This window comes from Colobus angolensis, unplaced genomic scaffold, assembly GCF_000951035.1.
Source record: "Colobus angolensis palliatus isolate OR3802 unplaced genomic scaffold, Cang.pa_1.0 Scaffold587, whole genome shotgun sequence".
In the NCBI taxonomy this organism is placed as follows: Eukaryota; Metazoa; Chordata; class Mammalia; order Primates; family Cercopithecidae; genus Colobus; species Colobus angolensis.
The window spans coordinates 472,260-544,348 of record NW_012119454.1 but is presented as its reverse complement, the minus strand read 5'-3'; the positions used below and the strand labels follow the sequence as shown (position 1 = coordinate 544,348).

The 72,089-nt window shown below is 43.6% G+C and overlaps 1 protein-coding gene and 1 pseudogene across 1 annotated transcript; one reads left to right on the top strand and one right to left on the bottom strand.

Moving 5' to 3' along the window:
* Positions 1 to 1,946: 1,946 nt before the first annotated feature.
* LOC105526301 lies at positions 1,947 to 3,237 on the bottom strand (annotated as a pseudogene).
* A 22,267-nt stretch (positions 3,238 to 25,504) lies between these two features.
* Positions 25,505 to 59,272, top strand: MXRA5 (matrix-remodelling associated 5). The gene is made up of 7 exons (XM_011962248.1): positions 25,505 to 25,635; positions 28,316 to 28,531; positions 41,927 to 42,056; positions 42,290 to 42,680; positions 47,139 to 52,106; positions 54,181 to 55,081; positions 56,208 to 59,272. Exons 1-7 carry the CDS (start codon positions 25,589 to 25,591, stop codon positions 58,114 to 58,116), a joined length of 8,562 nt encoding a protein of 2,853 aa, XP_011817638.1. The 5' UTR covers positions 25,505 to 25,588; the 3' UTR covers positions 58,117 to 59,272.
* The last annotated feature ends 12,817 nt before the right edge of the window (positions 59,273 to 72,089 follow it).

The following is a 72,089-nucleotide window of genomic DNA, read 5'->3' as shown; positions in this document are numbered from 1 at the left end:
TTTTTTTTTGTAGAGACAGGGGTCTCGTCATGTTGCCCGCCTGGTCCTGAAATCCTAGCCTCAAGTGATCCTCCTGCCTTGGCCTCCCCAGGTGTTGGGATTACAGGCGTGAGCCACCATGCCCGACCTGAAAAGGTCTCATATCTTAAGACTCTAATTCTTGTGTAACTACTGCTTTTTTCTAGGACAAGCAGAGAGTAGGAGGTCAAATTATGTTGTTCAATTCAGGTATTTAAAAACTAAATCCAGTTACATAGTCCAACTTGCAGTAAGCACCTTAATAAGCCATTTTAATGAAAGGATGGCTGAAGGTAAAGTCCCTAGACTGGGGACGATGATCATGAGATATACATTGTGATAGCTGTGGTGATAAAATTAGACGGGGAATACATAACCCAATAGGAGCCAGTCAGGGCAGGGGGTTGGGGTAGCTCCCTGCAGGCAAGATTCCAGCTAATGGCTAGATGTGAGAGACCAGGATCCCACTGGCTAGGAGAAAGCAGCAGGAGCCAGAGGATGTGGGAAACACAACAGATATTCTGTGTCTTCTCCCCACCTTTCCCACTAAAAAAATTCCATGTCCACTCAAAACTTTGGAATAGGACTTTATTTGGAAATTGAGTCTTTGTAACTGTAATTAGTACAGGATGTCAAGATGAAGTCCTGTTGGATTCAGGACCCTAAATGCAATGACAGGTGTACTCGTAAGAGACAGAAGAGGAGATACAGATACAGAGGAGAAGGCCACGTGGAGACAGAGGCAGAGACTGGAGTGACGCAGCCACAAGCCCAGGGATGCCTGGAGCCCCCAGGAGCTGGGAGAGGCAGGAAGGACCCTCCCCTAGAGCCTCCTGAGGGAACTAAGTACACCTGTAGTGGCTTAAACTGTGGTCTTGGAAAGATATATCTATGTCCTAATGGCCAGATCCTGTGAATGGGACCTCATTTGCAAATAGGGGCTTTGCAGATATACCTAAGTCAAGGATCTCAAGATGAGACCATCCTGGATTAGGCTGGGCCCTAAGTGCAATGGCAGGTGTCCTTCTAAGAGACGGAAGAGGATACACAGACACAGAGGAGAAGGCCAAGTGGAGATGGAGGCAGGGACTGTAGCGATGTAGCCACAGGTCCAGGAATGCCAAGGATTGCCGGTGGCTACTGGAAGCTAGGGAGAGGCCAACAAGAGAACTAGGAGACCAAAAATGACTTACTTTTACATTTAAAAATAACTAAAAGAGTATAATTGGATGATTGGTAACACAAAGGGTAAATGCTTGAGGGGTTGGACACCCCATTCTCTGTGATGTGATTATTATGCATTGCATGCCTGTATCAAAACATTGCAGATATCCCATAAATATATACACCTCTTATGTACCCACAAAAATTAACAAATTTGGAAAAAATCAGAACTGGGAGATAATACATTTATGTTGCTTTCAGCCACCCAGTAGGAGGTCATTATTTTTTTTTTAATCTTCTTTTAATTGTCATTTTTGGCCAGGCATGGTGACTCATGCCTGTAAGGCCAGCACTCTGGAAGGCCGAGGTGGGCAGATTACCTGAGGTCAGGAGTTCGTGACCTGCCTGGCCAACATGGTGAAACCTTGCCTCTACTGAAAATACAAAAATTAGCCAGGCACGGTGGTGCACGCGTGTAATCCCAGCTACTGAGGATGAGAATGAGAATGAAGGCTGAAGGATGAGAATCACCTGAACCCAGGAGGTGGCGGTTGCAGTGAGCTTAGATCGAGCCACTGCGCTCCAGCCTGGGTGACAGAGTCAGAACCTGTCTCAAAAAAAAAAAGTCATTTTATAGCTCCCCACTGCAACTGCCCCCCACCCTTCCCTTCAATGACCACTTTTGCAGGCTTCAGGTGGACCAGGGAACAAAGCTGGGGCCTGGCAGCCCCACTACGCTGCCAGCTGGGGAAAACAAGTCACAATTACAAATTATCACAAGAATTAGTGCCTATACTTGGGGGATCTGCAAAGTGAGGAGGCCCCAGCTCCCCTTGTGTAGGGGTCCATTTGGCAATGACCTTGCTCTGGAGATGATCATATTCCTTCAGCCTGAGGGAACTGATGGTGATGAACCCGGTGGCATCAACTGGCTCCTAATCGCCCTGCACACTCATGCTCACCAACTCCTTGTTGTAGAGAGACAGTGGGAACTCCCGGCTGAGGATGTACACCCGGCCCTCGAAGACGGACACCTGCACTTTCCCTTCCACTCGCTCCTGGGACTTGGTGATGCAGTGGCGGGCAAATTCACACTCAGGGCTGTGCCAGAAGCCAGTATACACCAGCTCAGTAAATTTCAAGCCCAGGCCTTGTTTGATTTTGCGCACTTCCCGATCCATGGTGAAGTCCTCGACGTGTAAATGAGCATGGTAAAGGATGGTGCTTGCTGGGGTCTCATAGATGCCTCAGGACTTCATTGCAATGAAATGATTCTCCACGATGTCAATACGGCCCAGGCCGTGCTTGCCTCTGGCTTCATCCAGTTACACGAAGAGCTCCTAGGAGGTCTGGTGGGTGGTGCCATCCTCGACGTTGGTCACCTTCACGGGGACCCCTTTTTTGAACTCAATCTCGAGAATATCAGAGGTGTTGGGGGCTTTGGTCAGGTCAGGGCTTATGAGCTGGGTTTCTCCAGAATTCCAGCCTCATAGCTCATATGCATGAGGTTCTCATCCATGCTCCACGGGTTCTTGGGAGTGACCGGGATGGGAATCTGATGTTGCTTTGCATATTCCATCAGCTCGTTGAGGACCTTGAACCAATTGGAGAACTCGGGCATCCTCTGGGGAGAAATGACCTTAATCTGGGGGCCAGTGAGCAGGTGAGCTCAAACTGGACCTGATCATTCCCGTTTCCCATGATGCCGTAGGATACATACTTGGCCCCCTCCTGCTGGGTGATTTCCGCTTGTTTGTGGGTGATGCAGGGCCTAGCCAGAGAGGTGTGCAGGAGGTAGTGGTCCTCATACAGGGTGCTGGACTGGATGGCCGGCCACATAAACTCCTCCACAAACTCCCTGCTGACATCATTAATGAACATCTTTTTGGCCCCAAGCTTCCATGCCTTCTTCCTGTCTTCCTCGATGTCTTCCTTCTGGCTGATGTTGGCCAGGTAGGCAATGACGTCATGGCCTTGTTCCTTCAGCCATACGAGGATACAGGAGGTGTCCAGGGCACCAATGTGGGCCAGAACCATGGAGCCGTTGCTGGACATAGCGTCTGGGATTGGAGGTGCGAGTTCTCTGCTTCTGGAATCTGTCTTCACGGTGCAGTGAACCACTAGGACCCCAGGCAGCTGAGGCAGGTGATAGAGCAAGAGGAGGTAATTTTTTATAGCAACTGTACCAAACTAATACCATTCAGGTTAGAGACAACACCAAAATCAATGAGAAATGTCAGGTAGGTTAGCACACTGACCAAGACTGTGGGTCAACACAGGCCCCAGGCCCAAGAGCCATGCTCAGACACCAAGTGGAGAGTGTTGTGGTGTACACTGAAGGAGCTTTGAACTCTCCTTTGGAGCACCAGCGTTGGTTTGGCTGTCAGATGTGCTTGGATTCAGTGCCTATCAACTGAGGAGCTGAGCCTATTGAGAACTCTGTGTGTCAAAATTGGTCAGCATTTGGGGCAGTTCTGGGCTATCAGGTGGAGACAAGATTCCATGGCAGATATGAGCCAGAGTTGGAAAGAGAAAGGCATAGGAGGCAAGATAATGGCCCCCGAAAGAGGGCCACATCCCAATCTCCTGTGAATATGGTACCCTGCAATGGAGAAAGGGAATAAAGGTTGCAGATGGAATTAAGGTGGCTAACTCACTCGGCCTTAAAACTGGGAGATTGTTTTTGATTATTCAATCTAATTGCAAGAAGTCACGCTGGATTCAGGACCCTAAATGCAATGACAGGTGTCCTTGTAAGAGACAGAAGAGGAGACACAGACACAGAGGAGAAGGCCATGTGGAGACAGAGGCAGAGACTGGAGTGATGTGGCCACAAGCCCAGGGATGCCTGGAGCCCCCAGGAGCTGGGAGAGGCAGGAAGAATCCTCCCCTAGAGCCTCCAGAGGAAACTAAGTACACCTGTAGTGGTTTAAACTGTCCTTAGAGTCCTTAAAAGTAGACAAAATTCAAGGCCCGCCTGGGCATCATAGCAAGACATTGTCTCCACTAAAAAAAAAAAAAAAAAAAAAAAAAAAAGCCAGATATGGAGGCACGCACCTGTAATCTGATCTATTCTGGAGGCTGAGGAGAAAGAAATGTTTGATCTTAGGAGTTGGAGGCTGTAGTGAGCTATGACCGTGGCACTGCATTCCAGCCTGGGTGATAGAGCGAGACCTTATCTCAAAAAAATTAAAAGACTGGGTGCAGTGGCTCATGTCTGTAATCCCGGCACTTTGGGACGCTGAGGCAGGAGGATTGCTTGATCCCAGGAGGTCGAGGCTGCAGTAAGCTGTAAGGACACCACTGCACTCCAGCCTGAGGAACAGAGCAAGACCCTGTCTCAAAAACAAAACAGAACAAAACAAAACAAAACAAACAAACAAAAAACAGCAGAAGACTCAGAGACTCAGAGATGGTGGTCTCTGGAAGCTGGAAATGATGTTCATTTTATAGCCAGCCAGAAAGGGAGACCTCAATTCTGCAACCACAAGGAACAATTCTGCCACCATCCCTGAAAAGCAAGGAAATGAATTCTGCCCAACATCTTCTCTAATAGAATGCAGCCCTACTGACACCTTTTTGTTATTTTTTCACTTTTAGAATTATAACCACTTTAATGAATGATTTAATGTAAAAATTAGGAAAAAAATCAACATTCGTATCAGATCAAAGATCAGGTTTAAGAAATGAATACACCATATATCTTTTCAAAAGAGATTCCAGAAGGAAGTTCACAAGGATTTTTCATTCTTGGTGAAAGAAAAATAAGAATTTTTCATTCTTATTTTATTTTTTAAAATAACATCAACTTGTACTTGTGATTAAGAACTACATGTGTAGGTGTATGATGTTGTTACATTGCATGATGCTGAGCCTACCGACATCTTGATTTTAGCTCAATGAGGCTCTTGTTGAACTTCTCACTTCCAGAATTACTGAACTGTAGAAGTGTAAGAAAATAAATTTGCATCATTTAAGCAACTAAGTTTATAGCAATTCGTGACAACAGCCATAGAAAATTAATAAGTTGGCGAATGGGTGAGGGCCTGTAAATTCTGTATCTTCCCAGGAGGCAGCCATTTACCCAGTAATAATGCACTGTACATCAGGAATTATTGGGCCACAATGTGAGTCATTTCTAGTGGTGGGAATTGACTGCCGATCCCCCATACTGTACCTTGGTCTTCTCACCTGTGAGCCATTGGGCACCCTTGTGAGTAACTAGGAAGGTTAACATAAGAGCCAGTGTCCCTGAACTACTCTTTCTCAAGGTGAAATTGACCTGTCATGGGCCCAGTGAGGGTTATCATTCAAAAAGCCAATGAGCCGGTGTAAACAGGAGATTCCTTTGAACCAGAGTATCCTCCAGGAGATGCACGATCCACATTCTACTTGCTTCAGAAACAACTTGGGTGTTCACCAAAAATGCGCAGTCCCAGGTCAAACACTCAGATTAGCTCAATGAAGGTTTCTGCAATGGGGCCTCGACTGTCTCATTTTCTGGTTCTCCAATGGATCCTTCCTAGTATCACCTCCCCATAAACACCTTACCCTCAAATCCTAGTCTCTGCTTGTGCTTCTAGGGGGAACTCAGTTTCCTACATTTAATTCTGCTTAAACCTCTACCGCAATAACCCTGCCGTAACCCTACTATTAACTCTTTCAAGCAATCCATGTAAGTCGTATGAGCCATAGACAGATAAACTAAGTGTAAGAAATGTTGGAATAAACAGATCAAACATTTAGATTTCAACTCAAGTTAATTTATGTTTTTTTCCAGTTGAAAAAGAAGGACAACTTACACAGAATAATGAATTCCCTAAAGGCAAAGGAAAAATATGTTTGCATGCTTATCTAATTAATATTGAAATCTGCATAAGATATTCATACATATTTAAGTGCATAACTTAAATTTATACATGTTTGAGAAAATGTGAATTTATTGTATTGTAATACATAAATATTTCATAATACACAATATATTGATGTTGATACATTTATATGTATTGATATAATACTATAAAACAAATATATAATTTATATAAATATAAATTTATTTAGATGTTATAAGTTAGATAATTAGATAACTTGATTAGGTAAACATTAGATTTTTTAAATGAATGTATGATGTATAATATACAAATATATAAATACAATATATATGAATATATTATATAATAGAATGAATATATCATAATAGCATAAATATATTACATATTATAGAAAGATATTTATGTTATGATGCAAGTTATATATTCATACGTAATTTTTTTTTTTTTGAGACGGAGTCTCACTGTGTGGCCCAGGCTGGAGTGCAGTGGCGAGATCTCAGCTCACTGCAACCTCCGCCTCCTGAGTTCAAGCGATTCTCCTGCCTCAGGCTCCTGAGTAGCCACACCACCCCCGGCTAATTTTTGTATTTTTAGTAGAGATGGGGTTTTGCCATGTTGGCCAGGATGGTTTCAATCTCCTGACCTTATGATCCACCTGCGTTGGCCTCCCAAAGTGCTGGGATTACAGGCATGAGCCACCACGTGTAATTTATATGCAATATATTATATATAATATAATATAGTGTGTATTTTATGAATGTGATATAATTTTGTAATATATCTTATACAGCCATATAACTTATAAAATATACCTAAAGACACATATTATGTAATATGTACTATCTGCATTATTAACAATAAATATTATAATAATTACTACATTAAATCATTTGTGATACAATTATTAACAAATATACACAAGGTAAAGTTGTTCTAATAAATTTTGAAGAAACCAATCACAGAACACGATGTGCCTGGAAATCAAGTGATCTCTTATAGGTGTTATGTTAAAAATGAAGGCTAGGCATTTCATGTTAAAAATGAAGGCTCATGCCTGTAATCCCAGCACTTTATTAGGCCAAGGCAGGAGGAATCGCTTGAGTCCAGGAGTTTGAGACCAGCTTGGGCTATATAATGAGACCTTATCTCTACAAAAAATATAAATGTTAGCTGGGCATGGTGGTGCACACCTGTAGTCCCAGCTACTCAGGAGGCTGAGGCAGGAAGATTACCTTAGCCCAGGAGGTCAAGGCTACAGTGAGTCATAACTTCACCACTGCACTCCAGCCTGGGTGACAGATTGAGACCCTGTCTCAAAAACAAAACAAAAACAAAACAAAATAACAACAACAACAAAAAGACTCTCACTTTCCTTCAAAGTTTCCATATTGCATAATTAGGAGATATTTACAAACAAATCTACCATCTTTGTTTCAGTAAATAAACTGATGTAAATCTTTTTTTCCCCAAGAAAGCTGTTAGATAAATCTTTAAAAGTTGAATTAAGATATTCTGTGTTAAAATTAGGTTTTAGTAGGCTGGAGAAGCACATTCCTAAAACTACACAGGCAGGTATGTTACCAATGTGATATGGTCCGGCTTATCCCCACCCAAATCTCATCTTGAATGTATTCCCATGTGTTGTGGGAGGGACCCAGTGGGAGATAATTTGAATCACGGGGGTGGTTTGCCCCATACTGTTCTCATGGTAGTGGGTGGGTCTCATGAGATCTGATGGTTTTATGAGGGGTTTCCGCTTTTGCATCTTCCTCATTTTCTCTTGCTGCCGCCATGTAAGAAGTGCCTTTCACCTCCTGCCATAATTCTGAGGCCTCCCCAGCAACGTGGAACTGTAAGTCCAATGAAACCTTTTTTTCTTCCCAGTCTCAGGTACGTCCTTATCAGCAACGTGAAGCGGACTAAGACACAATGAAATAAAAGTTTGCACTGAAGTAGCATTTGGACCGATGAGGGCAGGTGTGCTATTGAATGCTCCTGTGTCCTCCTTTCTCCCAACCCTTGGCAGACATCAGTGATTTCTCGAAGTGATTTTCTCTGCTCAGCCCAGACACATCCCCAGACTGGTTCTCTATTTGCACTTAGACAGGTTGCTACTGATCTGCAGGATCAGACAGGCAAGACAGCACATGCTGCTCTCTGCTGAGATGTGGAGCGTAGCCACGGGTTCACATTCTAACCTCCCTGCCTGAGTAAAGAATTCAGCAAGTGGGATTAACACAGTTTAGGCCTGTGTGGAGTTCAATCTGCATCAATACACTCGACATTGTGTGATTCATTAATTAGACAAACGATTAAATCAACAAATGCATTTTTTTTATTGCTTGACTTTTTAAATTATGACTTTTAGAAGCAGTGTCATTGGTTTTTTAAAAAATTTGTATTAATTTATGGGGCACAAGCGTGATTTTGTAACCTAGATTGTGCAGTGGTGAAGTCTTGGCTTCTGTAACCATCACTGGCATAATGAATACTGTGCCCATTAAGTAACTTCTTATCCCTCAGACCCCTCCTACCCTTCCCAGTCAGCAATGTCTGTTGTTCCACACTCTATGCCTATTTGGAAACATTATTTAGCTCCCACTTATTAGTGAGAACACGTAGTATTTGTCTTTTTGTTTCTGAGTTGTTTTACTTAAGAAAATGACCACCGCTTCCATTCATGTTGCTGCAAAAGACATGGGTGCATTTCTTTTTGTGGCTGAATAGTGTTCCACTATGTACATATACCACATTTTCTTTATCCCATCATCCATTGATGGACACTTAGGTTGATTCCATATCTTTGCTATTGTAAACAGGGCTTCCAGTACGGGTATCTTTTCTTTTAATTTTGAGATGGAGTCTCCCTCTGTCTTCCAGGCTGCAGTGCAGAGGCACTATCTCGGCTCACTGCAACCTCTGCCTCCCGGGTTCAAGCAATTCTCCTGCCTCAGTCTCCCGAGTAGCTGGGGATACAGGCGTGTGCCATCACAACTGGCTAATTTTTGTATTTTTATTAGAGACAGTGTTTCACCACGTTGACCAGGCTGGTCTCGAACTCCTGATCCACCCTCTAGTGATCCACCCACCTCAGCCTCCCAAAGTGCTGGGATTACAGGCATGGGCCACTACGCCCAGCCAGTGCAAGTATCTTTTTGATATAATGATTTCTTTTTTTCTTTTCCTTTGGGTAGATTTCCAGTAGTGGGTTGCTGGATTGAATGATAGTTCTATTTTTGGTTCTTTGAGAAATCTCCACACCCTTTTTCACAGAGATTGTACTAATCTACATTCCCATGAACAATGTATAAGTGTTCCATTTTCTCTGCATCTTCACCAACATCTGTTGTTTTCTTTTTTTAGTAATAGCCATTCTGACTGGTGTAGGTATGTGAATAGCTGTCTTGCCAAAGGGTGTTTGAATGTACTTTGCTGTGTGGCTCACTTTACCATGAAACAAAATCACAGCCCATCATATTTTTTTTCTTTTCTTTTTTTTTTTTTTTTGAGACAGAGTCTCGCTGTGTCACCCAGGCTGGGGTGCAGTGGCCGGATCTCAGCTCACTGCAAGCTCCGCCTCCCGGGTTTACGCCATTCTCCCCCATCGTATCTTTTAGTGGCAATTAAAACGCTCACATGAGGCCAGGCGGGGTGGCTCACACCTGTAATCCCAGCACTTTGGGAGGCTGAGGCAGGTGGTCACTTGAGGTCAGGAGTTCAAGACCAGCCTGGTCAACATGGCAAAACCCCATAGCCAGGTGTGGTGGTGCACGCCTGTAATCCCAGGTACTTGGGAGGCTGAGGCAGAAGAACCACTTGAACCTGCGAGGCGGAGGTTGCTGTGAGCCGACATCATGCCACTGCACTCCAGCCTGGGCAACAGAGCAAGACTCTATCTCAAAACCAAACCAACAAAAAGTGCTTACATGTTAAGGATCTACCAGAAAATTTGGTATGCACACAGAGGTTACAGATAGGTCTAGGCTGAGTGTACGTGTAGCTCCATGAATCTACATAAAAATCAGTCATCTGCTTTGTCATTTACAGCACTGTTCATATGGAAGGGGGGGCAGGGAAGTGCTGCGTAGAGGAGGGTGTGGTCCCTGGCTAGGGTTCCACCTGTGGGCCTGTGCCCATGGACCTAAGTGAGGACAGGAACTCCGGTTTTCGTGCCCAAATGTTGCATTTCCCAAGAGCACTCTGGCCTGCTATACTCCCAATCCGTGCTTATAAAAACCTCGAGACCGTAGCAGGCAGACACGCAAGTGCCTGGACGTTGAGAGGAACACACCAGCGGAAGAAGACACAAGCAGCCAGACCTCGAGGGGAGCACGCCAGCGGAAGAGTGCACCGGCAGGCGCCGGCAGGCTGGCAGGCCATTGACCGGCAGAACCACACGGAGTTTCACGGGGAAGGTCAGAGGAAAGCCTGGACTGCTGAGCGGCCGGCAACTCCAGGCGAAAACCATCTCCCTACTGGCTGCCCCATCTGCTGAGAGCTACCTCTGCTCAATAAAACCTTGCACTCATTCTCCAAGCCCACATGTGATCTGATTCTTCTGGTACACAAAGACAAGAACCCGGGATACAGAAAGCCCTCTGTCCTTGTGATAAGGCAGGGGGTCTGACTGAGCTGAGTAACACAAGCTGCCTATGAATGGCTAAGCTAAAAGAGCACCCTGTAACACATGCCCACTGGGGCTTCAGGAGCTATAAACATTCACCCACAGATGCTGCCCAGGGTAGGAGCCCCACAACCTCCCCAGCTGCCTGCACCTCCAAGGGGTTTGCGCAGCGGGCCACTGAAGAAGTGAGCCACACCCCCATTGCACGCCCTGTGAGGGAGGTGGGGGAACTTGTCCCATTTCACGGTGGTTGAGATAGTCAGATACCTACGTGATACTCATTTTCCCTTACTTCTTTACTGAGTGTACCATGCTGCATACAGGCGCCCAAAGATGTCTACATCCTAATCCCTGGAACCCATGAATATGTTACTTTGTGTGGCAAAAACGACTTTGCAGATGTATTAGGTTGGTGCAAAGATAATGGCAAAAACCGCAATTACTTTGGCAGCAAGCTCACTGCAAGCTCCGCCTCCCGGGTTTACGCCATTCTTCTGCCTCAGCCTCCGGAGTAGCTGGGACTACAGGCGCCCGCCACCTCGCCCAGCTAGTTTTTTTGTATTTTTAGTAAAGACGGGGTTTCACCGTGTTAGCCAGGATGGTCTCGATCTCCTGACCTCGTGATCCGCCCGTCTCGGCCTCCCAAAGTGCTGGGATTACAGGCTTGAGCCACCGCGCCCGGCCCCCAAGCTTATAATTAAGTGAAACATCCTGAGATGGGGAGAGGAGCCTGGGTTGTCCAGGTGCACCCTGATGTAATCACAGGGTCCGTAGAAGAGGGAGCGAGGAGGGTCAGAAAGAGAAAGACTGGAAGATACTAGGCAGCTGGCTTTGAACATACAGAAAGGGACCACGAATTTCCCCACAGGAGCCTCCAGAAGGAACACAGTCCTGCCAGCACCTTAATTTTAGACTTCTGAGCTCCAGAACTATAAGATAATACATTTGTGTTGTTCTAATCCACTAAATGCGTGGCCATTGGTTACAGCAGCTATAGGGAAAACCACTCACATACCTACACACTATGCAATGTGCTCAACAGAAAAATCTATTCTTTTCTAAACACTCTTCCAACTGACGCTTTGAAAGTTCAGTAGTGCTGGGAGCTCCCGGAGGGGGTCTTGTTTTCTTTGTTTTTCTTCCTTCCTCCTGTTCTCCTGATTTATGTCTGGGATACAGATGGGGTGGCTGAAGAGTCAGCAGCTTTTGCCTTTTTTTTTTTTTTTTGAGATGGAGTCTGGCTCTGTCCACGCTGGAGGCACGACCCAGGCTCACTGCAACCTCCGCCTCCTGGGTTCAAGCAATTCTTCCGCCTCAGCCTCCTGAGTAGCTGGGATTACAGGTGTGTGCCACCATGCCTGGTTAATTTTTGTATTTTTAGTAGAGATGGAATTTCGCCATGTTGGCCAGGCTGGTCTTGAACTCCTGACCTCAAATGATCTGCCTGCATTGGCCTCCTGAAGTGCTGGGATGACAGGCGTGAGCCACCATGCCTGGGCAGCAGCTTTTGTTAAACGTGGGAGTCCACATGCTAAGGGAAGAAGGTGCTGGTATCCCAGAACTCCAGCCTTGGGTTTTTCCATCCCCAGAATTCTTGTAAGTGAGGGAGAAACAAATGGTGCTCTTGTTAAAACACTATTTCTGCCAAACAAACACATTATTTAAATTGTACAGGCACTTTCAAGTCAAGTTTTTTATTTTTCTTAACACCCTGCCCCCTTAGGAAACAAGAGGATGTACAGATTTTGAAGGATTGACTAAAAGAAAGAACTGGAAATCACCCTTTTTTTAGACACCTCCAATACGTCACTCATCAATTAAGTCCCAAGAATTATATAAAGCCCAGATGATGAGAATAAAACAAATATTTTTGTTATTTGATTACTCACACTGTAGCACCAACAACAACAATAACAAAAACCAGACATACATATATGCAAAAAGTTTATATAGTGTTTTAGGAAAATCTCACACATTTGCCAAGAGAAAAAAAATAAATGAAAATATTACAATAAAGTCACTTTCTAAAGAATTTAGACTGTATTTTATTACAACTGCATTTTATTCTATTGAAGAAAAAAATGATCACACATGATTCTAGCTAACCTTTGAAGAAGGCTATTTTTTATGAAATTAATAAAAAATGAATGTTTAAACTTATCTCAAGTATGGGTAGGTGGATATAAAGATAGATAGAAAATAGATAGAAAGACAGACCATAGAGATGACAGATGATGGATAGACCAGCAGTCCTCAACCTTTTTGGCATGAGGAACCAGTTTCAGGGAAGACAATTTTTCCATGGACTTGATGGAGAGGTGGTTTTAGGATGATTCAAGGGCATTGCATTTATTGTATACTTTATTTGTATTGTGATTACATTATAATATATAATGAAATAATTCTACAACTCACCATCATGTAGAATCAGTGGAGCCCTGAGCTTGCTTTCCTGCAACTAAATGGTCCCATTTGGGGGTGGTGGGAGACAGTGACAGATCATCAGGCATTAGATTCTCATAAAGAGCATGCGGCAAACTCTAGATCCTTCACATGCACAGTTCACAATAGGCTTCTTGCTCCTGTGAGAATCTAATGTGGCCACTAATCTGACAGGAAGTGGAGCTCAAGCAGTAATGCAAGCGATGGGGAGCAACTGTCAATACAGATGCAGCTTCACTCTCTCACCTGCTGCTCACTTCCTGCTGTGTGTGCCAGTTCCTAACAGGCCACCGACTGGTACCAGTCCATGGCCTGGGGTTGGGGACCCCTGGGATAGAGGAGAAACAATCAATAGGTGATAAATTAGACAACTGATAGAGGTCAGATACATAGATACATATAAGACAATTTATAGATTGATAGAAATATAGATGGATACATGGAGGATGGATAGATAAGTTTACCCACTAAGAAAAAAATAGAGTATGCTGAGAGTTCGTAAATAAGAAGTCTGTGCTTGCTGTGCAAATATTGTCTATATAAGGTTTCTATTATAACGCCCCTGGAGACACATGGGAAGTGTGGTTTCACAGTGGCTTTCTGAGGTTCTGCGTGTCATATTCACCAGTGCTCATTTCATGATGTGCAGATTCTGTGCCTATTTCACTAGATCGAAAATGCATGCTAACATATTTGGTTCTTTACTAAAAAACATTACAGGCTGGGTATGGTGGCTCATGCTTGTAACCCCAGCACTTTGGGAGGCTGAGACAGGGGGATCACTTGAGGTCGTGAGTTAAGACCAGCCTGGCCAACATGGTGAAACCCCGTCTCTACTAAAAATACAAAAAATTAGCCGGAAGTGGTGGCACGTGCCTGTAGTCCCAGCTACTCAGGAGGCTAAGGCAGGAGAATTGCTTGGGCCTGGGAGGTGGAGGTTGCAGTGAGCCAAGATGGCACCACTGCACTCCAGCCTGGGCGACAGTGAAACTCCATCTAAAAAAAAAAAAAAAAAAAAAGCGTGACATATAATTTTACCTATCCATCCAAAGATCAAGGAATAAACAAAATATGTTCAATATGTTCAATTCCTACAGTCTAATATGATTCATTCATGAAATGGAATGAAGGTCTAATACAGGCTACTATATGTGTGAACCTTGAAAACACCATGCTCAGTAAAAGAAGCCAATCACAAAAGACCACATATTATATCATTCCATTTATATTAAATTTCAAGAATAGCTAAATCTATGGACAGAAAACAGAAAAATAATTGGTTTCCAGGGACTAGGAGAAAAGGAGAATGGAGAGTGACTGCTTAATGGACATAGGGTTTCCTTTTGGGATGTTTAAAATGTTTAGGAACTAGATAGTGATGATAATTGCATAATATTGTGAATGCACTATAGCAGGGGTTTCTAACCCTTAGGCCATGGACTGACTCCTGTCCATGGCTTATTAGGAACCAGGCCACACAGCAGGAGGTGAGAGGCAGGTGAGTGAACAAAGCTTCATGCCTATTTACAGCTGCTCCCCATGGCTCACATTACCACCTGAGCTCCACCTCCTGTCAGATCAGTGGTGGCATTAGATTCTCATAGGAGAGCAAACCCTATTGGGAACTGAGCATGTGAGGTATCTGTGTCTCATGCTTCTTATGAGAATCGAATGCCTGATGATCTGTCACTGTCTCCCATCACCCCCAGATGGGACTGTCCTGTTGTAGGAAAACAAGCTCAGTGCTCCCACCTATTCCACATTACGGTGAGTTGTAGAATTATTTCCTTATATATTACAATGGAATAATAATAGAAATAAAGTGCACAATAAATGTAACATACTCGAATTATCCTGGAACCAACCTCCTCAACCGCACCACCATCGTCCTTGGAACAATTGTCTTCCACTAAACCAGTCCCTGGTGCCAAAAAGGTTGGGGATCACTGCACTAAATGCCACTGAATCATACTTCAAAATGGTTAAAATAGTCCATTTTATGTTATATGAGTTTTACCCCAAAATAGAAAGCGAAACTCATGGAATTACTAAACTTCAGACACATTTTATTTAAACGAGTAGTATTTCTTTTCAAAACATTATTTTGGCCAGGTGCGGTCACTCAAGCCTGTAATCCCAGCACTTTGGGAGGCCAAGGCAGGCAGATCACGAGGTCAGGAGTTCAAGACCAGCCTGACCAATATGATGAAACCCCGTCTCTACTAAAAATACAAAAATTAGCCGGGCATGGTGGTGCACGCCTATAGTCCCAGCTACTTGGGAGGCTGAGACAGGAGAATAGCTTGAACTCGGAAGGTGGAAGTTGCAATGAGCTGAGATCACACCACTGCACTCCAGCCTGGGCAATAGAGCAAGACTCACTCTCCCCCCAAAAAAGATTATTTCCAAGTAAAAGAAGAAAAAAAGAAAAACCAGGAGATGAAAAGCACAATGTGCCTTGGTCTTTTAGGAGTTTAACTAGGTTAACCTCATATTTCTTAATGGCTTTAAGTTTAAACGTCAAAGCAATAAAACATTCAGTGGTCCTTTTAAATGTAAAAATCAGAAGACATTCTTTCTAAACCAGACAAATCCCCCTTTTGGGTATAAAACCAAAAATGTGTAGAGTAAAAAAAAAGGAAAAAAAATTCAGTACTAAGCCTTTTTGTCTATCCCCTCTCTCGTCTTCCAGTCTTAAACACGAAGTGGCCTTTAGGAATTTCTTTTAACTTCTCAGAATTTTTATATATAGTGAATCATGTATTAATACATATAGATGTGCACCAATTAAAATATTTTAAATAATGAAAGAATAACACTCATACTTAGGCCTATCTTTACAATGATTATGCCTGAGAAATAAATGAGGAAAGACTGATCATACACAATTATCTTATAATAATTTAGTCTTATCTAATATCCTTAGATAAGATGATATTATATTATTAGATAAAATATTAATAATTAATAATTAGATTATCAGATAAGATAACATTAATAATCGCTCATGTCTAATAATTTTCAAAATAAAAACCCATGGGTAAAATACTCTGCCTCATAATAAAAATACAATGTAACATAATAATAAAAACAAAGCCAAACCTTCCTTCATGTGTTGGTTCTTGGTTCTTTCCTCTAGTTCCTTACCAGAAGAGTAGTGGATTTGGTAATTTAGGAAGTGTCAAATCTTCCCTTCAGCAACCACATGCCTGTCCAGGGAGTCAGCTCACAAATCACGTGTCAATTATCAGGACAGATGGTAGACCCTGTGCAAGAGGTCTGTATGAGTTTCCCGCGGCTGCTAAAACAAATACCAAAAATGCTGGTTGAAAACAATGCACATTTATTCACGTGCAGTTCTAGAAATCAGAAGTCCTAAATGAGTCTCCTGGGGCTAAAATCAAAGTGTCAGCCAGGTAGGTTCCTTCTGGAGGATGCAGGAAAGAATCCATTTCCTTGCAATTTGTACCTCCTAGAGGCTGCCTGCATTCCTTGGCATGTGGTTTCTTCCTTCATCTTCAAAACCAGCAACAACCAGCAGAGACCGTTTCACATCTCATCATTCTAACCTCCATTTCTGCCTCCCTCTTCTACTTTTAAGAGCCCTTGCAATTACATGGGGTCCACTTGGATAACCCAGAATAATCTCCTCATTTTAGGATCAGCTGATGAGCAAACTTCATTTTCCCTCCAACTTTGATTCCCCTACTGACATATAAGGTAACATTTTCATAGGTTCTGGGAAAGAGGATGTAAAAATATTTAGTTAAGGATCTTGAGATGAGATTATCCTGGAGTCGACCCTAAATGCAATGACAGGTGTCCTTCTAAGAGACAGAAGAAGAGATGGTGCAGACACAAAGGAGAAGGCCACGTGGAGGCAGAGGCAGAGACTGGAGTGATGCGGCCACAAGCTCAGGAATTCCTGGAGCCCCCAGGAGCTGGGAGAGGGAGGAAGGATCCTCCCTTAGAGCCTCCAGAGAGGGTGCAGCCCTGCGCACACCTTGATCTCAGACTTCTGGCCTCCAGAACTGGGAGAGCATAAATTTCTGTTGTTCTAAGATGCTCAGTTAGTGGCGGTTTGTGTGGCAGTCCTGGGAAATGCATACAGATTGTGCCCACGTTTGAAGGTTTATTAGGAATAATTACCAAACCACACAGTTTCTGTTTAAGCTAAATACTGTGTTTGCCTTTTTCTTCTTTGTAAGGTATTCAGGGCAACATTTACAAGCTGAATTTTCTCATCCAGGCTTTCTAACGGCTTTGAGTTATTTGTTTCTTCTACTTTATTCATAAGAGAGTTATTTATATCTTTAAAGTGCATGTTCCAAAGTGTTTTGATACTTCCTTAAAATACATTAGTGCTCCTTTGAATTTAGTTTGAGTTTTAGTGAATCTCTAAGCTTGTCCACTTACAACACACACCTGGATTTAAAATCGAGTAAATCTCAGTATGTTTCAATCTCATGAGTAGGCACACATGAAGGTCACTGTGTATAAGAACTAATTTCCTCTTCTGTATTTTAAGAATAACTTAAAACTTGCTCCATGAGTCCCCCCCGGTCTGTTAACTAAGGCCGCTTCTTCTAATTCATGAAAGAGACATATTACCAAAACGGAGAGCACTTCACGTGGTCTTAGAGAATTCTGAGTATTCATTATTTATAGGACATCTTTCTGAACTAATAGTTTCATGCTGAAGGAGAGACCATTTGCCATTTTTATTTTCAAAAGTGAGATGGGTCTTGGAATCCACCCACATGTAAGAAGAATGTCATAGGATAGGGGTTCGCAACCCCATGGGCCATAGACTGCTACCAGCCTGTTAGAAACCAGGTTGCACAGCAGGAGGCGAGCAGCAGGCCGGTGAGTGAGGCTCCATCTGTATTTACAGCTGCTTCCCATCCTGAGCTCCACCTCCTGTCGGATCAGCAGCAGCAGCAGATTCTTACTGGAGCAGAAACCCTATTGTGAACTGCACATATGAAGGATCTAGGTTGCAGGCTCCTTATGAGAATCTAATGCCTGATGATTTGTCACTATCTATCCCATCACCCCCAGATGGGACTGTCTAGCTGCAGCAGAACAAGCACGGGGCTCTCACGGATTTTACATGATGGTGAGTTGTAGAATTATTTCATTATATATTACAGTGGAATAATAGTATAAATAAAGTGCACAATAAATGTAATGTGCTTGAATCATCCCAAAACTGTATGCCCCACCCCCATCCTGCTCCACGGAAAAGCTGTCTTCCGTGAAATTGGTCCCGGTTTCCAGCTGCATCCATGTCCCTACAAAGGACGCAAACTCATCCTTTTTTATGGCTGTGGGTTTGTCCATCATTCTTAGCAAACTATCACAAGAAGAGAAAACCAAACACCGCATGTTCTCACTCATAGGTGGGAACTGAACAATGAGATCACTTGGACTCGGGAAGGGGAACATCACACACTGGGCTTATTATGGGGAGGGGGGAGGGGGGAGGGATTGCATTGGGGAGTTATACCTGATATAAATGATGAATTGATGGGTGCTGACGAGTTGATGGGTGCAGCACACTAACATGGCACAAGTATACATATGTAACAAACCTGCACGTTATGCACATGTACCCTAGAACTTAAAGTATAATAAAAAAAAAAATAAATAAAAAAATAAATAAATAAAAAAAAAAAAAAAAGAAATTGGTCCCGGTGCCAAAAACATTAGGGACCGCTGCCCTAGGAGATTTCTAGACCACGCCACTCGAGGGCAGGGTCTCCACCAGCCATTAGTGCTTAGAACTAGTTTCAATGACATTCTTTCCTTCTTCCTCACAAGCTTCTAGGGCAGCTTCCATGTGGAGTCCCCTAGAAGCCATTTGGTTTTTATTCCAAGAGGCAGCTTGTCTGAAAGAAGACAAATCAGCAAAAATGTAAGCCAAAACAGATCGCAGGAAAGAGTCTCGACTCTTTAAATATAGACTTTTTAAAACTAGACTTTATTTTTAGAGCAGTCTGAGCTGCAAAATTGAGCAGAAGGCACAGAAATTTTTATACATCCCTTTCCTACACACACACCCCCTCTTCCATGATCAATATCTCTCAGCAGAGTGAAACGTTTGTTACCACAGATGAACCCACACGGAGACATCGAAGTCACCCAAAGTCCGTAGTTTTCATTAGGGCTCCTTCTTGGTGTGAGCTCCAGAATTGTGAGTGTTCATCATTTATAGAACATCTTTCTGAAGTGAATAGTTTCACGTTGAAAAAGAGACCCTGTGCCATTTTTATTTTGAAAAGTGAGATGCGCCAAGTGTGGTGGCTCACGCCTGTAATCCCAGCACTTTGGGAGGGCAAGACAGATGGATGACCTGAGGTCAGGAATTCGAGATCAGCCTGGCCAACATGGTGAAATCCCGTCTCTACTAAAAATGCAAACGTTAGCCAGGCATGGTGGTGTGTACCTGCAGTCCCAGCTACTCGGGAGTCTGAGGCAGGAGAAACGCCTGCACCCAGGAGGCAGAGGCTGCAGTGTGCCAAGATTCCATCACTGCACTCCAGCCTGGACAACAGAGTAAGACTTCATCCAAAAAAACCAAACAAACAAACAAACAAACAAAAAAGTGAGCTAGGTCTTGATTTCTGCTGAATTACCCTTCCAGGATTGAGGTCTTTGAAGGGATTCATTAATAATTGCTGACATTTCCTTGCCTTTCCCTATCTGCAATTCACTGGCTTGTGTGGTCTGGGTTGGGGAAGAATGGGACAACCTTCCGTGATCTCATCTTCTGCAGCTGGTTTTCTACCAATTGAAATTTTAGGGATCCAGAGCGGAGAAGCCTGTGTCTGTGAGTTCCATGTTCTAGGTGCTGCTGGCCCCGGTAAGGAACAGTAGTAGATAAATAGCTTTTATTTTGCCCAGAAATCCCCATCAGCACGTTCGCCCAAGCTGGGTCAGGCGAGTTCACTTCTCCACGATGTGTTTTCTCTGTAGGCTGATGTGCACCATGCTAAGCAGAATTTTCTCCAGCCTAATTTGCAGAGATAACTCAGCTGTGCTCGGGAGATCTAGAGGGTTTCTCTGACACGTTCTTTGTATTTATTTACTTATTTTCCACGCTGCTGTTCTATTTTAAAGTATGCTGTTGAGAAAATCTGGGAGCATTTTAGTACATGCAACAGAACAGGGTATTCCTCCTGACTGTGCTATGAGGATAAGAAGGAAAACAAAAATATCCCCTCCTTTTCATCGAGGTGGCCAGTAGCCCGTATTTTCATTTAAGGTTTACCCTAGACAGATGAGGGCAAGTTCCCATGGAAAATTCCTAAAAGTCTGTTTCTGCTCAAATAAAGATACAACCCCACTAGCTATTAGTCTGCCCCCGGGATTTCTGAGCTATGCAAGCCCATGAGTTTGAACTAGAGATTTCCTGTGTAGACTATTTTTTTTCCCTCCAGTCATCCAAGGGTATTCACTAGGTCAGCCCTTCTCCTGATTACAGAGTTTGGGAAGCAGTGGGGTTTGCGGGCACGTGACTAAGAAAGTTACTTTTACAACCCCTGTTAAGAAAATTACATAGTGATCCACAGAGTCCTTTAGAATATTAGATTTTCACATTGAAATCAGAATCGCCAGGAACTGCAGTTCATACACAAAACAGCCAGTGCACCTCCAGAGACTGCATTGGGGTAAAACCTGGATAAGAAGATGAAAGACACAGCAATAAAGTTAAAAAAAATGACTGTAGGTTCGCTGGATCCTATATATAAATATTAACTACAGATGTGGTGCAGGTAGTATGTTCAGTTCTCTCTATACAGCGTTGCATTCTGTCTTTATGACATCTCCAAGAGGTAAAATTACCCTTATTGTACCCCTGAGAAATCTGGTTTTAGGAAGGGAGAATAGTGTGTTCTAGGCCCTCTGGCCAAGAAATAGCGAGTAGTAGGAGGAGCTGGTTTGAGCTCTACTATCTGTCTGACTTAATCTCCTGTGGCTCTGCTGTTGGTTAAAGCCTTGCAAGAAAAGTGGATTTTAAAGATCTTATGACGGAGGCAGAGGGATGATGGCTTCCCCATGGTCAGGGCCTCCTGGGTCTCCTGGGCTGCAAGTTGCCCTATCTCCACATTTCTAGAGGAAAGAGGGTCTCTGTGGAGGGTCAGGGTTGGGTAATGGGAAGTGAACTAGCAAACCTGTTTGGATTTCCTTCTGAATGCACGAGTCTAGCGGGTTGAATTTAAAGGGCAGGCACTTCTCAATCATGTCTTTTCCACACATCGCTTTTTAAAACTGGCATGCCACCAGCCTGCTTCAGGGGCATCTCAGCAAACAGGATTGGCTACACAAGGAATTAGGCTTGTCCAAAAAAAAAAAAGCTCTATTTTTTTTTTTATACTCACAGATGTCTTTTGTAGATCAAAGACAAAACAGGCAAACGTTGATGATAAGGACACGTTGTCAAAATGCTGGCTCAGGAAGAGAAATGCTGCTAACCAGAGGAACAGTGAAAAGCAGTGGCTGGTAAAAGTCACTTTCACTGGTGCATCCTGCAACAAACTGCAATCCGTCAGGTTCCATGGCATTTGGCGATTAGAAAGGCTCCGACCTTTTGTTAATCACTGAGCTCAGTATCATTCTCTTGCTTGAAGTACATTCTGTAGCTACAAGGACTGACCTGCCCATCATTTGATCATCCCTCCTCATCCTCCACATGGTGGAATTATTAGCAAACAGATTAATTTAATTTAACCAACATGTACTCCAAACCTCCCGTATTTAAGGAACTCTCTTGGCACTTCAAGGGATTCGACAATTAATAAAACATGGTCCCTGCTCTAGGAACACATAACCAAGCAAGCAGGCAACATAAGCAGGACAAACATCAAAACAAAAAAAGACTAAACGCAGCAAAATATGCATTTTATTTTAAGAAAGGATGGAATGACGAGATTCCATAATGCTTTATTTGTGGATTTGTTGGGCAAGTTACGCCCTGGGACTTTTCTAATCTGGGCATTTATTTTTATTAGTATGTGTGTTATTAAAAAATAATTTATTGAGATGAAATTCACATCATAAAGTAAACCATGTTAAAGTAACAATGTAATGGCATTTCGTACATCCTCAATGTTGTGCAACCATCACCAACATGTAGTTCCGAAATATTTCTGTCACCCCAAGCTAAAACCCTGCACCCATTCAGCCGTCTCTTTCCACTGCTCACTCCCCCTCATCCCTTGCATGAAATTTTCAAAGCAGAATTGAATTAGTTGACTTGATATTTTATTTACTTCACACTTGTAAGGAATTAAAACCGTTATGTTTGCGTTAACCATCTCATTTCCGTAAACCTACGCCTTTAACTAGACTTCGATAAACCACTTTTGGGGTGCAGATTGTACAGGTAGCACAAGTATTTAGAGGTATTAATAGATATTATCTATTAAATGTGCCAATAATAATCCCCCTGGATAAGGTAGTATAAACAGATTTCCTTACTGTAGGGAAATTCGGACTTTTTTTTTTTTTTTTTTTTAAGGCAGGATCTTACTCTGTCACCCTGACTGGAATGCAATGGTGTGAACTTGGCTCACTGCAAACTCTGCCTCTCAGGCTCAAGCAATTCTCCCTTGTCAGCCCCCAGTATGTAGCTGGAACTACAGGCATATGCCACCATGCCTGGCTATTTTTTTTTTTTTTTTTTGTAGAGATAGGGTTTTCCATGTTGCCTAGGCTGGTCTCAAACTCCTGGACTCAAGCAATCCTCCCGCCTTGGCCTCCCAAAGTGCTGGGATTACAGGTGTGAGCCACTGTGCCTGACCAAATCTAGACATTTCTTAATAGAATTCAACCTCAGTCATGCACACATTCATTCATTCAATTGAACAGCTAGTGTATGCCAAGCTCTGTGCTATACTCCAGGTGTCAAGAAGCTATGATGGCATAAAAAGAAGGTAAGTGATTGTCCACAATGCAGGAAAAAGCCCACATTAGAAATGGGCATGGAGGTAAGGAAATACTATACAATGGAGATTGAGGAGAACTTTGTCAAAACAGTGGCATGAACCAACAACAAAAATCAGGGATGTGCTACCTGTTCTCGACAAGCCAGTCCTATCACCAAAAGGAAGATCCCAGGGACAGGCAGGCTGGGAAGTACAGGGCATGGCACCGGCCACCCATGGAAAACTTCAGTCTTGGATTTGACGATGATGGCACCCCTCTAAGTCTCAGTGATGGCCTGGAAGGGATGAATGAGGAGTTGGTGGAAGAAGAATTTGTCAAAATCTAAGACATATCCATGCAACTGCAGTGAGAGAGGTGGAGAGAAGAGCACGTTGGGCCCAGAGATTCTTAGCATCAGGATCTAAACTTGGCAACCAGTTGACTATGAGGAAGACATGAAAGAGAGGCAGAAGGCAACAATGACTTGAGTTTCTAGTTTAGCTGATGAGATGGTGGCAACACCATTAACAAAGGTAAAGACATGTTCAAGAGACAGTTATTTTTTGTTTTGTTTTGTAATTTAATCAGTGGATTTGGGGCATGCCCAGAAAGAGGCTACCTAAGGGTATTATTTGACTAATCCCTGGAACTATGTCAACACACACTGAAAACGAAAGCTAGAGAAGGAATGAATTCTCATTTGTGAACCAGTGTTTCCTGACTCTCAACTCTGTGGAAGCCACCCTAGGCGTGGGAGGCAGGTGGTGAGGAATTCCCAGATGCTGTGTTTCTTAGGAGGAGCTAAGATGGTCCAGGCTCCATGCAAGGGAAGCAACTTATTTCTTAGGCTTATTCCTTCCTTCCTCCTGAAAGCCCCCTGACAGAGTGCTAGATGTGGGGCAGGACTTCTGAACCTAAAGAGCAGACGCTTCTCAATTATACTTTTTCCATGCATTGCCTTTGAAAAACTGCATGCCTGCAGGGCTGGGTGGCTCACGCCTGTAATCCCAGCACTTTGGGAGGCGGAGGTGGGTGGATCACTTGAGGCTAGAAATTCGAGTCCATCCTAAGCGACGTAATGAGACCCTGTCGGTACAAAAAAAAAAAAAAAAAAAAAGTACAAAAACTAGCCCAGCGTGGTGGGGTAAGCCTCCAGTCCCAGCTACATGGGGAACTGAGGTAGGAGAATCGCTTGCGCCTCAGAGGCAGAAGTTACAGTGAACCGAGATCACACCACTGGCACTCCAGCCTGGGCAACAGAGCGAGACTCTGTCTCAAATAAATAAACAAACAAACAAACAAATAAATAAATAAATACCGCACGCTATCAGCCTGCTTCAGGGGCATCTCAGCAGACAGGATTTGCTGTACAAGTACATGGTACCACTGAGCTTGTAAAAATATATATATGTATTTTTAATGCTCACAGATGTCTTTTGTAGATCAAAGAACACAACAGGCAAACACTCACCCTAAGGACGTGTTGTCAAAATGCTGGTTCAGGGAGAGGAATGCGGCTAACCAGAGGAACAGCGAAAAGCAGTCGCTGGTGCACCCTGCGACAAACTGGTGCAGTGGTGCCTTTCCGGGCCCTGCACACCTGTCTAAGCTCCATGTTTTTACCCCAGGTGGGCTCTGCTGACTGAAGATCCTCGCCTGACCTCTCCCCACCATTCCAGGTCTGACTTATCCAGGAAGCCAGACAACCGCCCCCTCCTCCTCCTCTGCCTCCTGGAATAGGGACCTACCCTCTGCACCCTCTACTTTTTGCCTTGTCGCCAGGTCGCTCCCCCCATCCCTCCGCCCCGTCCCCGGACAATACCCTCAGACTCTCCGAAAGTCCCAGCCCTCGCCCTGCCCCTCGAAGGCTCCCCACGCCGGAAGGGAGCCGTTCCACCTTTCAGGCTAGAAGACTGGCAGGGGGAGGGAGGCGGGCGCCGGGGAGTCCCGGAGAGGCGGGAGGGCGTGGCAGCGGCTCTCACGTTGCAGCCCTGCCTGCAGCTAGCTGGATGCCGGCGGGGCCAGCCCGCTCCTGCCTGCACACGGGCTGGGAATAGCTGCCAGAGAAAACGCCGTCTGGCCGAGAGAAGCGCAAACCCTGCTCCTTCTCTCTCTCCTGAAAGGAACGGAAACGTTCCCAGCGCTGCTTAGGCGCTCTCCAAGCGCGGACTCAACTGCGGCTCTCACCGCGCTCCCTGCATCTCGCCCTTCCCTCCTGGGTCCCCGGACTTCTCTCTGACAAAGAGCCCTCCTTCCCCGAGCCGCCTGCGGTTCTTGTTACGGGAGTGGGCGAGGCATGCCCACCCGGGCCCAGGCGCAATGAAGACGCGAGAAGAAGGCTGAGCGCAGAGCGGCGCGGCCAGGGTCCCTTGGCTCGGGCCCGCGCCCCGTCTCCCCGGGGTGGGGCAGGGTGGGGGTGTGCCGAGGCGTGGACTTGGGGAAGCCTTGCAGTGCCGGGAATAAAAGGGCGCCGGCTAGCTGTGCAGCGCTGGGAAGCAGAGCTGCCTCACCGCCGGCCCCGGGAAGGGCATGACCCCGGCAGGCTCCTGGCCGTGACTCGCGCGCCCCAGCTCGGTGGATGCTCTCGGCGCACCGCTCCCTTGTGCGGCGGCTTCCCACGGACAGGTGAGGACACAGGGTGGCCAGGGCGCCCCAAGGCTGCCTTGTCTGCCCGCAGGGGGTGAAGGGATTTGAGACACCCAAGGGAAAACTGGGGGTGAAGGACCTGCATGCAGGTAGATTGCACCGTTCCCCAGCACTGTTTGAAGTTGCTAAGAAATCAGGATACCTGAATTCCTGCAAATTTAAGTAACTAAAGATCACTTAGGGAGGAGAGCCGGATCTTGAAGGAGGATGCACTGAATAGGTCTAATTAAGCCCAGACATCCCATGCCTCCTTTCCTCCCTCTCCCCAATGCGCTCCCCATCCCTCGCTCTCTCTGGAGACCTTCAACCCTGCCATCCTGCGTTTCTAGGAAGCTGCCAACGGAATTCCTAAGTGAAGCCCACTCTGCTCTTGCAATCGGTGGGGGAAAGGGCACTTGAGGAGCCTCTTTCCAAGTTGCTCAGGCTGTGGCTACTTCAAGTCTCCTCTCCCTCCTCTCTTCCCCCACTCCTTCCCCGCCTCTTTCCTCCTACCCTTATCCAGGCTTTCCCTGGAAAGGGGACAACCCAACGCCTAGAGTGAGCTGAGCCATGCAAAAAAACCGGGACAGTCATCACGCAGATAGAAGGGGTTTGATGTCCAAGTCCCAGGCGGCGGGGACTCGCAGGGTCACCCCAGCCGCGTTCCGGGAAAGCGCGTAATTCAGCCCGCAGCCAGCTCGACGGGACTCAGCGGACTCTGGAAGCTGGCCAGGGGCTCAGGGCTGCCCGCCCGGCCACTCCAGGTTGTCCGCCCCGGGCCAAGAAGAAAGTAGACGGCCTCACGCCCCCACCCCTGCTTCCCGACGGGATTCGCAGACAGTCTCTGGCGGCCTAACTGGCGCGTGGCCGCTTTCTCCCCGGCGGAGAGACCCGACCTCCCGTCCCTGGGATTAGGGCTGTCTAGGGGCGAGTTTCCTGGGTCTCCCGAGAGGTTGGTGCCGGGGAGGGGGCGGAGGGAGGCTGGACAGGGAGTTGGGGCTGAAGAGTCCTCTGGAACGCCCGGGCCAAGTCCGCCCGCAGGCACAGGACGCTGGGGACTGGCGCGGCTGCCCTTGGAACCAGCCCAGCGCCGAGGTCAGGCGCGCAGGCAGGGGCGGGGAAAGCCCGGGCTCTGGTGAGAGAGGAAACTCCGAGGACTTTTGCAGAGCTGCAGGAGCCGGTTTGTTCCAGCGCTCAGAGGCGGAGCCCGGAGTTGTTTTTTTGCAAAGCTACCTGTGTGCAATCAGTTCTTTATGGGCAGCTGAAGGGAGACGCGCCCCCGGGCTTAAGAGGATAACATTTTCTAGGTCACTTAAAGGCAGGGAAAGCTACAGGTTTGGGATGCTCCTCTCTTATAGGAAGGGTTTTAGATTTTTATTTTTATTTTTTGAGACGGAGTTTCTCTCTTGTTGCCCAGGCTGGGGTGCAATGGCTCGATCTCGGTTCACCATAACCTCCGCCTCCCGACTTCAAGCGAATCTCCTGCCTCAGCTTCCCGAGCAGCTGAGATTTCAGGCATGCGCCACCATGCCCGGCTAGTTTTGTTTTGTTCGTTTGTTTGTATTTTTAGTAGAGACAGGGTTTCTCCGTGTTGGTCAGACTGGTCTCGAACTCCCGACCTCAGGTGATCCGCCCGCCTTGGCCTCCCAAGGTGCTGAATGACAGACGTGAGCCACTAAGCCCGGCCTGGGTTTTAGAATTTTTAATCAGCAGTTCGCGCTCGTTCAGAACCCGGGCGAATGGGCAGGCGCGTGTTTGTTGTGTATCCCTATTTACTTTCCATGTGTGCCACTATTTTTAAGTGAACGCCATTCAAGAGATGACAAAAATGTTAGACGACATAAGCATTGCCAGGGCACGAAGAAAATGATCACCGCCATTCTAAATGAAGTAGCTGATGCAATCTAGCATTTACCCGAGCTTTTCCATTTTTTAGTAACTCCATTTTTTTTTCTGTTTGCCTGAATGTATTTCATAAGCAGTCCCTTCCTGTTTATTGAATGATCAGAGGTTTCCCCAAACTTCCTCCCCGATTAACAGCAACTCTAAATCATCAGAAAAACTCTCTGGCTTTTCCAAGACAAAAATAATAATAATAATAAAGATAGTAAATAAACCCAGAAACAACAAGATGAATATCCTTCTAGCAAATACCTCTTTAAGCTCTTCAAGAAGCTAGAATTAAAGATTTGAGAAATATCATTAAAGGAAAGAATAGAATAAACACTATTCTTGGGAAGTTTTAAATTCAAATATATGCAATATATAATAGCTCAGTCGTTGTTGGAGGCAGAAACACAATATTTTATTATTTCTTTTATTATAGAAACATAAATATAAACCTCTCTTTTTCTTGTTTCTCTCTCTCGCTCTCTCTCGCTCTCTCCTCTCTCTATTTCATACCCACAATTACAGAGTGCAAGATAGATTTCCAACTCATAGTATCCAAGCCAAGAATCAAGACTATATTCTATAGTCATGATTAAAGTGAATGGTGAAAAGTTTAGAAAAAATCATGTTTCATCTTTCTCAATTCCCATGGTTTAACCATCACTACAACACATCGTGTGAAGTCCTGGGAAGCTTGAAACCCTGATGCACAATTCAAATTTAAAAATTGCCTACAGGAAGTCGGTGCTACCTGTGAATAAGCGCATCTCTTTTCCTTGTTCTACCTCAGGTATCCGAGAATCAGGCACCCCGACAAGATGCCCAAGCGCGCGCACTGGGGGGCCCTCTCCGTGGTGCTGATCCTGCTTTGGGGCCATCCGCGAATGGCGCTCGCCTGCCCGCATCCTTGTGCCTGCTACGTCCCCAGCGAGGTCCACTGCACGTTCCGATCCCTGGCTTCCGTGCCCGCTGGCATTGCTAAACACGTGGAAAGAATCAATTTGGGGTTTGTACCACCTTCTTCCCGAACCATTCCACTGTTAGTGCGTGCGTCTTGATCTGGTTTTGCATGTTTGTATGTGCATTTACTTAACTTCATATGTGCATTTCCTCTGTGTAGCTCTGTCGAGAATTATGGAGCTGCAGATGGGCAAAATAGAGAGGAAACGTTTTAGTTATGCTAAATGCAGCTTTTTCGATGATTATCTGAGTATATCCATCAGCTGCCACTGCTGTGAGGTCTTCCAACGAGCAGCATGAACAACCTTAGAGTTTGTTGAAAAATTCCCTTGATACCATTTCTTTAATACATTGTTGAGGTGAATGAATGAGACACACACTTAAACATATGAAGATGATTTAAATAGACTTCAGCAACGATTTAAGAATAATAAAAATAAGCAGAACATCTGTGCCATTTTATAAGTCACGTAGATGATAGAATTGTGACTTTGAGGCAGTAAAAGAATTCCTGCAGATTTTGGCTATTAAAAATATGAACATCTTTTTTAAAACATATTTTGATGCGGGGTGCCAGGTAAAATTTTAATATATTGATTTCATTTTATACACACGAATGTTTCATGGACCTAACTGTTAGTTGCTATGATCTACAGGTACTCAACTGCAATTTTAATAGTCAACAATCATTTGGAGTTCTTCAACAAAATATATTAGCTACTTTCTAGCGTCTATTCCCAGAACAATCGATTAAATTAGTGTTTGAGAAATATCCACCATGGAGATGTTTTAATAAAAATAAAATGGTCGGATTTGAGCCAATGCAAAATAACTGTAAATGTACCTGGACATCTTATAGAACAAAGTTAAAAAAAAAAAAACTCCCCTCTATTGACAGTGGTAGAAGAAGAGAATGAAACATTGACATAATAAGATGGAAATTTCTCTATTGACAGTGGTAGATTCAGAGAATGAAACATTGAGGGAGTAAGATGGAAATTTCCCTACTGACAGTGGTAGATTCAGAGAATGAAACATTGAGGGAGTAAGATGGAAATTTCCCTACTGACAGTGGTAGAACAAGAGAACAAAATGTTGAGGGAATAAGATAATAACTTCCCTAACCCATGGCAACAGGCGATTCAATAGGTTTCTCAATGAAATGCTGTTAGACTCTAGGAGTTGACCATCTGAACATCCAACCACAACGATGATAGCTCATTGGGGAAAACAGCTTGGCGTTGCCAGAGGAGGGAATAGTAACATGTAAGCCAGCTTCCCTTTCCACAATCTTGTAGTTTATCAGGACACATTTCTTGTGTAATGGAAGTAAGAAAAAGGGAAGAGGTGCTAAAGCCCATTTTATTTATTTATTTAACTTTAAGTTCCAAGATACATGTGCAGAGTGTACAGGTTTGTTACACAGGTATATGTGTGCCCTGGTGATTTGCTGCACCTATTGACCCATCCTCTATGTTCCCTCCCTTCACCCCCCACCCTCCAGCAGGCCCTGGTGTGTGCTGTTCCCCTCCCTGTGCCCATGTGCTCTCAATGTTCAACTCCCATTTATGAGTGAGAACATGCAGCGTTTGGTTTTCTCTTCCCCTTGTTAGTTTGCTGAGGATGATGGCTTACAGCTTCATCTATATCCCTGGAAAGGACAAGATTTCCTTCCTTTTTATGGCTGCATAGTATTCCGTGGTGTCTATGTACCACATTTTCTTTATCCAGTCTATCATTGGTGGGCATTTGTGTTGGTTCCATGTCTGCTAAAGCCCGTTTGAATCCTGGGGGATGGTGCATGTGATATTTGCAGAACAGAAAGTGGAGCTTTAACTGTAACTTCTTTTTCTTCCGCCCTTGGGGTGCAAAATGGCTCTGTCTAGGAATTGTTTTTTATACATGAACCATTTTAACACATGGTCCCACTTGCTGGGATTAGCCACCTCGTCTCTCAAACCTGGCACCTTGGCAGGTCCCATGCTGGGGGCACCATCAGCCAGGACTTGGTAGAACCCGCTAAAAAGCATGGGGCTGATGCTGATATATATATATATATCAGCAGGTTTGCGTGTTTGTGTTGGGTGTTGGGAAGGGGGCTATCAGGCTGGAAATGAGGGTGGAGACAGTTCCTGCATGCACCCTCCCCAAAGAGGTGATTTGTTTAATGGCTTGAGACTCATAGCACCAATAAGACTATTACCTCTGAAGTTGTTTGCATCTCATTTACAGTTTCTGGGATGCTTTTCTTCCCGTTCATTTTTAAACTGAAGTACTTTGTGAGAGCAAAACATAACTAACCTCTAAATCACAGCACCGTTTCTGATGGTTTCATTTTAAACAACTCACAATAAAGATTGACTTTAACGTGGGAATAAAACAGACATACCAACCTGTTAATGTTTCTTTTTCCTGTTGATGCCAGTAATATCTAGAGACAGTTTTCTGTAATATTAAAAAGAAAAGAAAAATATAAAAACCCTAGAGAATCACTTCACTGTATCAACATCTATTACCTCCATCTGGTTTAATTTGTAACATGAATTAATATACTACTTGAAAAAATCACTAATAATATCATAGTAGCATTGTTTTAGAAAAATCCATCTCAAATTAGATAATGAGTCTGGCATCTTGCATCTTTTTGGGGAAAAAGACTGAAGCAAGGGCAATGTCTAACAGATAGAACTCAGAGACTGATCTGTGTTTTAGCAGTCTGGAGAAAATATAAGGCTCTCAAGGAATAAGGAATTGTTGGCCAAGTGTTCACGAAACCTTCTATTCCCACACAGCTGTTTTTAGGGTTCTTTGTCAGCATTGCTGTTTCCTGCTTGGACAAGCTAAAAGCATTTCTGAAAATTGCTTTCCAAATATTTTTTTCAGGAACCAACAACATGGCATCCACTTAGAGATGGATTTACAGACTCTTAAATGTTTTTTTTCTCTTGATTAAAAGACTGGTTTTGATGATGCCTTTCTGCAGCTTCAACAAGGGCCATACTTGCCTATTCTATTTTAAGTTCTGCCTTGTGATATTAACGGGAACCTTTGACATAATTTTGCAAATACTGTCTGCCATAAACGTTTCACAGAGTTGGTTATATATTCAGTGATTGCCAATCAATAGTGATGAAGGTCGTCTGGAATGTAAGCCAAAGGGCTAATGAGCCACGGAACTGCACTTCATGCAGGGTCATCCCAGTCTCCAGTTAGATTCTGTTCCCTGAGTGTCGTGCTCATTTCCCAGACTCTCTGCTGATTTTTACAAGGATGCAAAAAGGGGACATGTATACCCTCGGGTTCTGAAAGGGGGTACTCAGGTGATTCCCCAGGCTTCTGTCTGTTCCAGAATGTCTACCCCATTCTCACGTCTGGCATCCTTGGCATCTGCATCTACAAGCTCTCTAATGCCCCTTGAAAACAAGCAGGGGGGCCCGGCGCGGTGTAATCCCAGCACTTTGGGGGACCAAGGAGGGCGGATCACAAGGTCAGGAGATCAAGACCATCCTGGCTAACACGGTGAAACCCTGTCTCTACTAAAAAATACAAAAAATTAGCCGGGCATGGTGGTGGGCACCTGTAGTACCAGCTGTTCCAGAGGCTGAGGCAGGAGAATGGCGTGAACCCGGGAGGTGGAGCTTGCAGTGAGCCCAGATCGCGCCACTGCACACCAGCCTGGGGGACAGAGCTAGACTCCGTCTCAAACAAAACAAACAACAACAACAACAAACAAGCAGGGGAAAGATGACAGGGTCAGACAGGTTTACTGAGCTGATGTGGAGCCTGTTCCAGACTTTGGGTGCCTTCCCCAACAGGGGGATTTATTCAGATGTGAAGGGAAATGAACCAGTATTGATCCTTTGATCCTATCTTCCCTTCTTCTCCACTTTGATAGTTGTCATCAAATTTCTCAGGTTAAATTTGACATTCAGCTATCCATGGCTTTAGTAAGAGCCATTATGTTTTTCTCAATCTCTCTCTCTCTCTCTATTATCTATCTATCATCTGCCTATTACCTGTCTACCTACCTATCATCTATCTCTATCATCAATCAACCAATCTATCCCTCTACCTATATCTATATCTACATCTATATCTATCTATCTGTCATGCATCTGCCTCTCACCTATCTACCTACCTATCATCTATCTCTATCATCAGTCAATCTATCTCTCTACATACCTATCATCTATCTATCAACCTATTGATCTATCTATGTATCATCTGTCTGCCTATCACCTACCTATCATGTATCTCTATCATCTATCTATTGATGTACTTATTCTATCTATCCATCTATCTATCTATCTGTCTATCTATCATCTATTAATCTACCTATCTATTCTCTATCATCAATTTATCAATAATCTATCTACCTACCTATCATCTCTATCAATCAATCTATCTCTGTCTATCATGTATTCTATTTATCTATCTATCTATCTACCTACCTACCTATCATCTATCACGTGTCTATCATCTATGTACCTGTCATCTATCTCTATCATCTATCAATCTGTCTGCCCATATATTATCTATGTATCTATGTACCTATCTATCATCTGTCTGCCTATCTACCTATTTATCTGTCATCTGTCTGCCTATCTATCTATTATCTATCTATTGTATCTATTATCTGTCTGCCTATCTATCTATCTATCTATCTATCTATCTATCTATCTATCTATCTATCTATCTGTCTATCTATGACAGTAGTTAGCAACAATGGATGAGTTTGCCCCTGGAGAACATTTGGCAACATCTGGAGACCTTTCTGATGACCACAACTATGAAAGGAAAACATATCACACCCTTGAAGTAAAATGTGCTGAGGAACATTCAGCTGTTTCTGATCCACTTCAGAAACTGAGCCTCAGAACCCTATCTCCTCTGTCTGAAGATCTGCCTCCTTCTTCTGGGCTCTGTTCAGGTGATATTATTTACTCCCAGAGCTCTATTCCATTGGTTGGTTGGCCAGTCTTGCCTGAACGTGCATCTTGGGTCTCCATTTTGGTCTTGAACCCTATTCTCCCCTTAGATTCTTACAAAATTCTCAAACATCCCATGGCAAATACAGCTTTGAATTCTTTCCCCAACACCTGTCTCTTCCAGACTTTGCCATCCAGCAAATGATAGAATCCACCCACTTGCTCCCCTCCAAGCAGAAGTCCTTCCCCCAAGTTTGTCCCCATTCTCACTCCCACCACTCAGCAATGCCTGCTGGCTCTTCCTCTAAGTACGTTTGGAAATGTTCTGTGTGCCTTCATGTTTACTGCCACACCTGGTCATGAATCCAACATCCCTCAATATCTCTGCAGGATTCACTGCATTTCTGCCTCCTTCTCTTGCCCAGCTCTGACACGTTCTCCAGGTAGTGGCCAACATTACTGTTTTAACACATACTTCAGTTCATGTCACTCCCTTACTTAAACCCTCCAATCACTCCCTTTTGCACTTGGTGTGAAGAAAACATAGTCCTTCCCATGTCTTCTCAGCTCTTAGATAACCTGGTCCCTGACAATCTCACCTACTCACCTGATACCATTATTTCCCCTGCTTACTGTATCTAGCGAAATGTCAGCATCCAAGAAATGGAAAAGGATTTTGATGCTGACATCAGTTCCCTTCTGTGTGTTCACCATTCCAGACAGATTACTAAATCTAGAATCCTAAATAACAATAAAGAAAGCACATCTGCCCAAAGATTATCTATGATTAGAGCAGGGTTTCTTCACCTCAGCATAACTGACATTTGTGGTACTATTACCATTTTGGATAGGATCCTTACTTTATGTGGTTGTCCTGTGCATTGTAAGACTTTGAGCAGCTTCCCTGACCTTCACCCATTAGATGCCAGTAGCACCCCCTTCCATAGTTGTGATCACCAAAAGTGTCTACACATGATGACAAACGTTCCCTAGAAGCAAATTTACTCCTGTTTGAGAACTACTGCCATAGATAGACAATAGACAGACAGACAGATAGATGATAGAATGATAGAGTGATAGATTGATAGATAGGATGATAGACTGATAGATGATAGAGATAGATGATAGGTAGGTTGTTGATAGATAATAGGATAATAGATAGATGATAGATATGATAGAATGATAGCTAGATAGGATGATAGACTGATAGATGATAGAGATAGATGAAAGGTAGGTATGTTGATAGGTAGGTGATTGGATGATAGATAGATAGAATAGCTATACATATATAGAAAGATGATACATAGATGATAGATGTCTTGGATGGATAGATAATAGATGATAGATAGATGTGATGGGTACACAGATATTAGATAGATGCCATAGATGGAACAATAATAGATAATAGATAAATAGATAGATATATGTGATGGATGAATAGACATATGACAGATGCATAGAGAGATAATAGATAGATGATAGGATAATAGGTAGATGATAGAATAATAGCTAGATAGGATGATAGATGATAGGGATAGATGAAAAGTAGGTATGTTGGTAGGTAGATGATATGATGATAGATAGATAGATGGAATAGATAGAGATACATAGATAGACGATAGATAGGTGGATAGATAGATACAGAGATACATAGATACATAGATACGATGGATAGATAATAGATGATAGATGTGATGGATGATAGATACATGATTGATAGATAGAAAGATGGATGTGATGGATGGATAGATAATAGATAAATAGATATGATGGATGAATAGATATATAATTGATATATAAATGATAATAGATAGATGCTTGATAGATGATAGGATGATGATAGATGGATTGATAGAGAGATAGATAGAGAGGATTATAGATTGATAGATGATAGGTAGGTAGGTAGGTAGGTAGATAGATAGATACAGACAGAGAGACAGATAGACAAATTTGCACATGCTAAGGTAAGGTTACCAAATTTCTGCAATCTTGATGTTTAGGACTCAATCAATCTGGGTTGTAGGGGCCATCATGTGCACTACAGGATGTTGAGCAGCATCTCTATAGAGATCAAATCAATGGCCGTGCCATAAAGCGGGCAAGTTTGGTGAGTCTAAGGAACGGAAAGATGGCCAATAACTCTGAACTTTATGGCAAACAGCAAAAACCAGAGAGCTAACTAATTGTCCACCATGGAATATTCTTCTAAAATGATGAGGCCATGCCCAAGTGGACCAAGAATGAATCACTGGAAATAGAAGGAGGCATCTTGGAGCTGAGAGTTAAGAAAGTGAATGAACTGTAAGTCAACCCATAATGGAGTGAAACACTGAGGCAGCACCCAAACCAAGTTCCTAATCAGAGTCAACAAACCAAACAGTGGGCTTTTGTATAAAGCAATGAAAATCTCTGGGTGTCTTCTTCCATTGGGAATGCCTTGCCCCAAGAGATGTGTACACGGTCACATCCCTTTGTTTCTTAAGCCCTATTTCAAATCTCAGCTCCCCAGAGAGCTCTGCCCTAGACATCGGCCCACCAAACCCCTTCTACTCTCCTTCCTGTGCTTTAATTATTTCCTTATGAAATTTACAACTAACTGAAATGATCTTTTTCATTATTTTTACCCTTCTAGTCATCCTTCTTGCTAAGAGAGCTGAGCCCTTGCCTATTTGGTTGACCCACCCAGAATAGTAAGTTGTAGACACACAAAGCTCAAATTATAGCTGTGATTGCGTTGGAGAATGAATCCATGCATGTAGAATCTGTAGCAGACATCGTTTCATATTTAGGGAAGTTCAAATAGCATCTGCCTTATTTTTCCTTTTACTTCTCCATCTCTAAAAGCATTAGAGCTTGTTTTCAGAGCCCACTACATCCTGAAGGCACATACAAAGCTGACCTGTACAATGTTTTTGCCATTTTTTAAAGTAAAATTCAAATGATATGCATTCACCCTTGTAGACTCTACAACTCAGTGCCATTTAGTACATTCAAACTATTGTGTACCCATCATCTCTATCTTGTTCGAAACATTTTCACCACCCCGAAAGGAGACCTCATATCCATTAAGCAGTCATTCTCTACTCCGTCTCCTCCTCCAGCCTTTGGGAACCACTGCTTTGTTTTCTGTCTCTGTGAATTTGACTATTCTGAACATTTCATATACACAGAATCATACAATAGATCAGCGGTCCCCAGCCTTTTTGGCACCAGGGACCAGTTTCATGGAAGACAATTTTTCCACAGACAGGGTTGGGGAGGGGGTGGTTTTGGGATGACTCAAGTGCATTACAGTTTTGTGCACTTTGTTTCTATTATTATTACATTGTAATATACAATGAAATAATTCTACAATTCACCATAATGTAGAATCAGTGGGAGCCCTGAGCTTATTTTCTTTCAACTAGACAGTTCCCTCTGGGGGTGACAGGAGACAGTGACAGATCATCAGGCATTAGATTCTCATAAGGAGTGCACAACCTAGATTCCTCACGTGCGCTGTTCAGAATAGGATTTGTGCTTCTCTGAGAATCTAATGCGGTTGCTGATCTGACAGGAAGTGGAGCTCAGGCGGTAATGCCAGCAATGGGGAATGGCTATAAATACAGATGAAGCTTTGCTGGCTCACCCACTGCTCACCTCCTGCTGTGCAGCCTGATTCCTAAATGGTCCAGTACTGCTCTATGGCCCGGGATTTGAGGACCACTGCAACAGGTGACCTGTAACGGCTTCTTTCAGTGAACAACAGGTTTCAAGGGTCACCCACATGGTAGCCTGTGTCAGAGCTTCATTCCTCTTTGTAGTGTGCATCTTGAGCAATGAATATTGCCACTGCATAGTGATTTTGCAGAAAATCAATTTAAAGAGTGAATGAGAAAATGTGTCAGGTAGACTTCTACTCTGTAGTCGGTGACTCTGAAACATAGATTTAGACTCTCTTTGCTTTTCCCTCACGTGCATTACATTTTTCCTCATGGTTGGTATTTCAGTCAAACAAAAACCTGTGAACAATTCTGAGGATGCCATCGGCAAACTCATCCTGTAAGACTTTCTTGGCCCCCTCTTGTGTGCTAGATCATTTGTGCTTGTGTCTAAATAAGAAGAAATAAGGTCTTCTTTTAAAAATAAAAATGGCGGCCGGGTGCAGTGGCTCATGTCTGTAACTCCAGCACTTTTGGAGGCTGAGGCGGGCAGATCACCTGAGGTCAGGAGTTTGAGACCAGCCTGGCCAACATGATGAAACCATGTGTCTACTAAAAATACAAAATTAGCCAGGTGTGGAGGCACACGCCTATAGTCCCAGCTACTCGGGAGGCTGAGGCCAGAGAATTGCTTGAACCCGGGAGGCAGAGGTTGCAGTGAGCCGAGATGGCGCCACTGCACTTCAGCCTGGGCAACAGAGGGAGACTCCATCTCATATGAATAAATAAAATAAAATAAAACAAATATAATAAAAAATAAAAAATGGCAACTTAGTATGGTCATTATCCATGACTGGCACTTCATTTACCCACAAGATGGGAATGAAAAAACCCTGCAAACACAGCAACAGCAACAATAATGTCCCCATTATAGAGGAAGGGAGACTCATGGAAGACACTGAATACATCCAAGAATACACAGTCACTATGGTAAAATACAGGTGTCTTGAGACCAAAGCTGCACCTTGCATTCAGAGACTGAGGCAGGAGAGGCTAGCAATATCTACTTGACACTTTATTTTATTTAGTGAGTTGAAACATATGGAATCAGGCTGCAAAGTTCCTTGAAAGATAACATGGCAAAGAATGAATTAGAAATGTATCAGGTAGATTTCTACTCTGTAGTCAGCTGAAATCAGGTCTGAAATTGGTCACTTGAGTGTCTCTGAGAAGAATCATTGAATGGACGTGTTTATGAATATTATGATTCCTGTATGATTTTTACATGATTCGTATTATGTATAAATTTTTGAACATCTGAATATGTTTTCATTGAATGTCTTTATTCATATAATATATTGCTCATTATTCCCCTGCCTAACTACATTTTAGTTGCCATTTTTAACTCACAGATTTTTATCATGTCTCTTTTTGTGTCTTGCTTGGCTGTGACTTTCCCTTTGATCTCCCTGGTGTCAGCCTTGTTGTACCTATTCCCTCCAGAAACTCTGTAGCAGTCCTTGACACAGAGCAATGTCTGAGTGGCTGCAGACATTATGTCCTTTAACCCACACATGGCTCTCTGGAAAAAGAATCCTCAGCAACATTACTAATGAAGAATTTGAGCTTCCAAAAAGCTTGGTAACTTCTCTGGGATAGCCAGCAGGCAACGTGAAGTGTGCCTGACCTCAAAACATGAGGCCTGGCCAGGTGTGGTGGCTGACACCTGTAATCCCAGCACTTTGGGAGACGGAGGCGGGTAGCTCACTTGAGCTCAGAAGTTCAAGACCAGCTCAGGCAACATGGTGAAACCCCATCTCTACTAAAAATACAAAAATTAGCCAGGTGTGGTGGTGTGTCCTTGTAGTCCCAGCTACTCAGAAGGCTGAAGTGGGAGGATGGCTTGAGCCCAGGACACAGAGGTTGCAGTGAGCCGAGACTGTGCCCCCACACTCTGGCCTGGACACCAGAGCCAGACCCTGTCTTGAGAGACAGCAAGAGAGCAGGAGAGAGTTTTCTATGCTTCTGTCTCACCTCTACACACCGGGACCCCCAGTTCCCACCCAGCTTGCAGGAGTCAACACCTTCCTTCCCCTTTATTACACTCCACAGGAAACTGCTGAGCTCATGATTGGAAAAATGCACCTCTTTCTTCTCTTATGTGGAATTTTACCCACTGAGGAGGTTCATGGTCCTTAACATGAAATAAAACTTCATGCCCTTGAATTTCACTTATCTTTGCAGCATTATGTTTTGGGGAGTTTTGTAACATGATTCCATACATTTGAATTCACTAAATAAAATACAACGTCAAGTTGATATTGACAGCTTCTCCCACCTCAGTTAACAGTGTCTGAATGCAGGTTGAAGCTTTGATCTCACGATGCCTGGATTTCACTCTCACTGACTATATTCTTGAATGCATTTAATGTCTTCTGTGAGTCTCCTCTTCAGTAATGGGGACATTATTGTTGTTACTGTGTTTGTTTGTGGAATATTTAAGTTCCCATCTTGTTTTAATAAGACCAAAATACCACTAGGTAATGGCAAAAAAACTTTGGAATGGAACATTGCGTGGTTTAACCCTCCTTTTTTCCTATTCCTTGAAAATTTTGGAAAGTTTCTTTTTTTTCTCTCTTTCTCACTTTTTTTTTTTTTTTTTTTTTTTTTTTGAGATGGGGTTTTGCTCTGTTTCCCAGGCTGGAGTGCAGTGGCATAATCACAGCTCTCTGCAGCCTCGACCTCCTGGGTTCAAGTGATCTTCTCTGCTTAGCCTCACCAGTAACTGGGACCACAGGCATGCACCATCACACCCAACTCATTTTTGTATTTTTTGTAGAGATTAGGTCTCATTATGTTGCCCAGGCTTGAACTCCTGGACTCAAGTGATCCTCTCGCCTCAGCGTCCCAAAGTGCTGGGATTACAGGCATGAGCCGCCATGCCCAGCCTGGAAACTTTCTTGAATCTCAGTTTCTGCTGTGGAAAATTAGCCTGCTTCATGGGGTTTAGGTGATAATGGGCAAAAAGTAATACAAAGAGGACAAGGCTCAATTCCAGCTAAGTTTCCCACCTTCTATGGAATCCAAAGCATGTTCATAAGGTACACAAATAGCTATGAGCCCAATTCTTTTAATATTTTACCTCTCACCAGTGTTAAATAAAGCAGAGCTTAGCTGACAACACACTGGAGGAATACACTAAAAAGAAGAGTGGAAACGTCATCTAATCAAGAAGAGAGAACCACTATATATGATTGTTCATTGACTACATGAGTCAAAATGATGAACAGGAAATAGGATCATCTTCTACTATATTTTCCCCATATGCCATATTGAATCCATACAACATTATTTCAATAAGGTGGGATGCATTTAATTCCATCTGATGTTTTCTTTGCATAAATTGTTCTTAAAGAGAAGAATGCAATTATGAAAGGAGGTCTTTGAAAAGTTTGATGCAATCAAGGTGAATGGTTTTTGAAAGTAGAGCTTATAAATTTCCTGCACTCAAAAATTTGTAGCTGAAAGGAGCTTCCTAAGGCTGGGTCTTAGGGGAGTCACATCTAACCTGGTGTTTCTGTTGACTTTGGAATTGTAGTCCAGGTTTGGGCACATATGAGTATGAGAAAATTGGACCATGCTAGCCTCTGCTGCATTTAGCTATGAGCTATTCACTTATGTTCTCTGCTAATTGATTTCCTTTTATTTAAGTGACAAGGAGAAGCATGGATGATATCAGGCTAGATGTTTTATATCTCAGCAGAAACAGTGATTTATGGTAACAGCATGCAGGCTTCTCTATTCATTTTTCAAATTGTTTATCCAGGGGTCAAGTTTAAGCATTGTTGCATGCTATTACCAATACGGCAATGAGAAATTTCTAAATTGGTCAAGAAAGTATCTTGACAATTATATACACAACAACAAAATACCAAACATTTCAAACAAAAAGAACTCCTCTTGAGGACAGGTTACAGGAAAAAACAAAACAAAAAAAGAAACCTAGCGTGTCTACAAGTAACTTTGATCATCCATCAGACATGGCAACCTGTCCATGGGAAATAAGACTGTCGGTGTCTGTGGTCAACGTTTCTATTTGGTCCTTAGCGTGAAGCTCTCTCCTTTCTTGCCATATGCAAAGCAAATTCCAGTGCTGTGGATTTGCCCGTCCCTGCTAGCCATGTGTCCCTTTTTATTACTGTCACTTCAGCACAGAGTTTCCAAGACAGAGACATGTGGAACAGCCTCATGTTGAATTCTAAATCCTACTGATGGACACCAAATAGCCTCCTGATTGCATTAGCATATTCCAAGTCGAAGTTCTCTGTGAATGTTCCTTAACAGAACGAAGACAGATAAATATGTGTCACTTTCTTCTTGACCCCAGAGATAGGGACACAAAGGGATAAACATCTTTCGGAATGGCACCCCTATAACCTCAGAATCACTATTTCATGACCAGGTGCAGTGACTCATGTTTGTAATCCCAGCACTTTGGGAGCCCAGGCAGGAGGATCACATGAGGCCAGGAGTTCCAGACCAGGCTGGGCACATATCAAGACCCTGTTTCTACAAAAATAAAAAAAAAATTAGCCAGGGATAGTGGCCTGTTCCTGTACTTCCGGCTACTTGGGAGGCTAAGGTGGGAGGATTGCTGGAGCCTGGGAGGTGGAGGCTGCAGTGAGCTACAATTGCACCACTGCGCTCCAGCCTGGGTGACGGAGTAAGATTGTCATAAATAAATAAATACATAAATAGACTCACCATTGTACTAATTTGCTCTTGGGCAGGCTAGAGAATGTTTCCCATGTGGGAGTTAAGTATTTGCTATTTATTTTCTTAATAATAATAATTATTATTACTATTCCTTAGGTTTAATAGCATACAGGCCCTGTCAGAAACTTCATTTGCAGGACTGACCAAGTTGGAGTTACTTATGATTCATGGCAATGAGATCCCAAGCATCCCCGACGGAGCTTTAAGAGACCTCAGCTCTCTTCAGGTAAACCCGCGGCATTTATAAGTGTCACTAATTGCATCCTCTAAGACCAGTAATAAAGAATGGGAACTATGTCATTCTCCTTAATGATCAATAAAATGGCTATTTTTTGACATGAAAGGCAAGTTTCATGTTATTACTCTCTAGCCCTTTGTACTGGTTTCTGTTTGGGGCTGTGGCTTTTAAACTATAAACAGGATCCTTTTGTTTTGTTTTGTTTTCCCCTGCCCTTGTAGGTTTTCAAGTTCAGCTACAACAAGCTGAGAGTGATCACAGGACAGACCCTCCAGGGTCTCTCTAACTTAATGAGGCTGCACATTGACCACAACAAGATTGAGTTTATCCACCCACAGGCTTTCAACGGCTTAACGTCCCTGAGGCTACTCCATTTGGAAGGAAATCTGCTCCACCAGCTGCACCCCAGCACCTTCTCCACGTTCACATTTCTGGATTATTTCAGACTTTCCACCATAAGGCACCTCTACTTAGCGGAGAACATGATTAGAACTCTTCCTGCCAGCATGCTTCAGAACATGCCGCTTCTGGAGAATCTTTACTTGCAGGGAAATCCGTGGACCTGTGATTGTGAGATGAGATGGTTTTTGGAATGGGATGCAAAATCCAGAGGTAAGAAGAGAGGAGAGCAGACCACTCCTGGCTGCACATTCTTTCATCTTTTTGGAGACGTTCCTTTCTCCAAGGTTCTTATATTGACTTATTCATCTTGCCTTGGATGAAATCTGAGCACCCAATCAGTAAGATAGGAACCCACACTTTAAACGTTACCACTTAAATGTTAAGCCACCTTCATTCCCCAATGCAAATGCAGTGATCCCTTAGTGAAATGTAGTGGTCAATGTAATCAGTTACATACAGGTGATGTGCGTTGCCATGGAATGGGTATCTGGAGAATCATGCCAGCCTTGAACTGCAGCTTAATGTGGGAAACTGGGACTGGGGAGGGACTGTGAATGCATGTTCCATGAGAAAGTTACAAAGGATGCTTGGAAAAGAGCAGGCTGGTGAGGAGTGGCTCCAAGGTCATTATTTTACGGACAGGGAAGCGATGCTCAGTATTGATCCAGAGAGCTATGGCAACAACCAGGACTTATGTGTAGCAGTTGCCACAAAGTAGATTGTGATTTCTTTCTTCCTTCCTTCTTTCCTTCCTTCCTTCCTTCTTTCCTTCCTTCCTTCCTTCTTTCCTTCCTTCCTTCCTTCCTTCTTTCTCTCCTTCCTTCCTTCCCTCTTTCCTTCCTTCTTTCTCTCCTTCCTTCCTTCTTTCTTTCCTTCCTTCTTTCTCTCCTTCCTTCCTTCTGTTTTTCCTTCCCTCCTTCCTTCCTTCTTTCTCTCCTTCTTTCCCTCCTTCCTTCCTTCTTCTCTCCTTCTTTCCTTCCTTCTTTCCTTCCTTCTCTCCTTCCTTCCCTGGTTCCCACCTTCCCTCCTTTACTCCTTCCTTCTCTCCTTCCTTCATTGCCTCCTTCTCTCCTTCCTTCATTCTTTCCTTCCTTCATTCTTTCCTTCCCTTCCTGCTTCCCACCTTCCCTCCCTTACTTCTTCCTTCCTCCCTCCCTTTTTTCCTTCCTTCCTTCCTTCCTTCTTTCCTTCCTTCCTTCCTTCCTTCCTCCTGACTTCTCTCCTGCCTTCCTTTCTTCCTTCTATTCTTCCTTTCATCCCTCCCTTTCTCCCTTCCTCCCTCCATCCCTTTCTTCCGTTTCTTCCTTCCTTCTTTTCTCCCCCTTCTCTAAGCCCTACTTTGCAACCTATCCCCATCCTCAGATCGCATTGTGTTTACCGTATCCTGGATCTATTTCCTCAACTCCATTCTCACAGCCGCTGGCCTGGGTCAGGCTCCTTTCCTTCTCTCTCTGGTAGGAAGGGGGAGCATTCTAAACAAGTGTCCCCATGGCCTTGTCAGCCCTGTTTTCCATCCACTCTCTACAAAGCAGTGAGAACATTTTTGCAGAATGTGCATCCAGCCAGGCCACACCTCTGCATAACTGATTTTCATTGCTGTGAGGATAAGATGCACATTTGCACATTCCCGCCAAGAAGTCTCCACACAATGGTTGCTCCACCTGTCCCCACTATCCTGTAGCATGGTGGTCCCATTGTCCTACTTATTCATCTATTTCTAGCCACACAGTCTTCCCATCTGTTCCTTGCAGCTTCTAAACTTATTTCCAACTCAACATCATTAGATTTGCTCAGTTGCCCTGCTTGGGAGTCTTTACTGCTAGACGTTCAAGAGGCTTTTGCTTTTTCTTAGCTTTTAGAGCTTCATTCCAAGAGACCATCAAGCAATGGATGGAGGAAAGACAGAGGTACACCCACGTGTGAATGGTATTAACCAGAAAAGACACACACCTCCTCCACTCATATTCCATTCGTGAGAACCAGTCCTCACACCCCAGTGAATGCAAGGGAACCTGAAAATGCATTTGGATGGCTATTTTGTAGCATTAGCACTACGTTATGGATGTGGACCCATAAAACTTTGCTGGGCAAAGAACCATCTCTGCTACTGTCTGGAGATGCGCATGCATGTTTTTGTGTGTGCATGTCTATGCATGTATGTGTCTGTGTGCATGTGTGTACATCTGCATATGTGTAGATTTGCATGTATGTGAAAGAAACCCAAGATTTTAAAGTATTAAAGTTAGTCTTATATAGTGAGCCTTTCTGAAGATTGCAATCCCAGAATCTTTCAGAGAGTTTCTGTTAGACTGTTCCATAGCAGTGTTTCAGCCCACAGCTTATACACAGGTGGTGGAGCTTCTGCAGGTGCTCAGAAGTCACATCAAATGTGGTCAGAATTCACATCAGATGTGCTCAGAGGTTACATTAGAGCTGATTCTCATCAAACTTGGGGTGCCAGGGGACATCTGCTTATAGGTTACAAAGTCATAGTCATTAATCCTGCCAGACATTATCTTATGTGCAGAAAGAGGCAGGGGCTAGGAGCATTGAACTCATCTTTTCTAAAAGTGCAGTGATTCAGGCAAGAGGCGTGCGGACCTGTGCTCCATCCTACTCATCCTCTTCAGGGCATTCATTTAGAGGCTGTGCTCATTCCCTGAACCCTGAAATTGAGCTGGCCAAGGGATTTTGTGAAATGCTGCTGATGTTTGCTGGTTTGTCTCACAGCATGTATGTGTGTGGGTGTGAGTGTGAGTGTGTGTATGTGTGTTGAGGGGAGACGTGCAAAACAATCCTATTTGCATGTTGAGGTGTTTACTTTGAAAGTCACACAGCAAACCATGGTCAGGTGGGCAAAAGGAAAGATGGCAAAGCCAGTTAGGAGTTTTATAATTCTCCAAGTCAGAGATGAAGCAGTATGACTGGTTTCTTCCCAATGTGAATGGGCAGAAGTAGGCAGAGGACTATCAAGAAAAACTCCCGGTCTTCCAGTTTCCCCAAGCAGAGAGAGTATGCCATCACTTACTGAGATAGAACAGGCACGAGACTCTACATTTAGGTCAGGGAGAGAATATAAGTTTGTTTTGTTGATGTCAGTTTGAGGAGTCTTCATGCTATCTAAAAAGACATATAAAGAGGCAATGGAGTGTGGAACTCAGAGAATGTGTTTGGACTAGAGAAGCACATACGGTAGTCATCACTGGCGGGTGGATGGTAATTGGAACCACACATGTGGGAGAGACCATTGATGCTGAAGCAGACCAGGAAGGAAAGGGGCTTAGGACCAAATCAAGGAGGACCCAGTCAGCAAAGATTCAGGCAGAGGAGGAGGAGGAAGCAGTGACTGAGACTGAGCTGTGGCCAGAAAGGATGAAGAAAATTCCAGAGGATTTCATATCCTGGAGACTAAGAGGACAATGTGAACTCAAAAGCAACCCCTCTGCGAAATGTTTACTATAGAGAGAGTTATAAATATAGATATAGTTACCTAGATACACACATATTGATTATATATACATTATATATTATAAATTTATCCATATAGAGAGTTATAAATACAGATATAGTTACCTATATACATACATATTGATTACATATAAATTATATATTATGAATTTATAAATATATAGTTATAAATATAGATATAGTTCCTAGATACATACATATAGATTATATATAAATTATATATTATAAATTTATACATATATATTTATAAATATATAGTTCTTAGATAGATACATATTGATTATATATATTTATATATAAATATATAAATTATGTATTATACGCTTATAAATTATTTATAATATAAATATGCTGATTATCTATTTATAAATATATGTACATCTATAAATTTATATATTTTTATGTAATGATTAAAAAAAGTAAATATGATGTGATACATGCCAAAGATTCTTCCTTTTACCTGAAAATGCTTTCATGGGTTTATATATTTATATCCATATATATTTATATATATTTAGACATAAACATTGATTATATGTCTATATATCTACATATTAATATATATTTATTGATACATCAATATATGTTTATATATCATGATAGATATATATCTATATATTATATAAAAATATATCTATTATTTGTGTATATATTATATAAGTATATATCTATTAAGATAGATACATATTTGTATATATTGATAGATATATTGCAAGATTTTTAAATATATATTGGTATATATATATCAAGATGAAAAAACAACGAAAAGTAGATATGATGTGATACATGCAAAGATTCATCTTTTTACCTAGAAATGTTTCCCCAGTTTGCAGTTATTTATATAGATTCTCCTAAACTTTCACAGAAGGTACATTGTATAATGTCTGTGAGTGAAGTTGTTTACTTTAACTTAGAAATGCTTTTTAAATACCCGTTAGTAAGTATTTTAAGGTATTTTTAAGTAAAAATTATTATTAATGGTTAAGCAGTTATAAAGCACCCATTAGTTACCACACAGTGTGCTAAAACTGTGGTTTAACATGAAGCCTCAAAGGCAACTCATGTATAGGATTCATTGGTTATGGGATTACAGCTGGGTGATAAAGACACAAACATAGGCTTTATTCTCTGGCCGTGTGTAAGGCGTGCAATTTTTTGGCTCCTTACCCTATTGAGTGTCTATTTGCTTATTTGTTTTAGGAATTCTGAAGTGTAAAAAGGACAAAGCTTACGAAGGCGGTCAGTTGTGTGCAATGTGCTTCAGTCCAAAGAAGTTGTACAAACATGAGATTCACAAGCTGAAGGACATGACTTGTCTGAAGCCTTCCATAGAGTCTCCTCTGAGACAGAACAGGAGCAGCAGTATTGAGGAGGAGCAAGAACAAGAAGAGGATGGTGACAGCCAGCTCATCATGGAGAAATTCCAACTCTCCCAGTGGAACGTCTCTTTGAACATGACTGATGAGCACGGGAACATGGTGAACTTGGTCTGTGACATCAAGAAACCAATAGATGTGTACAAAATTCACTTGAACCAAACGGATCCTCCAGATATTGACATAAATGCAACAGTTGCCTTGGACTTTGAGTGTCCGATGACCCGGGAAAACTATGAAAAGCTATGGAAATTGATAGCATACTATAGTGAAGTTCCCGTGAAGCTACACAGAGAGCTCATGCTCAGCAAAGACCCCAGAGTCAGCTACCAGTACAAGCAGGATGCTGATGAGGAAGCTCTTTACTACACAGGCGTGAGAGCCCAGATTCTTGCAGAACCAGAATGGGTCATGCAGCCATCCATAGATATCCAGCTGAACCGACGTCAGAGTACGGCCAAGAAGGTGCTACTTTCCTACTACACCCAGTATTCTCAAACAATATCCACCAAAGATACAAGGCAGGCTCGGGGCAGAAGCTGGGTAATGATTGAGCCTAGTGGAGCTGTGCAAAGAGATCAGACTGTCCTGGAAGGGGGTCCATGCCAGTTGAGCTGCAATGTGAAAGCTTCTGAGAGTCCATCTATCTTCTGGGTGCTTCCAGATGGCTCCATCCTGAAAGCGCCCATGAATGATCCAGACAGCAAGTTCTCCATTCTCAGCAGTGGCTGGCTAAGGATCAAGTCCATGGAGCCATCTGACTCGGGCTTGTACCAGTGCATTGCTCAAGTGAGGGATGAAATGGACCGCATAGTATATAGGGTACTTGTGCAGTCTCCCTCCACTCAGCCAGCCGAGAAAGACACAGTGACAATTGGCAAGAACCCAGGAGAGCCGGTGACGTTGCCTTGCAATGCTTTAGCGATACCCGAAGCCCACCTTAGCTGGATTCTTCCAAACAGAAGGATAATTAATGATTTGACTAACACATCACATGTATACATGCTGCCAAATGGAACTCTTTCCATCCCAAAGGTCCAAGTCAGCGATAGTGGTTACTACAAATGTGTGGCTGTCAACCAGCAAGGGGCAGACCATTTTACCGTGGGAATCACAGTGACCAAGAAAGGGTCTGGCTCGCCATCCAAAAGAGGCCAACGTCCAGGTGCAAAGGCTCTTTCCAGAGTGAGAGAAGACATCGTGGAGGATGAAGGGGGCTCAGGCTTGGGAGATGAAGAGAACACTTCAAGGAGACTTCTGCATCCAAAGGACCAAGAGGTGTTCCTCAAAACAAAGGATGATGCCATCAATGGAGATAAGAAAGCCAAGAAAGGGAGAAGAAAGCTGAAACTCTGGAAGCATTCGGAAAAAGAACCAGAGACCAATGTTGCAGAAGGTCGCAGAGTGTTTGAATCTAGACGAAGGATAAACATGGCAAACAAACAGATTAATCCAGAGCGCTGGGCTGACATTTTAGCCAAAGTCCGTGGGAAAAATCTCCCTAAGGGCACAGAAGTACCCCCAGTGATTAAAACCACAAGTCTTCCATCCTTGAGTCTAGAAATCACACCACCTTTGCCTGCTGTTTCTCCCCCGTCAGCATTTCCTGGGCAGACAGCGGCCAGTGCTGAAGAATCCTCAGCAGATGTACCTCTACTTGGTGAAGAAAAGCACGTTTTGAGTACCATTTCCTCAGCCAGCATGGGACTGGAACACAACCACAATGGAGTTATTCTTGTTGAACCTGAAGTAACAAGCACACCTCTGGAAGAAGTTGTTTATGAGTTTTCCGAGAAGACTGAGGAGATAACTTCCACTGAAGGCGACCTGAAGTGGACTGCAGCCCCTACACTTATATCTGAGCCTTATGAACCATCTCCTACTCTGCACACCTTAGACACAGTCTATGAAGAGCCCACCCACGAAGAGACGGCAACAGAGGGTTGGCCTGCAGCAGATGTTGGATCCTCACCAGAGCCCACATCCAGTGAGTATGAGCCTCCATTGGATGCTGTCTCTTTGGCTGAGTCTGAGCCTGTGCAATACTTTGACCCAGATTTGGAGACTAATTCACAAACACATGAGGATAACATGAAAGAATACACCTTTGCACACATTACTCCAATCCCCACCACCTGGGTTAATGACTCTAGTACATCAAAGTCATTTGAGGATTCTACTATAGGCGAACAAGGTGTCCCAGGCAAATCACATTTACAAGGACCGACAGAGAACATCCAGCTTGTGAAAAGTAGTTTAAGCACTCAAGACACCTTACTGATTAAAACAGGTATGAAAGAGAAGTCTCAGACACTACAGGGAGGAGATATGCTAGCGGGAGACCCCACACACTCCAGAAGTTCTGAGAATGAGGGCCAAGAGAGCAAATCCATCACTTTGCCTGACTCCACACTGGGTATAATGAGCAGTGTGTCTCCAGTTAAGAAGCCTGCAGAAACCACAGTTGGCACCCTGCCAGACAAAGACACCACAACAGCAACAACAACTCCAAGGCAAAAAGTTGCTTCGTCATCCACCATGACCACTCACCCTTCTCGAAGGAGACCCAATGGGAGAAAGAGATTACGCCCCCACAAATTCCGCCACCGACACAAGCAAACCCCACCCACAACTTTTGCCCCATCAGAGACTTTTTCTACTCAACCAACTCAAGCACTTGAAATTAAGATTTCAAATCAAGTGGAAAGTTCTCCGGTTCCTATAGCTTGGGTGGATAACACAGTTAATACCCCCAAACAGTTGGAAATAGAGAAGAATGCAGAACCCATATCCAAGGGAACGCCACGGAGAAAACACGGGAAGAGGCCAAACAAACATCGATATACCCCTTCTACAGTGAGCTCAAGAGCGTCTGGATCCAAGCCCAGCCCTTCTCCAGAAAATAAACATAGAAACATTGTTACTCCCAGTTCAGAAACTATACTTTTGCCTACAACTGTCTCTCTGAAAACTGAGGGCCCTTATGATTCCTTAGATTACATGACAACCACCAGAAAAATGTATTCGTCTTACCATAAAGTCCAAGAGACACTTCCAGTCACATATAAACCCACATCAGATGGAAAAGAAATTAAGGATGATGATGCCACAAACGTCGACAAACATAAAAGTGACACTTTAGTCCCTGGTGAGTCAATTACTAATGTCATACCAACTTCTCGCTCCTTGGTCTCCACTACGGGGGAATTTAAGGAAGAATCCTCTCCTGTAGGCTTTCCAGGAACTCCAACCTGGAATCCCTCAAGGACAGCCCAGCCTGGAAGGCTACAGGCAGACATACCTGTTACCACTTCTGGGGAAAACCTTACAGACCCTCCCCTTCTTAAAGAGCTCGAGGATGTGGATTTTACTTCTGAGTTTTCATCCTCTGTGACAGTCTCCACACCATTTCAACAGGAAGAAGTTGGTTCTTCCACAACTCTCTCAGGCATAAAAGTGCATGTGTCTTCAAGTCAGGCAGAAACCACCACTCTTGATCAAGATCATCATGAAACCACTGTAGCTATTCTCCTTTCTGAAACTAGACCACAGAATCACACCCCCACTGCCGTCCAGATGAAGGAGGCAGCATCCTCGTCCCCACCCACGATTCTCATGTCTCTGGGAGAAACCACCTCCACTAAGCCAGCACTTCTCAGTCCAAGAACATCTCAAACATCTAGAGATTCCAAGGAAAATGTTTTCTTGAATTATGTGGGAAATCCAGAAACCGAAGCAGCCCCAGTGAACAATGAAGGGACACAGCATATGTCAGGGCCAAATGAATTATCAACACCCTCTTCCGACCAGAATGCATTTAACTTCTCTATAAAGCTGGAATTGGAGAAGCAAGTATTTGATAATAGGAGTCTACCACATGGCCCAGATGGCCACCACCAGGATGGAAGAGTTCATGCTTCTCATCAACTAGACAGAGTCCCTGCCAAACCCATCCTACCAAAGGGAACAGTGAGGCTGCCTGAAATGTCCACACAAAGTGCTTCCAGATACTTTGTAACTTTCCAGCCACCTCATCACTGGACCAACAAACCAGAAATAACTACATATCCTTCTAGGTCTTTACCAGAGAACAAGCAGTTTACAACTCCAAGATTATCAAGTACAACAACTCCTCTCCCATTGCACATGTCCAAACCCAGCATTCCTAGTAAGTTTGCCGACCGAAGAACTGACCAATTCAGTGGCTACTCCAAAGTGTTTGGAAATAACAACATCCCTGAGGCAAGAAACCCAGTTGGAAAGCCTCCCAGTCCAAGAATTCCTCATTATTCCAATGGAAGATTCCCTTTCTTTACCAACAGGACTCTTTCTTTTCCACAGCTGGGAGTCACCCTGAGACCCCAGATACCCACTTCTCCTGCCCCAGTAATGAGAGAGAGAAGAGTTAATCCAGGTTCCTACAACAGGATACATTCCCATAGCACCTTCCATCTGGACTTTGGCCCTCCAGCACCTCCGTTGTTGCACACTTCGCGGACCACGGGGTCACCCTCAACTAACTTACAGAATATCCCCCTGGTCTCATCCACCCAGAGTTCTGTCTCCTTTATAACATCTTCTGTCCAGTCCTCAGGAAGCTTCCACCAGAGCAGCTCAAAGTTCTTTGCAGGAGGACCGCCTGCATCCAAATTCTGGTCTCTTGGGGAAAAGCCCCAGATCCTCACCAAGTCCCCACAGACTGTGTCCATCACTGCTGAGACAGACGCCATGTTCCCCTGTGAGGCAACAGGAAAACCAAAGCCTTTCATTACTTGGACAAAGGTTTCCACAGGTAAGATGTTTAAGCATCTACTTTTTTTTTTTTTGTCAATTTTTATTTTATAGGCTAGCAATATAATACATTAAAACAGCATGTGCTGAACAACATAAGCACATTAGGAGAAATTTTTATAACACATTTGGGGAATTGTTTTTACTTGAATAAGTGTTTATTGTTATTTTTATAATTTCAGCTTTTGTTTTAGATGCAGGGGGAGCATGTGCAGGTTTGTCGCATGGGTAGATTGCGTGATGCTGAGGTTTGGGGCACAAAAGATCCCGTTACCCAGGTAGCTAGCACAGCACCCAGTAGGTGGATTTTTCAGCCCTTGCCACCCCTTCCTCTCTCCTCTAGTGGTCCCAAGGGTCTATTTGTCCTATCTTAATGTCCATATGTACCCAATCTACACTTTAACCAGAGTTTGTGTAGGAGAAAGTTACTGGAGTCTTACTTTAGGATTAATTCACCTTTCTTATGGATTCAAGGGCCTCTCTGGGCAGGGGTGGCTGGCCACTGCAAGCCTGGCATGCCCATGCAGCCAGTTAGCCCGAGGAGTTCAGGAGAACAGCATTAGCATAAATAAATAAGGGAGAGGCTGTGTCTCTAGTAATTGAGCTTGTGCCATCTTAGCTAACCTTGGAAGTGTCTGGGACTCATGCCTGCTTCCAGAATTCTCTATTAAACCCACATTTGCCCTCCTTTGCCTGAAGATGGCCCTGTTTCTGGGACTAGTGTAAAAATGAAAAAGAGAAACAAAACATTCTTTTTCTCTATCCTTTTTTTTTATAGCATACTTATTTCGTATGTGTGTGATGACAACACAAAATCTACTCTCAACAATTTTCAAGTATAAGCTAAATTGTTATTAACTATAGTTGCCATGAGTATAATACCACTTAAGCATATTCCTCCTAACTGAACTTCATACTCTTTAATTAATATCTTCCCTTTACTCCCACCCCCAGCCCCTGGTAACCACCATACCACTATCTGCTTCAGCTTCAGTGAGTTCAACTTTCTTACATTGCACATATAAATGAGATCATGCAGTATTTGTCTTTCTGTGCCTGGTTTATTTCACTTAACCTAATGTCCTCCAGGTTCATTTATGTTGTGGCAAATGACAGAATTTCCTTTTTTTTTTTTTGAGATGGAGTCTCGCTCTGTCGCCCAGGCTGGAGTGCAGTGGTGCTCCTTTTTTTTAAAAAAAGAAGAAAGAAAGAAAAACAAAAGACAGAATGGTATTTCATTGTGCATATATGCCACATTTTCCTTATCAATTCATTCATTGATGGACAGTTAGCTGAATTCCATATCTTGGCTGTTGTGAATAGCACTGTGGTAAACACGGGAGTGCAGATGTCTTGTCAACATACTGACATCATTTCCTTTGTCTAAATACCCAGTAGTGGGATTGCTAGACTATAGGCAGCTCTATTGTTAGTTTTATGAGGAACTTCCATACTGTTTTCCATAGTGGTTGTACCAAATTACATTCCCACCAACAGTGTACGAGGGTGCCCTTTTCTACACATCTTCACCAGTGTCTGTTGTTTTTGGTCTTTTTGATAATAGACATTTCAGCAGGCATGAGATGATATCTCAGTTTTACATTTCTTTAACGGTTAGGACCAAAACAGGCTGGGTGTGGTGGCTCACACTTATAATCCCAGCATTCTGGGTAGCCAAGACAAGAGAATCACTTGAGGTCAGGAGTTCAAGACCAGCCTGGGCAACACAGCAAGACCATGTCTCTACAAAAAAAAAAAAAAAATTAAATTATCCAGGAGTGGTGGCCGGCACCCATAGTCCCAGCTACTTAGAAGGCTGAGTCCAGGAGGTTGAGCCTGCAGTGAACTATGATTGTACCACTGCACCCTCACCTGGGAGACAGAGCAATACCCTATCTCTAACAAATAAAATAAACATAAAAAACCTTTTAAAAACACTAAAACATTCTACCTTCTACATTTGCTTTTGCTGTCTGAGTGATAAAGTGGAGAATTAGATTAACTAATACTGCTCGTTTGAGCATTATCAAAAGGGCACAGTTTATGCCAAAGCTGACTGTGTTACTTTTCTCCAGGAGCTCTTATGACTCCGAATACCAGGATACAACGGTTTGAGGTTCTCAAGAACGGTACCTTAGTGATACGGCAGGTTCAAGTGCAAGATCGAGGCCAGTATATGTGCACCGCCAGCAACCTGCACGGCCTGGACCGGATGGTGGTCTTGCTCTCGGTCACCGTGCAGCAACCTCAAATCCTAGCTTCCCACTACCAGGACGTCACCGTCTACCTGGGAGACACCATTGCAATGGAATGTCTGGCCAAAGGGACCCCAGCCCCCCAAATTTCCTGGATCTTCCCAGACAGGAGGGTGTGGCAAACTGTGTCCCCCGTGGAGGGCCGCATCACCCTGCACGAAAACCGAACCCTTTCCATCAAGGAGGCGTCCTTCTCAGACAGAGGTGTCTATAAGTGCGTGGCCAGCAATGCAGCCGGGGCGGACAGCCTGGCCATCCGCCTGCACGTGGCGGCACTGCCCCCGGTTATCCACCAGGAGAAGCTGGAGAACATCTCGCTGCCCCCTGGGCTCAGCATTCACATTCACTGCACTGCCAAGGCTGCGCCCCTGCCCAGCGTGCGCTGGGTGCTCGGGGACGGTACCCAGATCCGCCCCTCGCAGTTCCTCCACGGGAACTTGTTCGTTTTCCCTAACGGGACGCTCTACATCCGCAACCTCACGCCCAAGGACAGCGGGCGCTATGAGTGCGTGGCCGCCAACCTGGTGGGCTCCGCGCGCAGGACGGTGCAGCTGAACGTGCAGCGTGCAGCAGCCAACGCGCGCATCACGGGCACCTCCCCGCGGAGGACGGACGTCAGGTACGGAGGGACCCTCAAGTTGGACTGCAGCGCCTCGGGGGACCCCTGGCCGCGCATCCTTTGGAGGCTGCCCTCCAAGAGGATGATCGACGCGCTCTTCAGGTAGGCGGCTCTGCGTGGCTTCCTGTAAATCGCTAGGCTGGTGGCCCCAACGAATATGAGTCCATTTTCAGGATGAATATGCACACACAATGCTCCCTGCGTCCGATAAAATTAAATGAAATTAATTAGCAGGGCACGGTGGCTCACGCCTGTGATCACAGCACTTTGGGAGGCCGAGGTGGGCGGATCACTTGAGGTCAGGAGTTCGAGACCAGCCTTGCCAACATGGTGAAACACTGTCTCTGATAAACATACAAAAATTTGCCGGGCGTGGTGGCAAGCGTCGGTAGTCCCAGCTACTCGGGAGGCTGGGCAGGAGAATTGCTTGAACCCGGGAGGTGGAGGTTGCAGTAAACCAAGATCACACCACTTCACTCCACCCTGTACGACAGAGTGACAGTCCATCTCAACTAATAATAATAATAAATTCATTAGAGACAGGGTGTCACTCTCTTGCCCAGGCTGGAGTACAGTGGTGTGATCATAGATCACTGCAGCCTCACACTTCTGGGTTCAAACGATCGTCCAGCCTCAGCCTCCTGAGTAGCTGAGACTACTGGTGTGCACCACGAGGCACGGCTTCTTCTTATTATTATTTTATTTACTTTTTGTAGAGATGGGATCTGCTATGTTCCCAAGGGTGATCTCGAACACTTCACCACAAGGAATCCTCCCACCCTGACCTCCCAAAGTGCTGGGATGACAGGCCTGAGCCCCTGTTCCTGGCCCGGTGTGTGATTTTTATGCAATGAAATGTTGTCCCTCTAAACTCGGATCCAGAACAAATACCTAACTTCTTAACGAATACTTAACTTCCTCCTCTCTTGCCCAGTGGTTTTTACAGCCCGGAAAAGGTTGTGGAAAATGATTGACTGCAAATAAGAACTCCCTGTTGAATCTGATGTTAGGTTGGCCTGACCATGGGTTCAAGGACATGAAACGTAGTCGAAGACGTCAATCCTATTCCTGCAAGTGTGTGTGGATCAAACCATTGGGCATTTTGCAATAGTAGCCATCTGGGCTGATGCATCACAGAACCACCTATTTTTGTGTTATTCCAGTGACTTAATGCCACAGTAGAGCATTTGAGAAACTGACATCTACTCCTTTTTCTTTTTTTCTGTAGTTTTGATAGCAGAATCAAGGTGTTTGCCAATGGGACCCTGGTGGTAAAATCAGTGACGGACAAAGACGCAGGAGATTACCTGTGCGTAGCTCGAAATAAGGTTGGTGACGACTACGTGGTGCTCAAGGTGAATGTGGTGATGAAACCAGCCAAGATTGAGCACAAAGAGGAGAACGACCACAAAGTCTTCTATGGCGGTGACCTGAAAGTGGACTGTGTGGCCACCGGGCTTCCCAATCCTGAGATTTCCTGGAGCCTCCCGGATGGGAGTCTGGTGAACTCCTTCATGCAGTCGGATGACAGCGGTGGACGCACCAAGCGCTATGTCGTCTTCAACAATGGGACGCTCTACTTTAATGAAGTGGGGATGAGGGAGGAAGGAGACTACACCTGCTTTGCCGAAAATCAGGTAGGGAAGGACGAGATGAGAGTTAGAGTCAAGGTGGTGACAGCGCCTGCCACCATCCGGAACAAGACTTACTTGGCAGTTCAGGTGCCCTATGGAGACGTGGCCACTGTAGCCTGTGAGGCCAAAGGAGAACCCACGCCCAAGGTGACTTGGTTGTCCCCAACCAACCGGGTGATCCCTACCTCCTCTGAGAAGTATCAGATATACCAAGATGGCACTCTCCTTATTCAGAAAGCCCAGCGCTCTGACAGCGGCAACTACACCTGCCTGGTCAGGAACAGCGCAGGAGAGGATAGGAAGACGGTGTGGATTCACGTCAATGTCCAGCCACCCAAGATCAACGGTAGCCCCAACCCCATCACCACTGTGCGGGAGATAGCAGCCGGGGGCAGTCGGAAACTGATTGACTGCAGAGCTGAAGGCATCCCCACCCCGAGGGTGTTATGGGCTTTTCCCGAGGGTGTGGTTCTGCCAGCTCCGTACTATGGAAACCGGGTCACTGTCCATGGCAACGGTTCCCTAGACATCAGGAGTCTGAGGAAGAGCGACTCCGTCCAGCTAGTATGCATGGCGCGCAACGAGGGAGGGGAGGCCAGGTTGATCGTGCAGCTCACTGTCCTGGAGCCCATGGAGAAACCCATCTTCCACGACCCCATCAGCGAGAAGATCACGGCCATGGCGGGCCACACCATCAGCCTCAACTGCTCTGCCGCGGGGAGCCCGACACCCAGCCTGGTGTGGGTCCTTCCCAATGGCACCGATCTGCAGAGTGGACAGCAGCTGCAGCGCTTCTACCACAAGGCTGACGGCATGCTGCACATCAGCGGTCTCTCCTCAGTGGATGCCGGGGCCTACCGCTGCGTGGCCCGCAACGCCGCTGGCCACACGGAGAGGCTGGTCTCCCTGAAGGTGGGGCTGAAACCAGAAGCAAACAAGCAGTATCATAACCTGGTCAGCATCATCAACGGTGAGACCCTGAAGCTCCCCTGCACCCCTCCCGGGGCCGGGCAGGGACGTTTCTCCTGGACGCTCCCCAACGGCATGCGTCTGGAGGGCCCCCAAGCCCTGGGACGCATTTCCCTTCTGGACAATGGCACCCTCGCGGTTCGTGAGGCCTCGGTGTTTGACAGGGGTACCTATGTATGCAGGATGGAGACGGAGGACGGCCCTTCGGTCACCAGCATCCCCGTGATTGTGATCGCCTATCCTCCCCGGATCACCAGCGAGCCCACCCCCGTCATCTACACCCGGCCCGGGAACACCGTGAAACTGAACTGCATGGCTATGGGGATTCCCAAAGCTGACATCACGTGGGAGTTGCCGGATAAGTCGCATCTGAAGGCAGGGGTTCAGGCTCGTCTGTATGGAAACAGATTTCTTCACCCCCAGGGATCACTGACCATCCAGCATGCCACACAGAGAGACGCCGGCTTCTACAAGTGCATGGCAAAAAACATTCTCGGCAGTGACTCCAAAACAACTTACATCCATGTCTTCTGAAATGTGGATTCCAGAATGATTGCTTAGGAACTGACAACAAAGCGTGGTTTGTAGGGGAAGTCAGGCTGGGGAATCGGAGCTCTTAAATAATGTGTCATAGTGCATGGTGGCTCCCCGTGGGTTTCAAGTTGAGGTTGAACTTGATCTACAATTGTTGGGAAAAGGAAGCAATACAGACACGAGAAGGAGGGCTCAGCCTCGCTGGGAACTTTCTTTTGTGTTTACATCATTCCAGAGGCTTCATTCGGGGTATCTGTGCTCTGACTGCAATTTTTCTTTTTTTTGCAAATGCCACTCAACTGCCTTCATAAGCGTCCATAGGATATCTGAAGAACATTCACCAAAAATAAACCATAGACACGAACAACCCTCCACTACCCCATTAAAGACGCATCACCTAGTTAACCTGCTGCAGTTTTTACATGATAGACTTTGTTCCAGATTGACAAGTCATCTTTTAGTTATTTCCTCTGTCACTTCAAAACTCCAGCTTGCCCGATAAGGATTTAGAACCAGAGTGATTGATATATATATATATATTTTTAATTCAAAGTTACATATATACAGCTACCATTTTATATGAAAAAAACTTATTTCTTCCTGGAACTCACCTTTTATATAATGTTTTATATATATATATATTTTTTTCCTCTCAAATCAGACGATGAGACTAGAAGGAGAAATACTTTCTGTCTCATTAAAATTAATAAATTATTGGTCTTTACAAGACTTGGATACATTACGGCAGACATGGAAATATAATTTTAAAAACTTCCTCTCCAACCTCCTTCAAATTCAGTAACCACTGTTATATTACCTTCTCCAGGAACCCTGCAGTGGGGAAAGCTGCGATATTAGATTTCCTTGTATGCAAAATTTTTGTTGAAAGCTGTGCTCAGAGGAGGTGAGAGGAAAGGAAAGAGAAAACTGCATCATAGCTTTACAGAATTGAATCTAGAGTCTTCTCCTAAAAGTCCAGAAACTTCTCTGCAGTATCTGAGCTGTCCGTCCAGTCTAAGGTGGCTGCTTCTTCCCTAGCCATGAGTCAGTCTGTTCCCATGAATAATACAAGACTTGTTATTTCCATGACTGGTGTACTGTATTTTTAAGGTCAATATACTGTACATTTGATAATAAAATAATATTCTCCCAAAAACCAGGCAGTGATGACAATGCTATTTTCAAGGACAAAAGAGAGTCACGTGAATTTGGGTTTCCATCAGAGTGGTTGAAAAAACTGCTTTCATTCACCTTCTCTCAATGATTATCTTCTCTACACATTTTTAACAGGCAAGGAAACTGAGTCAAAGGCAATGCTTCTGATGACAGATTTGGCAGGCAGGAAGGCAGAGTTTGAGTGTCACTTGCATGTAGTGACAATTTCAGTATGCAGCAAGACAGTGTGGGGACTGAGAAGCAGTGTTCTAGGAAATCCTTCAGGATTTTTCTTTTTTATTTTTTGTCAAAGAGACATCTGGAAATACATGTACTGGTGTTCCACAAATATGCAAAACTGTCCTTCTTTTGCTTCCCCTCAGAGGAAGGAAAAAGGCAAACAAGATAAACATTTGGGAAAAATATGACTGTCAGCATTTCAAGAAATGCACTGTCGCCAATTGTTAAAGAATGTCGGTCATGGAAACTAAAGAATGTAGTTTTTTTTTAAACTCTGTGGGAGGCATAGAGCCTGTCTCTCATTCATCAATCCATTTATCTGCTTAAATATATCTGCACAGCCCTTACTGTGTGCTGGATATCAAGAGAGGCCTAAGGAGGCAGAGAGGTGGAGGAGGAGGTGATGTTTGAAGTGTTGATCCTCAATAGACAGGCTCTTCAGATGATGCAGGGTCTCTCAAAATGCACATGAATGACATTTGGGGTTGGATGATTCTCTGGGCTGTGGTGTCCTTTGTAGGGTGTTGAGCAGCATCCCTGGGCTCTATCCGCCAGATACTAGTACCCCTCCACCCCCCAAAATTGTGATGACCAAAAATGTCTCTGGACATTACCAAATGCCCCTTTAGGGGGTACAAACTTGCTCCTAGCTGAGAGCCACTGACATGAAGAATAGATTAGATTGGTAGATAGATAACTGACAGAAGATTGATATAGATAGATAAGTGATAGATAGATGGTAGATAGATGACAGATAGATGATAGGTTGATAATAGATATGGATCGGAGACATAAATAATGATTGATACAGATAGATGATTTACAGATATAAACAGATAATAATTATAGAAAGGAGTAAGATAGGTCGATAGATAATAGATGGTTGGATGGATGATTGATAGATAGATAAATGGTGGATGGTTGGATGGATGATAGATACACAGATAGATAAATGATGGATGGTTGGGTGAATGTTAGATAGATAGGTATATAGATAAATAGATGATGGATGTTTGGATGAATTATAGATAGATGATAGATAATAAATCATTGAATGGATGATCAATAGATGGATAGAACATACATAGACTGATGAGAGATGGTTGGGTGGATTGGATAGGTAGTTGGGTAGATGATAGATGGGTAGATAGAAAAATAGACGATGGATGGTTGGATGGGTGATGGATGGATGGATAATAGATAGATAGATAGATAGATAGATAGATAGATAGATAGATAATAGATTGAGTTCCTCATGCTAAGGATTTCTCAGCCTCAGCACTATGGACATCTGGGGCTGTAGGATTCTCTGTGGTGGGACCGTCCTGTGCACTGTAGGGTGTTGAGCAGTGTCCCTGGGCTCCACCCACCAGATGCCAGGAGCATCCACCACCCCAGTGTGACAACCAAAACTGTCTCTAGACATGGCCACATTCTCCCCATGAGGCTGTACCATCCCTGGTTAGAAAACACTGTGCCAGATAAGTACACGCAGCAGAGGGTTTTAGAAACACATTCATTTGGACTCCCTGCTTCAGTGCATGATGCGGAAACTGAGATCTGGGGAGGTAAATTCTCCTCGGTGTAGAGAATGTTTCTGCAGGACATACTTTGGTGAAATTTTACCTGGAAAAAAATGGTAAAAACATCCTATCAACCCAAATTTCTGTGTTCACATGAGGTGATGGGCTGAAGAGGCGTTTGGAAACATTCAAAGTGGTTCAGAGAGCATTCAGATTCTAGGGGATGAAAAAACAGGTAGGATTGTAGTCCCATTAGGAAAGAGCTGTATTTTGATGGCTGAGATAGCATTTTCATGGAGCCAAGAATAGAAGAATGGCTGGGCAGAATGATATGGACAAATGGGAGGACGTGTTCTCCTGGCAGCAAAAACATCATGAAAAAAGTTTGAGCCTCAAGCAAGGAGACCTTGGGCCTAGTGACAGATAAAATATAATAGTTGTGCAGGCCCATAGTCACAGCTACTCAGGAGGCTGAGGTAGGAGGATCACTTGAGCCCAAGAGTTTGAGGCTGCAGTGAGCTATGATCACACCATTGCACTACAGCCTGGGTGATAAAGTGAGACCCTGTCTCTGAATATTAAAAAGTAATAATTAATTTTTAAAAAATAATAGACATATTTGGACCACAGTCTAACATGTGTTTCATTTGGGGTTGAACACGGTAGGATATCGTAATTGGTTGAACAACATTCTGCAAAAAAATCATCTCTACCTGGAACCTGTCAGTGCAACCTTATTTGGAAAAAGAGTCTGCAGATGTGATCATGTGAATGATCTGGAAATGAGATTATTCTGGATAAGGATGGGTCCCAAATGCAGTAAGTGTCACTATAAGAGACAGATGAGGGGACACAGACACAGAGGAGGAGGTCACATGGAGACAGAGGCAGAGACTGGAGTCACATGGCCACAAGCCCAGGGATTCTTGGAGCCCCCAGGAGCTGGAAGAGGCAGGAAGGATCCTCCCCTAGAACATCCAGAGGGAACAGCATACAATTGTAGTGTATTGAGCAGTGGCCCCCAAAATATATGCCCATATTCTGACTCTCAGAACTGGGGAATGGGACTTTATTTGGAAATAGGGTCTTTATCGCTTCTCGGCCTTTTGGCTAAGATCAAGTGTGGAAATAGGGTCTTTGCAGGTGTAATTAAGGTAAAGATCTTGAGATGCGATCATCCTGGATTAGATGGGCCCTAAATCCAATTACAGGTGTCTGTTTAAGAGACAAAAGAGGAGGCACAGACACAGGAGAAGGCCACGTGGAGATGGAGGCACAGACTGGCGTGATGCCCAGGGATGCCTGGAGCCACCAGGAGCTGGGAGAGGAGGAAGGATCCTCCCCTAGAGCCTCCAGAGGGAGCATAGCTCTGAGATACCTTGATCTCAGACTTCTCATCTCCAGAGCTGGGAGAGAGTTCATTACTATTGTTTTAAGCCCCTATTTTGAGGTGATTGGTTACAGACGTCCTAAGAAATAAATGCAAATATTTTAAATTTTCTTGTAGGGATGGTCATGATGAGAGATACTTAGCACCTCATGACTTAGGTAAAATAAGAGCCATTTAAACCCGTGTGTCCCGAACACGAAGATGTGTGATTTGAGCAGATCATTAATCAGAATCACATATGGCTGTATCATTATTTGTAAATAATACACTAACTGGAAGATAGTTGTTTTTTCTCCCTAAATGGCTAAGTTCTGCCATCTGATATATGTGCTTGTAAATCTGTGGACACAAGCAAAATCCCTAGCTAACAGTCCATTGTCACTATTTAATTACTCTCAGGCCCTCACAAAAAACAAAACTTCAACCAGGCTCTAGTCCTTGAAGTCTGGTTTGTAATTGCAAAGGCAGCTCTTGTTTCAATGAAGCTTGGCTGCATGTGGGACAAGATGAGGAAGACCCCAACCCTGCTGTTGAATTCAGTCTGCAAGACACTGAACCCCACAAGATCCTTTTCTGCACTTTTGTCATTAAAGACCCAAGTCTCACCTGTAATCCCAGAACTTTGGGAGACCAAGGCCTGCAGATTGCTTGAGCCCAGAAGTTCAAGACCAGCCTGGGCAACATAGCAAGATCCCATCTCTACAGAAAATACAAAAATTAGCTGGGTGTGGTGGTGCACGCCTGTAGTCCCAACTACTCTGGAGACTGAGGTAGGAGGATCACTTGAGCCCGAAAGGCTGAGGCTGCAGTGAGCCGAGATCGCACCACTGCACTCCACTCCAGCCTGGATGACAGAGCAAGATGGTCTCCAAAAATAAGAAAAGGACCCAAGTCTTTTGGAGGTGGAAGTTCAGCAACAGATAAATGATGAAACTAAGAGGGGCAGTGTTAGTGAGTTCCTGGATGGCCAGCATGAACTGACTCTGTTTTGGAAAAAACAAACAAACAAACAAACGTTGGTTTACCTTCATCCAGAGAGGCTGTTTTTTTAGCAGTATTTTAGCTGTATTCAGCTTCCTTTTTAGCAGTATTTTTTAACCTTTGGTTCTTGTTGGCTTTATGTTATCATCTCCTGGATTGATTTAAGCATCCTCCTGTCCAAGAGTCTTCATTTCCTGGGACTGCAATTGCAAATGACCACAGAACTAGTGGCTTAAAACAACAGGAATTGATTATCTCACAGTTCTGGAGACCAGCAGTCTGAGGTCAAAGTGTGGGCAGAGCTGCGCTCCTTCTGGAGGTTCTAGGGGAGGATCCTTCCTGCCTCTCCCAGCTCCTGGAGGCTCCAGGAATCCCTGGGCTTGAGGCGGCATCAATTCAGTGTCTGCCTTGGTCTCCATGTGGCCTCCTGCTCTCCATCTGTGTCTCCTCTTCTGTATCTTCGAAGGACACCTGTCATTTGCTCTAGGGCCACACTAGTTCAGGATGATCTCATCTTGAGATCCTTGATTTAAGTATATCTGCAAAGCCCTTATTTCCAAATAAGGTTCCATTTACAGGTTCTGGGGTTAGGATGTGGACATATCTTTTTGGGAGACTATGAGTCAATCCATTACAATTGTACCCTGTTCCTTCTGGAGGCTCTAGGGGAGGATCCTTCCTGCCTCTCCCAGCTCCCGTGGGCTCCAAGCATCCTTGGGCTTGTAGCCGCATCACTCCAGTCTCTGCCTCCATCTCCATGTGGCCTTCTCTTCTGTGTCTCCTCTTCTGTCTCTCTCTCTCCGTTTTTTTTTTTTTTTTTTTTTTTTAGATGGAGTTCTGCTCTTGTTGCCCAGGCTGCGTGCAATGGCGTGATTTCTGCTCACTGCAACCTCCACCTCCCAGGTTCAGGCGATTCTCCTGCCTCAGCCTCCCAGTCCTCTGTCTACTATGAGGACATTTGTCCATAGATTTAGGGCTCATCTAATCCAGGATGATCTCATTTTGAGATACTTAAGACAATTATATCTTATGTAACTAAGTTCACATTTATAAGTTCCAGAGGTTATGACATAGATAGACACATCTTTGGGAGCCACCACTCCACCTGTTACACCAGACTCTGACCTACAAATCAGAATCTCTGAGAGAGAAGCCTGGGTGAGTACAAAGTGCAGCAAGAATGTGATGAGGAAGTGGCATCTTTAGCGCTGGAATTTATTTGTTCCTGAAGTGATTTGGCAAAACTATACTGTGATCCATCACATATTTCTTATTATTTAACCCACTATGGGGCAACCTATTGTGCTAATTTGTACCATATTGTGTGATATCTCCCCCCATGAAGACATTAGAACCTTGGTGTGGTGTTGAAATTCTGCATGCTTCTGTTTTCAGATTTGTGGGAAACAGGAAGCTTATAGGACACTCACCTCATAAGGCCATTGTGAAAATAGAAGATGAGGTTCTTAGAACAAAGCCTGTCCAATCACAAGTACTCAGTATATGTTGGTTATTTTCACATTTATTGCTGTCATTTCTCCAGTATTTTGAAGAGCAATGGTTTCCAAAGTGTCTTCAAGTTAAGAATCACAACCACTCTTGGGAGAGTTGAATTCTGAAGAAGGGTGCTTAGATATGACCACTATAATGGTGTAAGATTGGAGCATTGGTGTAGGTCCAATCGCACACCATCCAACTTCAGCTGCAGCTTATGCATCCTAAGCCATGTAGCAGAACCAGAACTAGAAACCAAAACTAGAACCAAGGTGTGTGCTGTGCTGTGTTGTGCCTAACCATGGAGCTTTGGGAAAACATGGCCGATCAAACAAGGTTTTGAGTGGATGGGACACTTGGGAAAACATGGCCAATTAAACAAGGCCTTGAGTGGATGAGGAGTCTTGGAAAAGCATGGCTGATCCACAAGGTTTTGGGTGGATGGCAAGCCTTGGGAAAACATGGCTGATCAAACAAGGCTTTGGGTGAATGGGAGCCTTGGGAAAACATGGTTAATCAAACAAGGCTTTGAGAGGATGAAAAGCCTTGGGAAAACATGGCTGATCAAACAAGGCTTTGAGTCGATTAGGAGCCTTGGAAAAACATGGTCCATGAAACAAAGCTTTGAGTGAGTGAAGAGCCTTGGGAAAACATGGCCAATCAAACAAGGTTTTGGGTGAATGGGGAGCTTTGGGAAAACATGGCTGACCAAATAAGACTTCACAAGCTTGAATTTATGTCCTGTTCTTGAATAGCTGTGGGAATGTGGTGTCATCTACTTAAACTTCTGTTTCTTTGTGTGTGTCAAATGGGGACGACACCACTCACTTTACCGGGTCATTGGGAAAACCACTGCATATAGCTGGTGGGACAAAACTTGAAAGTTCCATTAAAAAAAGAAGAAAAACACTGAAGCTGTGTCCACTCCCTGGTAGGGTAGTATAAATTATCTGAAAGAAATACATACCTTTTTTGTTTTAGAAAACACTCTATGATGCTTTCTGACTATGTAAATAGAAAAAACTTCAGGGGCCAGTCAGTGTTTTCAGTCAAGGGAAATTACTATATGGTGTTGTCTGCAGAGAGAAAGGAAGGGCTGAGAAGCCCAACTAGAGCAGTAGGCATCCCAGAGAGTGAGTTGCAGAGTGATGACGTATCACTTGCGGCTGCAACGTTGCTGCCCAAGGCTGAAACAGAGGAGATGCACCCACCTTCCATTCTTCCCACTTCTCCTCCAAACTCCTGATAACCGGTCCCACTGCTGACTTCAGTAACAAGCCAGCTGATAGAAGCTCTGTTGGGGACGTCCTCCTTGCCATGCAGAGCTGAAGCTATATAGGAAGTAGACCAGGGAAACGGGTGACAGGAAAACTGGTATAGAAGAGAACCACTACTCACAATGCCTGGTTGAAGATGTGTCTAGTTTCTTCAGTGCTGTGTGCACATTGACCTGGCCAGTGCCTGGAACATGGTAGATATTAAAAAATGTCTTGAGTGGCTATGATAAAGGTATTTGAATTTTCTCTTTGGCTGGGAGATGATTCTGAAGTTGACTTCATTTTGTCTTCCTCTGGGGAAAGCCTTGAATTCTGAGCTTTATGGCAGTAATAAGGATCACATGGACTGTTATATTTATAATTACTTCTTAGTTTGTTCCCACTTATGCACAATTTTCATTCTCCAATATTTGCAAAACTTTCATAAAGTTCTGTGACACAAAGCAACCTTGGGTTGGTGGTGTGTTGGGGCATGAAGAAAGATGGCTGCTTTCTCTTCTGTTGATGAAGACTTTGAGAGGGAAAAGCAACAACCTGAATAAACATAATATAAAGATCTGAGAGATAATCAAAATCCAGATGAAGAAAGTAAATAGAGCCTGTGGACTATTTGAAGTACTGGGAAAGACCGCAAATTTGCTTGACACTCAACTTGACTCAATGTATGCCATCATTTAATTAAGGATAGTCCCTGGAAGGCTGGCAAAACTGAAAATCCTTAGATTGGGGTATAAAACCTTTATCTCATGTCTGCCTCATCATGGATTCTCATAAATAAGGATGCTCCTTTCCCACTGTCATCTTTTCTTTGATTCCAGGAAAGCATCCACTGCCATTTAACCCAATGTTATGCTTTATCTGCTGAGTATCTTCAGGGATACAATTTTTTTTTAGGTTTTTGTGATGCTTGTAGAATGCCATAAGGATAGGAAATGATTCCTGCCCTTATTATCTCTCCCTTCCCACCTGAAACCCACTCAAATGAACTACAGCATGTAAGAAAAGCAAAGGTGATCTTCATACGAGCTTTTCACAGTAGCCTAGTTCTGTGCATTTGTGGGCAAGTGAGTAGAACCATGATGCAAGCATCCGTGATATTGTCTAAGCTTTTTATGACCAAGGGACCTTTGAGAACAATCTGGAAATTCTACATATTCCTTTACTCTTTATATCTGTTTTAGGGTAAGGTCCCACCATAACTGCCACTGTTGATTTTCTTTATACTGCACTGTCTTTTTTCTTCCTCAACTTTTATTTACCCAATTTTATTCTCTTCTATTTTCAATCCATTCTTTTCTCTCCTCACTCATGAATCCCACTAACTTCAACCATAAATTTTATATATTAAGGGATTTTACTTATGTTTCTTTTTCCTGAGTTCCATTTCTTCTTGTTTTTCTGCAACTTTCTGCCACTCTCCCTCTCACTCTGTACTCATTAGAATATTCCACTGTGTTCCAAATTGCATTCACCATCTGGGACAAATTAGATCATATTCCCAATGAGCTGCTTCCTCAGATAAGAAGGAAATTATACAGATTCTCTCATGATCATACGACATGTTTAGACCAGTGAAATGTAAGTGGATATGATGTAAATTTTATCCAAGCAGATGGCTCAAGACATTCCTTAACCTTGTACCTCCAGCCCTCCACCATGAGGGCAGAAGGAAATGTTTCTTTTGGCTCCAAAATAGGAACCCAGCCCGGCTGAACCCAGCAGAGTCCAACTGAGCTGTAGCTGACCTGTAACCTTCCTATCACACAAGCACATTTATTTTTGAATTGGAGTATTTGTTACTGCAGCAGAAGCTGATGTATACACCATCTTTCTTCCAAATTTAGCTTTTCCTCTTTTGCTATTTCTGTTAATGCCACCACCTCTTTCAGTTCATAAAGCTAGAATGTTTTATGATACTTACTCTTCCTTGCTTTCCTTTCAATCACTCACCAAACTATGTTGAGACACCTTTGTAACATTGATCTTATCCTTCTATTTCTCCCTATTCCTGGTCTATCACTGCTCTGGAGCTGATACCAAATTTGAGATCTCACTTGGATTATTGCTGATGTTGCCTACTAAAGTCTTCAACTTAATGCATTCAACACACAATACTGCTAAGCTAGTCTTATGCTCTACAGTTCCAGTCATGCTACTTCAGTCAAAAAGCCTCAGATTGTATCTTCAAATTTACATAATAAACTCCACCACTTTGGATTAGTAAACAAAGGCTTCAGCTACCTTTCACGTCTTCCATTTCATTTTGTACTCCATCTTTTAACACAAGAAGGATTCTTATTGTCACCCAAACACATGTGACCCTCTATCAAAGACTTTTCTCACCATCACTATCATCATCCTCATCATCATCATCATCATCACAACCATCACCATCATCATTGATATCATCATCATCATCCTGTTTATCAACTGCAAGGTCACTCCTCTTACTCCTCTCTCCCTTTCACCACCACACTTTCACACCATGCACGCTTAGACTGGACATCAGCGGAGGTAAAATTGTGCAAAAGCTTCCCTTTGGAAATAAACCTTTGCCTCTTTGACACATACTTGGTAAACTAGAAATGAAAATCATAGACCTTGTAAAAGATTTCTTTGTCTTTCTTACTCTCACTGTTCTCTCAGAATTTGGTCAACATTTACTGAGATGTAGCATGGGATAAGCACTGAGTCAGACAGTGGAATGAAAAGTGAATTGCATGGGATTCCTGTATCCCAGTGAACTTATAATACAAGTTGTAGATTCAGACATTAATTGTAACATGATAAGATAAGCATCTAATGATGTATGTACAAACGACAAAGATTATGAAAACAATTAGATGAGAATTATCATTTGTTGATAAATGTAAAAAAATGGTACTGGTTTATTTTCTTTTTTTTGAAAGTTTATTTTATTGTTATACTTTTTTCAGAAGCTGGGTATGGGGAGGGTCTTCCAGGCTCGGTGAGCAGCTATGTGTATAACACTCAGGTGCACCATTTTCTATCTCCTGTCTTTATCCCTTTACATATTTATGGCTTTTGACTTTTCTATGATGGTGATTTAAAAACAAATATTCCCTGTTATACCACTTTCCCCTACATTCCTGACTTTTACTGCCTCTAGAATCCCCAAAAACTGCCTTTGCTCATTATATATGTCACCCAAATGACTCAGGTTCTCCCTCTGCCCTTCACTTAAACATGCCGGTAGAATGATTTAGGTACTCTCCCAAAGACTACGGAAAGCCCATAGCTACTTCCTATTCTGAGGTGCTTCGGTGGGAGAAAGGCGAATAATTGTTCTCATAGCCACTGGGTTGCAATGTGTCTCCTCTTGCTTCAGTCTCCAGCTTCTGGTAAAATTCTCCATCAACTCTACCTGCCAACGCATGACCACGGAAGGCTTCTGTCTCAATGACTGGGTAAATTTGTCCCAATCTCATATTCAACTTCTCTCCTTCATCTTCCAAATTCAATACTGATGATAATAATTGGTATCTATGTAGAGTCTTGACAGTCTTGGCCAGTTTCCATATATTACTCATTTGATTATCACAACCACCCTGCAAAGTTGGTGCCAATACCACTGCTCCCATTTTACACAGTAAGAAGTTGAGGCACAGTGAGTTTGAACAGCTTGCCTTTGGTCATTCAGTTCGAAAATGGTACAATTACTATTCCACCTTCCTACCTTCTTAATGAGAACTTTAAATCTAGAAAGACTGTGCTTTATATTCATGTTCCTCTTCTGTTCTATGAGAACTTCAGAACCTAGGAAGTTTCTGCGCTACATTCCATTATCTTAACCCCTGTACAACCTTGTCACATGAACATGGGTTAGAAGACAATGAAAGGCAATATCATATAGGATGGGGCATATGGGGACAATAAAACTTCAAATATCACCACTCCTTAAGGCAATGGAAATGTCAAACCCTGATAAATCTCCTCATCAGTGGTTCTTAATTTTGGATGCACTTTGAAATCATTGTAAGAGTTTAATAAATCTGATGTCTGATAACACCTGTCTCTTTCCCTTACCCCACTGTTAGCAATTCAGATTTGATTAGTCTGGGGAATGTTTTGGGTGTTGGTATTTGTGCAAGCTCCCTGGTGATTCTAATGATCAGCCAAGATTGAGAACTTCTGTTCTAGCTTGCGTCTCTGTAGACTTCACTCTACCTCCTTACTTTCATTCTAAGAACTTTACATCCAATCTTGCTTGAAGCGCCAACCTTTTGTTCCCCCAGCTGGTAGCAGTAAACTTTCAAATTCCAATCACTCTGCTGAGCTGAGCCATGAACATCCTTACTTTGCCTGAACCTGTTCCGTGCACACCAGCACTGGGACACACTCCACCCTTTGTAAAGTCGAAAGGCTCATTGACATTTTAGTTTACTCTCTCAAAAGAACAATTTTCTTTCCAAATAGAATTATTTGGTACTTTAGTGCACTGACTTAAATAGTATTTTTTCCTTCTAAAGAGAAACTACCCTCAGAATATATGCTATTTGAGCCATTTTAAAAATAATTATTAGTCTGGGATAAGTAGATAGATAGAATATATAGTATATAATATAAAACACATAAATATAAAATATAAGCATAAAATTATATGTATGTGTATGAGTACGTGTGTGTATCAATAGATTCAAGATTGAGGGACTCATTTTTGAGACTTTTATTAAATCCATTTTAAAATAACCTGCTAAATCCTTTATTACACAAACACTTACCCAAATCTCACACTGTAATTACTGCTGACTGTTTTAGTCCACACGATAAAAATAGCATACCTTGCACCTTTAGGATTCATTAAACCCAGTTAAAGAATTTCATTTGAGCATGTCTCTCATCTATTTATAAAAAGATTCCCATGTGTGAAAGAGAATACCACACTCGTGAATATTACCCAAGTTCTCGGACACATCTTAATGTAGCCTAAATTGTTCATTCTTATTTTAAAAGTCTTTTTCTATTTCTCTTTGGAAGTTACGGAATAACAGATGGAGAAATGAAGAGATGGGATTCCAAGTGGAGAGATGGATAATCCAAACAGTCACATGTAGGAGGGAAAACATAATTTGGGGGACATTTTCAAGCACAGATAATAAATTAAAAAGAAATCTTGGTTATTTTTTGTTTGACACATTCCTCCTTTTTGAGTGCAAAAGAAAACATGTGTTAAAGAAGCAGTTCTGCCACAATGTTAGCCTGGACCTACATCTGACTCCCAGTTATTGAGTTGCCCAGTTCCTTGACCTGCAACATTGATGGTGATGCAACTGCTCTAAGGTAGAGGCGGCTACCTGTCCACCAAGCGCCACCCACTTCCTGCCATATTGAATGTAGATCCCGAGGCAAAGACTACATTTCCCATGCTCCCTTGCTCTGAGGTGGAGTCATGTGATGGATTCCCGCCAATGGGGTGATGTGACGAATTGCCCTCAATGGTGTGTGTCCTTTCTTGGCTCAAGAGTAAAGAAGCAAGGACGCTTTTCTACATCTCTGTTCTCATTCCCCACTCAATAAAGGGATTATAAGGCACTAGGGGATGGGGAAGGCAAGGTGGGAAGGACTTGAGTTCTTGAATGAATTCAGAGCACCTTTAATGGGTGTCCACAAAGTCTCTCTATTATCGTACTATACCTTATCTTCTTACCCTCACTGCTGCCATAACTCTTGAGAAACACTCTTGCTCTTGACATCAGAAAGCAATACTTATCAAGGTATGCCTTTGTTAGACTGAGGTTTATTTTACCCATAGTATATTTCCACAGAGCCACAAAATGTTGTCATGTTTGAATGAAATAATATTTGTGAAAGCCTCCCCTAGAAATGATACATAAATACCATCTATTATTGTTATGATGATGATTATTATTTCTTTGATACAATGGTATTAAA

Bases quoted from the DNA above. Each gene is read 5' to 3' on its own strand.
- MXRA5 (XM_011962248.1), top strand. From the start codon at position 25,589: ATGCTCTCGGCGCACCGCTCCCTTGTGCGGCGGCTTCCCACGGACAG. The intron at 28,532-41,926 runs GTTTGTACCACC...ACTATTCCTTAG, and splicing joins GTGGAAAGAATCAATTTGGG to GTTTAATAGCATACAGGCCC. The intron at 42,681-47,138 runs GTAAGAAGAGAG...TATTTGTTTTAG, and splicing joins ATGGGATGCAAAATCCAGAG to GAATTCTGAAGTGTAAAAAG.